This window comes from Nelumbo lutea, chromosome 3, assembly GCF_056320005.1.
Source record: "Nelumbo lutea isolate HS-2025 chromosome 3, American lotus-T2T, whole genome shotgun sequence".
NCBI lineage: Eukaryota > Viridiplantae > Streptophyta > Magnoliopsida > Proteales > Nelumbonaceae > Nelumbo > Nelumbo lutea.
This window is the reverse complement of record NC_142686.1, coordinates 32873905-32924758: the sequence shown is the minus strand read 5'-3', so window position 1 is coordinate 32924758 and position 50854 is coordinate 32873905. Positions and strand designations below refer to the sequence as shown.

The 50854-nt window shown below is 38.4% G+C and overlaps 5 protein-coding genes across 6 annotated transcripts; 3 read left to right on the top strand and 2 right to left on the bottom strand.

Annotated features, from left to right (window-relative positions):
- Positions 1-2131: 2131 nt before the first annotated feature.
- LOC148864091 (pentatricopeptide repeat-containing protein At4g33990-like) lies at positions 2132-7700 on the bottom strand. 2 transcript variants are annotated; one of them, XM_088975338.1, is made up of 3 exons: positions 4904-7699; positions 3364-3453; positions 2132-3231 (listed from the first exon to the last, which is right to left on the bottom strand). In XM_088975338.1, the coding sequence occupies exon 1, from the start codon at positions 7608-7610 to the stop codon at positions 5778-5780; it is 1833 nt and encodes a 610-aa protein (XP_088831464.1). In that variant the 5' UTR covers positions 7611-7699; the 3' UTR covers positions 2132-3231; positions 3364-3453; positions 4904-5777. The 2 variants fall into 2 exon arrangements, with proteins under 2 accessions (XP_088831464.1, XP_088831463.1); XM_088975337.1 differs by lacking the exon at positions 3364-3453 and having other exon boundaries at positions 4904-7700.
- A 209-nt stretch (positions 7701-7909) lies between these two features.
- MIA40 (Cox19-like CHCH family protein) lies at positions 7910-18229 on the top strand. The gene is made up of 4 exons (XM_088980173.1): positions 7910-8245; positions 12764-12795; positions 12882-13007; positions 17646-18229. The coding sequence occupies exons 1-4, from the start codon at positions 8140-8142 to the stop codon at positions 17826-17828; spliced, it is 447 nt and encodes a 148-aa protein (XP_088836299.1). The 5' UTR covers positions 7910-8139; the 3' UTR covers positions 17829-18229.
- Positions 18230-22395: 4166 nt separating this feature from the next.
- LOC148864089 (ribosomal RNA small subunit methyltransferase J) lies at positions 22396-41667 on the top strand. Its single transcript, XM_088977460.1, has 6 exons — positions 22396-22992; positions 34694-34792; positions 36531-36708; positions 40390-40487; positions 41023-41084; positions 41185-41667. Exons 1-6 carry the CDS (start codon positions 22531-22533, stop codon positions 41312-41314), a joined length of 1029 nt encoding a protein of 342 aa, XP_088833586.1. The 5' UTR covers positions 22396-22530; the 3' UTR covers positions 41315-41667.
- Positions 41668-42416: 749 nt separating this feature from the next.
- Positions 42417-44594, top strand: LOC148864088 (AAA-ATPase ASD, mitochondrial-like). Its single transcript, XM_088979772.1, has one exon. It carries the CDS (start codon positions 42674-42676, stop codon positions 44153-44155), a length of 1482 nt encoding a protein of 493 aa, XP_088835898.1. The 5' UTR covers positions 42417-42673; the 3' UTR covers positions 44156-44594.
- A 684-nt stretch (positions 44595-45278) lies between these two features.
- Positions 45279-47986, bottom strand: LOC148864087 (putative pectate lyase 2). The gene is made up of 4 exons (XM_088980274.1): positions 47485-47986; positions 46403-46758; positions 46153-46288; positions 45279-45663 (listed from the first exon to the last, which is right to left on the bottom strand). The coding sequence occupies exons 1-4, from the start codon at positions 47944-47946 to the stop codon at positions 45448-45450; spliced, it is 1170 nt and encodes a 389-aa protein (XP_088836400.1). The 5' UTR covers positions 47947-47986; the 3' UTR covers positions 45279-45447.
- Between the last annotated feature and the right edge of the window lie 2868 nt (positions 47987-50854).

The window sequence follows — 50854 nt, the reverse complement described above, 5'->3', positions numbered from 1 at the left end:
CACGATCCCCCTTTAGCATGTAAAAGGTGCCTCCCATGGACTGACAAGAACTAGCACAAAACCCGGCAATGAACCATGAGGTCATGATCCAATGCCACTGACCTTGGTGGAGCCATCATCGAACTGACACGTAGTCATTAAATACACCTTAGGCTTGTCCTAACCACCCATGGCCTAGATGCCACATGGGTTTCTTCCACTACAGGTCTACCCCTGTGACAGAAGGGCATAGGGGTGGGGTATCACTGAGGGACCTTCCTCTTCGGTCCCCTGGAGATGGGCTGTAGAGCATGTAAGGTTTGAATACCCTAGGCGGCCAGACAGGCAACATGGAATGGATTACGTAAATTCATTTGTTTACATCTATAGACATTCCATTTGATTCTCCTTTTGATCATTTTAGGCATCTCCCTTTAGGGGCATTTTGGTCATTTCACCAATTTGAGCAAGCATCGACACAAGCACAGTCACAACTGACAAGGATGGTTGGGAATCACTCCAATTTGAGCAATTCAAGCAAATTTGGCCGAAAGACGGTGCAAGTAACCCTCTCCCCAAATCAAATCACAATTTCCATTTTTTTTTTCAAATTTGGGGCAACCACGCAGCTGTTGAATCCATCTGACAATTTGTAGCACAACTGACGGACACTTAAAATCCAATTTTTCTGTTACTTAAGAAAGAAGTCCCTTGCCTTTGGCATTTTCAGTGCTAGTAAGCCTAGACAAAATTAAAGGGTATCTTGCCAACCCACAATTCCTTTCCAGATAAAGCCTCTTCTGCTGTATCTGTTAGTTTTCGACAACCATTTCACCTCATTACCCCAAAACTCCATTCTTTCAAAATGGTCATACTTGGCATGAACAATAAAAAAAACAAAAACAAACTACCATCCAGTAATTCAATTCTGGCAGTTGATAATTTGATCTGTGTCACCTACCAATACAATTGTGAAATCATCCTTCAAAAAAAAAAAATTAAAATTTCATACCCACATTCGGTAACACACTAGACATATAAGTTTCCTAGAGGTAGAAGCAATTCTCCTATCATCTGCCATCAGTGGCGGAGCCAAGAGGACATATTTTTTAAAGAAAACATAAACATTTTTTTTTTTTTGTTGTAGGGGTTGGAAGAGAATTAGAGTATGATCCTTTACATTTTAATTCTTTTATTTTTTATTTATTTATTTATTTTTCGGGGGGGGGGGGGGGGGCGGGGAAGGACCCCCACCAGTATACTTGGCCCCACCCCTGACTGCCATAAGCTTTGACAGAGCTAACAAACCAACACCATGTAGATTAATCAATTTCTTTAAACGTCTGACAATGGGGACATTAGTGGCCTCAAATTCCAAAACATATCATTCAAAAAAGGAATTCAGAGAAGAAACAAGGATCCAAGTGAACGTAGGGTTTTCTGGAGGTTTCCCCGAAGGCTTTCCATCGTTCCCGATTCGAATTTTAGCTTTTACGCCAAATCAAAGCTTGTTAGTGCATTTGATTTGGTTCTCACAGCAAATTAGCCTCATAGCTTATTAGTTTAGAGCTGAGGAATTTAGAAATTCCTCTCCCAGCCCTTTATTTTTGAAAATGGTTTCGATCATGCACATGTTAATTGGAGTAAATAAAAGAAAGAAAGAAAGATAAAAATAAGAGCTAGAACTTCTCTATAGTATACCACTCAAGACTACCCATCTAACCCATTGTTTTTGTCATTTCAAAATCCATATAATAGCACCAAATATAAGTTAAAAATTTACAGATTGTAGACATTTGATAATAGAATAGCTTTCACAGTCAGGACAAAAGGAATGCTTTTCAATGTGAGACAAGAAACAGGTGAGCTCCTCTAAAACCTTACCTGTTGATGTACATAGCCTTCAGAATTCTTCATCAAAATCAGCTTACTTGCCAAAAAAAAGAGAACTATTCAAGAAATGTATGCTATTGTATGAAGATTTTGCCTTGAATTTCACAGACCAAAGTGGTACCATAAATCCCTGTAAATAGATACACTTTCTTTCTTTCTTTCTTCTTCTTCTTCTTTTCTTTTTTTTTCTTTTTTTTTTTTTTTGAGAAAAGGCAAAGTATACTTATATTGCTGAAGTATAAATGGGTGAAACTCCTAATACAATGAGTAGCTGTACACCATAAATGGATTCACAAAACTTCAAAAATATACAAGTTATGCCTTTTCATATCCAATCAGAGAACTTGAAATAAAAGAAGACAGCTCCTTCTCTACCAAAGCTACATTTTCTTTTTTGATCAATAACAATGTAACTTCATTACACTTTAGGAAAAAGTACATACAAGCAGAGGGAGGTAAACTACTCCACAAGCAAAACAAAAACAATATTAGAATGAGCCCAAAACAAAGAATCCCAATTCACCCTTTGCTTGGCTAGCCCATCAACAAGTGAGTTAGCAGTTCTTTTCACCAGCTGCATTTTATCTCAATGTCCTTATCCAGTCGGTTGATTTTTTTTTTCTTTTCACCGCTATACTTCCACATTCCAGTCTTGTCTTCCTTTAACCATCTTACCACCACTCTGAGTCACCTTCAATTACCAGTCTCCTAATGTTCAATTCTCTTGCTCTTTGGGTTCCACCCAAGGTCACAAAGATCTGAGCTCTAAGAGAGTCACTTTCTCCAATTGGGCCTGAGTAAATGGCTAACACATTCCCTTCCTCATTCCTGAAAACTCCCCCAATACCTGACGGCCCTAGATTCCCAATGCTATTGCCATCGAAATTCAGTTTTATGAAGCCAGAGGGGGAGAGGTCCAAGGACTTGGAACACTCTTAATCTGGGCAGAATTTGCTATCTCTTTCCAATTTCTCAACAGGTCATCCAAGGTGAAATCTATGAACAAGTCCAAGGATTTCAGCCATTGTGCCACCCTTATATGGACCAACTCTATGAATAAGTCCAAGGTTCCAAAAACAATATCAGAACCCTCTACCAAAGCTGCATTCAGAGTTGTATCACGAGCTATATGACTTGCTAATCTAGGAATATACAGATGAATAGACAACTAAATAAATAAGGAGAAATCCAAAAATATGCTGTAAGGGTTCAAGCTGCCATCCCGCCTCTTCTCTTGAACTGATAAATAGAATGAATTTTTCAGCATCCATTTCCACTTTCTAATTTGAGGCCATCACTGTTGGCACATAACTGTCTCTGCCTCCACACTGCTTTACGACCTGAAAGGTCTCCCATAAGCTGCAAGAAGATGATTCTTATCAGTACATAACAATAAAATCTCATGAAAAAACTTCGTTATAGATTACAAGTGACCGATAAGTGGTTGGAGGATGCTTATAATCCTCATCAAGATCTATTTCTATGGATGACCTTCCAACCATTCTTAAGAGCAGCCCAGTGCATGAGGCTCCTGCCAATGTGGGGTCTGGGGAGGGACAGATGTACGCAGCCTTACTACCCCTGCACATAGAGAGAGGCTGTTTACAAGATTTGAAATTTTGAACCCCGGTCAACCAGGTTGCAATGGAGCAACCCAACCATTGCACCAAGGCCCACCTTCCATTCTATTTACCGTAAAACAGTCCACTAAGTAACATTATTAAATCCAATTTCCAAGGTAACAAGCTCTATGAAGCACAAGGAGCCATGGCTACAACAGATGCTCCTAAATCTCTATGAAGTTGTTGTACATACCATGTGGTTCCATTAGTATTCAGTACATAAAGTATGACTGCATATAGCTAAACAAAATTGACCCCTAACTTCTTTGTCCAAGCCAATAAATGTTGTAGATAAACTAATTCTACTTCCCAAATATATAGAAGGCATTTGCATTTATGAGTTACTTCCAAGAGATTTGTCCATATGTTCAGCTGTATATTTTTTCCATATTTTACAGAGATCTCTTATTTCCCCTATTCGGGGAGTCAGTATCTTCTAATTTATGTTTCCATTTAAGAATATAATGGAAAATTTCTTTGAAAGTAAGAAAAATGTGCTCCAAATGATGGATCTATAAAAAGATACAAAATATGCACTGGAGTCCCACTGTCAAGTGTCAACATAAAATAACTTATGAAAGCAAAGAGGTTTCACTATGCACAAATAAACCCTTCCTATTAAACTTGACAAAATCTTTGCTAGGCAGGCTAAACAACCAGAGAAACCTTTCTCTAAGGAGGGAAGATTCGAAGTGATAAAGGAAATAGAAGGGGACAAAACCCATGGACAACATGATTTTGACTTTAAACATGACTAAACATAAAATATGTTGGGCCATTGTAAATGCTGAATTAATGACTGGACCAGATTCAATGAAGTTATCTCAGAAAAGAGATGCCTGACTGGACCAAATTATACAGAGGCTTAACAATCACTAAGATCTTATCCATGAGATTGAAGAATGTGATGAGTCTAGTGGTTTCCCCTTGTCAAGGAGCTAAAAGAACAAAAAACAAATTTTAAATGGTATCTTATAATGATCATAATGGACTCAAGAAGGATAAATGGTAGACCTGGGGTGTCCTGCAAAATAGACAAGAAAATGCACAACCACATAAATTGAGATTTCTTGATTACATTTTAGGGAAGGAATTTTAGAACTAAATGGTGCAAATTGGATAATATCTTGTGTTTACTCCAGAATTTTCCTTTCTCTTGAGTGGGGCATCAAAAGGTTTCTTTGATTGGTCAAGAGATCTTTGGCAAGGCTACCACCTCTAACACTGTTCTTATAAATTGAGAGTTCATGAGGAAAAATGCAGTTAAATTAGGAATTTTCATCAGTCAGTCGCCAAAGAAAGAAAGAAAGAAAGAAAGGAAAAAGAACAAAAATAAAAACAATAAGAAGCAAAATAATTGCAGGTAAACTGAAATTCATAATCAGGAGACCCTATAAATAAATACTTACCAAAATAATTGCAGGTAACTTAAAGTGTTCTCTGCCTCTTTATTTACCACTCTCATGATGATGACGGTTATATGAGATGATTGACTTATAGTTTTGCGCCAAAGGAAGAGGCAATAAAATGATACTCAAGAGAAACCCTGGTGCAGACCAAGCATGGATCACACTTCAGCATTCAGGCTTCAATGATATTTGATTGTACTAAGAAGACCAAGCATGACCCGACCCTAACAATATACTTCATAACTGCTCTCTCTTCCTACTTCAAATCATGCATCACCATTTGTGTTTCTGAAACATCATGTCAAAGTTCTTTAAGTTCAGCATTTAACTCCTCTACCTTCTTATAAATATTGACTAGTCAATGGTTTGACTGATTTCCAGTGAAGAAACATCATCAGAGCCATTCACCTCAACCTGGCTCCATCCAGATTCCTTTGCAATTCCTCTATCATTTATCAACCTCCTATAGCTGTTGTGTTTTCCCACTTCCCTTTATTACTTTACATGCTAGCTAACAATTTATAACTGCCATTGATATAGGGGTACCCATATGAAATGGATCACACTCAAAATGTTGAAAGCAGCAGGAATTTCTCAGAGCAAGAGGTCACAGTCTTATTCAAGAGAAACCCTGGTACATGGAAAACAATTGTAAGTTTGTAACAAACAATCATATGCTCCATGACCCTGAAAATGATATTTGATTGCACTGAGCAGGCTAAGTATGATAACTGCCTTAATAAAATACTTCTTAACTGCTCCTTCTTCCTAATTCAAGTCACACATCACCATCTCTGTTTCTGAACATGCCAATGTTCTCTAAGTTCCACGTTTAGCTCCTCTACCTTCTTATAAATATCGACTAACCAATGGTTCAATTGATTTCCAACAAAGAAACATCATCAAACCCATTGACCTCAACCAGGCTCCATCCAGCTTCCTTTACAACCACTCTATCATTTATCAACCTTCTTGTAGCTGCTGCATTCTCCCATTTCCCTATATTACCATACATGCTTGCCAACACTTTATAATTTCCAGTGACATGAGGCACCATATCAAATAATAGCTTAGCTACAGACTCCCCAAGCTGGATATTGAGATGGATCCTGCATGCACTCAATAATGGAGCCCAAATTTGAGAATTTGCTTGAACAGGTGATTCTTGTATGGTTTTCAAAGCTACATCCAACTGCCCAGCTCGACCTAGAAGATCAACTAGACATGAATAATGTTCTATACTAGGTTCTATCCCAAAATCGCACTGCATGCTTTTAAAATACTTCAGTCCATCATCTACCAAGCCAGAATGACTGCAAGCTAATAATACATTTGTGTAAACAATTTCATCTGGCTTAATTCCTTCTTCCCTCTGCATCCTCTGAAAGAGATTAAGAGCTTCTTCTCCCATACCATGGATTGCATAACCATATATCATGGAACTCCACAAAGCTAAATCTTTATCGGAGCTCCTATCAAATACTTCCTTTGCACTTGTTATGTTTCCACACTTGCAATACATGTAGATTAATGAGGTCTGAATGTGCAAATCAGCCTCTAATCTATTCAATCTAATGTACTGTGCCACCTGTTCACCCATGCTAAGTGACCCTAAATCAGCACAAGCAGAGAGCACAATAGCTAATGTTACTTTGTTCGGTCTAACACCTGTCAACAACATTCTCTTAAAAAGATCAAGTGCTTCACTAGGATGCCCAGAGTGAACGTATCCATTAATCATTGATGTCCATAATACCACATTTTTATCATCTGCTAAATAAAAAATCCTTTTAGCAGATATAAGATCTCCACATTTTCCATATATGCTAATAAGAGAGCTTTGAATCGGATATTCATGATTCCACCCACTTTTGAGTATGAGTGCGTGAACTGAGGAAAGTGCTAACAAACTCCCCAATTGGGTACAACCGAGAGTGAGATTTATTAACGAAATAGAATCTAGACTAAGTAGATTGTGCCGCATCTGGTTGAAAAGATAGAAAGCTCTGCCAACATCCCCAATGTGCACGTACCCACCAATGATTGTTGTCCAGGAAATGACAGATTTCACATCCATTGAATAGAACACACAGCAAGCAGAATTTAGTTGATTATACTGCAAATACATATTCATGATCGAATTGGAAAGAAGCAAATCATAATCTAACCCAAGCTTAATCGCATAACAATGTACTGAACAGCCTACATGAAGTGCCCAACCAGAACCATAGCAACTTGAGACAATGCTCACGAATGTGCTCGAGTTTGGCTGGAAACCAAGAACCTGCATTTGTTTAAGTAGTCTAAGTGATTCGTTTATTAGAAGCCAATTGCAGTATGCAGATATCATTGAATTCCAAGAAATTAAGCTTCTAACGGGCATTTCATCAAATACTCGGCGGGAAGCAGTCAAGTTTGAGCATTTGGCATACATATCGACCAAAGCTGTCTGGACAAAAGCATCACCTTGAAACCCCATTAGAAATGCATGGGCATGAATCTGCATACCATTTCGCAGCGAACCCAGCCTTGCACAAGCCTTTAAGATCAAAGGAAAAGTGAAGCTATTACCATGAACCCCGGATTTAAGCATGGAGTGGTAGATTTCAAGAGTTTCTGTGAAGAACCCATCTCTTGTTGCAGCTCGAATCCTCAAATTACATAGGAATAACGGTCGTTTGGATATTAATTGGTTACGGAACTGCATCAGTTCGCAGTTGGTACCTCTTTCCTTCCCGGGGAAATTATCTCCGTCTCCCTCAGGGGAACATTTCCCGGGGCCATTTGAGTATAGAGCAATTCTAGTCACACGGTTAGTCAAATACGTATTTATACGGGTTTCGGAATATTGAGTATTGATTCTATTCTACTGGACCCAGCCTGTGCCAAGCGACGCGCGCCAGGAGTGTACAGGATCACGTTGTTGAAAGAACCGCATTCAAGCACGGGTTGACCACCCCGTGCTGGACCGGTCTGATAGTTGATCCCATCCGGGTCCATTTCATTATTTCAACTCGGTATCGCTCAACGATACGCCGCCATTATTCTGACTCGTGCAGTCGTGCTTGACCCTGTCTCCTTCACCTCAGTAATCAGACGCAGTCATGCACAAAGAGGGAGAAAGGATCTCTCTAATGCTATAATGCTGGTTTCATCAACGTCTCTGAATTAAGCAGCCCTAGTATATCTGATCTGATGAACGGAATTTACTTTCAGAAGCAAGATTTATCATCTCGATGGGTCAAATTCAGAGTGACATTGCCTCGGCCGATCAAAGCGTCCAAGACCCTTTAATTGCACCACATGAATCTCGGCCAACTTCAATGGAAGATTTAATTGCAGGTCGGTCAATTGATCTCTGTTATTATTATTTCTTTTTTAGTTTTCAGTGATAGAGAGGCCCGTGAATCCTTGTTTGGCATGTGTACAACCGATACTTGTCCAAGAAAAATCAGCCCTATTACTGATTTGAAACTGTGGTTTGCGCATTCCTTGTGAAAGTGGAACGTACATAGGGCTTTCTTTTACTGGTTTAAGTTCGAGGATTGTTAAGTGATGATAGTTTGTAGAACAAGAGAGAACTTAGGGTCATTACGCAATGCTGGTCCTGATTATCTGTTATGAGCTTGGCCAATATGCCAAAAGCCTTAAGACTGTTGGAACGCGTCAAGCACAGCCCTTTAACATTTAGGAATGTGCCACAACACTTCCGCAACCAAGGTCTTTGCGGCTTCATTCTTAGCAGTTTTTACTCTAGCGGCAGGTAGCTCTTTGCTTCTTTCCCTCTTGGTGGCTTTTACTCTACACTAGGCTGTCCTCTCCGTCATTGGAACGTGAGATATGGTGGTAGGCTCTGATATCATTTGTTATGTCCTTAACCGATATGCCAGAAGCATTAAGTCTGTTGAAATACGTCAAGGCAAACCCTTTATAACATTTAGGATTAGCACTATCTAGGGTCTTGGTAGAAGCAGACAAGATATGGACCAAACTCCTGTTTTCTTCATTTCTTTTTCTTTTTTGGCATGAAGTGACCACTCTCAGATTCAAGCCTGTGTTCTCACTTGCCAGCCCAAGATTTTACCATTGCACCAAGTAATGTCTCCCAAATGCAGAATGATCTTTCATTAAATATGACCAAGTCATCTTTGAACGATTATCTGTAAATGCAGATGTCCAAATCCACCAATTACCCTAAGAAGCCAAAACATTTGAGCCTACTAAATTTAAGGGAAGTAACCAATTTGTACACAGTGAGAAGAAAGAAAGATTATAGGATGCTTATTAGCTAACACAATTTACAACTACTCAAGACCACGGAGGCCAGCAGTGGCCTTCTTTATCAGATTTTCCTTTTGTGAAGATGGGAGAGGAAGGTGCCTGGGTATAGCTAGCAGGTAGAAAAAAAGTGTTAAAAATTGAGTCTATTGCTATCTGGTGGAGAATATACTTGTAATTCCTGGGCTGGACTGGCCAATGTTGAGTGAGGAGTTGGTCTTGGAGTTAGAGAAAAGGTTTGAATTGGAGGAGATCAAGGCAGATGTGTTCTCCATGGAGAGGTCTAAAGCACTGGGCCCAAATGATTTCACATTGGTTTTTTATCGAGACTGTTGGGAGATTGTGAAAACAAACCTTTTGGAAGTGTTAATGTGCTCTTTGAGAGGGGGTTTAATAAATTCAAGTGCCAGTGCAAATTTTATAGCCTTGATTCAAGGAGAAAGTTTGGTGCTTGCCACCCCAAGGAATTTCAACCTGTTAGCCTAGTAGGGAGCATGTATAAGATTATTGCAAAAGTGCTGTCATTGAGGTTAAAGAAGATCTTGCCATCATTCATTTCATAGTTCCAAGGAGCATTTGTTCAGGGTAGGCAAATTGTTGATCAAATTCTTGTGGCTAATGAGTGTTTAGACTCATAGAGGATAAGAAAAGGAGTGGTGGGAAGGGCCTGATGTTAAATTAGACTTAGAGAAGGCTTATGACTTAGTAGACTGGTCCTTTTTGGTGGAAATAATATTTAGGTGTAAGTTTGGATTAAAATGGTCTAGGTGGATGTAGGTGGATGAGTGGGTTGCCTTGGTTCTTGTCTACTCAGTGTTGGTGAATGGAGTGGTAAATTGGTAATGGATTTGTTTTTCTTTTTTTTTAGGCTAAAAGGGGGCTATGACAGAGATACCCTTTCTCTCTATTTTTATTCACCTTGATAGCCAATATATTTAGTAGATTGATTTCCAGAGCAGACTTGGGCTACTTGGTGAGAAAGTAATGTCAACCTGAACTGTCTATCTGTGTACATAAAATTCTCTTATATTAATCAATAAAGGTTACAAGTTACTATCAAATAAAGGGTTATAGCTTGTCCATTACGGTTTTTTACCATTTGCTAGAATATATATGGTGATGAGGTTTTAAAAGGCAAAACAAATGACTAAAGATGTGAGAAACAATAGTGGGCTGATCACTTCAAGCTAATTGGTCCACCAAAATATATGGCTTTATTTATTTTTTTCAGGAAGCTAGTTTAAAATAAAATTTTCCTCATCATTAAGTGAATTAATCATCAATTTAAGAGTATCTTGAATAACTCTTGCTTCTACCAGCACTCTAAAATTTGAATACATTTGCAGTTTGCACAGCTAGCAACAGGACAAGCAGACAATCATAAAACATTTTGAAGTGGTACCACAGAAAAAAGAGTATGAACAGTTATCAACTTTCAATTCAACCAATTAAGCATTTTGTCAAACAATGAAATAATGGATCTATATAAGTGGATCAAGCAAATTGCAAAACCTCTACTTAGAAAAAAGGAAAACAAAACCTATACACATCCAATGTACTAAAGTCCAGAACTAATGAACACAGTTTCATACCAATGAAGCTAAAATGAGCATAGTTTCATAAAAAACTTTAAAAAGTAGGGATAGAAAGAAAACAGAAGAAAAGGCATTTAGGTTGTGTGCTTAGCAGTGAAAGTGAGAGTAGAATGGTTCTGAGAAAGTTTTTGGGTTCAATGAAGGACTTGTTTCAAAATGCAGAGAGATCATAGCCTGGGTTTTGTGAGCTTTAGTAGAAAGTAGAAACTTCTTGAAGTTTTGGGTTTCCTCTTTTTCATTCTCACCCTCCAAAGCATAAAATGTTCAGAAAACACATATTTATTGCTGTTACTGGGCACTTGGCACATGATGGTAGGGCTGTACACAGGTCGGTTCAGTTCGGTTACATAATTTTTTGAACCAAACCGACTGAAACCGACCAACCCTACATGAAAACCAACCATTTGGGTTGAGAGTTGGTTTCTCGATTTGGTCGGTTTTAAGCCCAGTGGCTTTTGACAGTCTTGATTTTAACATTTCTGGTTTACAATAGCCCCAATAAAAAGTTTGCTTGACCTAAAAAGTAGAGCTTGAACAGCCAAGCGTATTTATGCAGCTTTTACCTAAAAAATAAATATGATTGTAAAAGGGGAAAAGTTCAAATAAAGCTTACTAAAATAACATTGGTTAAATGGCATTTGAGTCTTTCACATATTAGGTGAGAAAGAAGGCATTCTCAAAAGGAGTGAAAAACAATTAATGAAGAGAGAGAGAGAGAGAGAGAGAGAGAGAGAGAAGAGAGGTTTCTTTCTACTTTTGTTAAATAGCACTGGTTACTAAACTAACATTTGAGTGTTTCACAAGTTAAGCCAGCAGCCTCAAAAAGAGTGAAAAGTAATTAATGAATGAGAGAGTGAATAGAGATGTTAACAAATATATATAATAACACACAGCTGGTTCGGGTTAGTTATTTTCAGTTTACAAACTTACAAACCAAAAACTGAACCGGCCATTCAGTTTATACTTTATACATATTGATGAACCAGAACCAACCCAAAAACTTTTAAAATGTGGCTATACTGGGTCAGTTTGGACCAGTTTGGTCGGTTTGGTGATTTTTGTGAACAGCCCTACATGATGACACATTGGCACTAGCCATGCCAGTGCCACTTTCATTATCTTAGTACCATCTTGTTTGGTTTCAAAAGAGTTGTCCGTTCTCTGTTTCTCAATGGAGGTAATGCCCCCATCTCAAATTATCAGGAGTTCATCCCTCTCGTTATCTTTCCATTCATGTCTTTCAGGTTTCAATCAAAACCCGTCAGTGAACCATCTTCATTACTTGTTATTTATCTGCATGGGACAATTATCCATGATTCCTCTCTCATTTTGGAGTGCATTTGACAGGTCTGAAGTCCCTCTTCTCTCTACTTTTAACGGATCTATTTAACCCCCTTCTCTTTTTGATTTTGGAGTGCTTTTATTATAATCACAAAAAAAAAAAAAAATACAAACGGAAGTCCTTTTATGTAGTCTCTAAAATTCCCAAATCCCAAGCATTCCAGGTATATGCCTCCAGAAATTCAAGGCATACCACTTGCAATTTGGAGTACAAGCATCTAAGGAAACTTGGAGAGGCTATTTGGAGCATGGTCAACTGAGCACATTGTGCTTGGAAGAAATAATATTGAAATTGAAACCAATGGAATTTTTCAGCCATTCAGATCCCACCAATTAGGATCTAGGAGGAGCAATACCAGAGTTAAAAATAGGGCTGTCAATGTACTGACTACTGAGCTGAGCAGATTGCTAGAACCAGGTTCAGGCTCCATTGTGCTTGGAACAGGCTCAGACTCAATCCTGATCATCTGACCTATGGACCTTTTCCCAACATCCCACTGGAAAAAATTATTACTTTGGATGGTACTGTCAACATTGATATTTTCTTAAAATTGAATCTGTTTTCATGCAACAGTTGTGCTCTATTTTTTTGGTATGTAGAGCATATTCAATATTAGTATTATCTTATTGTCTTCCCTTTTTGCAGAAGCTACAGCATTTGGTGATAATGAGAATGAGGTTAGTCCCTTTTCAAAACTTGACTTAAAGGTATAATTCTTCTATGTATTTGCATTCAGCAAAAAAATTGAACCTTTCTTTTTCAGTCCCTTGATGCAAAGGCACAGAAAGCATTGGAATGCCCTTGTGTAGCTGGATTGCGAAATGGTCCATGTGGGACCCAGTTTTCAGAGGCTTTTGTCTGTTTTCTCAAGAGTACAGCTGAAGAGAAGGTAACTATGGTTAAATTAGGTGATGCTTACGATTTCATTTTGAGTATCTGATCTTTGCATCTCATTGGTATCTGCTTACATAATATATTTGATGAAATTAAAGCTGGCCTTAACAATTATTTTGGTCTAAGAAAACAAAAGATTTCACAAATGTTGTAGTTGCACCTTTATTTATCAATAGCACATTTAAAGGAGATTTTATTAATGTATTTGGATAGCTCTACTATTCAAGTTCCAAATGGAAGGGGCATAAAATTACACTTCATAATTGGCATGGATTTAATTTTTTCACAAGAAACAAATAAACAATATATAAGAACAAAAACAAGGGTGGTCATGACCAAACCGCCACATAGCTGTCCAATCCAAGTAACATGAACAAAAAAGTATGAAACTGCATTCCCAGACCTGAAACTCCTCATTCAAGTTCATGCTGTCCACACATTCTTTTGCCAATGAGTCAGCCAAGGCATTTGTGGATTTGTACACCCACCTAAATGAGACATTTAGGTTGGCTGCTAATATTTTGGACTATCTAATGAGAAATCTGAATTTCTAATGTCCTTGTTTCCTTGAAGACATCAAGTTATTAACTGCTAAACAGTCCTCTTCAATGACTATACCACTCCAAGTCTCCAACTGGACAAATTGGTCTTTCTAGTTCAGGTTTCTGTTCCATCAAGTTAATAAATTGAGAGTTCTCTTATTTAATAAAATTCGCGGTCATTGATCAAACAAAAATTATGACTTCTGTTCCAATTAATTTTTGGATCTTATGTAGATAGGCTTTCTAAAAGCTTGGCCTAGACAAGGTTTAAAATGCCGAATTGCTGATGTCAGTGAAATGTCAGTCATCCGAATATGAAAAACATGTCAAGAATGTTGGAAGCATCATATGGAATAATGAAGTTAAATTTTGATGGGAGTTCAATGGGAAACCTGGAGATGGCAGGTATGGGTGGTGTGCTTAGAGACTCTTCAAGTAAAGTGCTGACTATGTATTCAGGACCCATAGGAGAAGGGGATTCTCGTAAGGCTGAACTGGTGTCACTGTTACAAGGCCTAAAATTTGCTAAGCAATCCAATTTCCGAAACCTGGAAGTTGAAGGTGACAAAAGTGGTTATTTCTTGGATCACTTCTAGTCACAATTATTCTGTGGGTTTACATACATGCCTTAAGGGAGATAGACAGATTGAGAGGGGACCTGAATGCTTCCTTGGATTGGATTCACAGGACAGATAATGGGATGACTGACACTCTAGCAAAGCAAGGGGTTTTGAGGCAGCAGTTATTCTGGGCTCTATTGTAATTTAGTTTTTGGACATTTGTATTTCTGGGTGGATGGATCCCCAAGCTGTTACTTTTACCTCCCATTAATAAATTAATCATTTTTTTCTGATAAAAAAATGATATGGAATAATGTAAAAATTATAGACATGGTGGAAAACATTATGAAATATGCAAATTGAAAAATTATAGAATGCTGTTTTGTGTAATAATAAAAGATGCATACCTAGAGCCTTTTAAATTATTATCTTGTTCCAAATCATCAAAATTACATGATAGAGTGAGTTCAAACAAAATTTAAATTCATAGAAAGTGCAAGTGGTTCTAGTAGATCAACCAAATAATTTATTATACAATAAAAGCTAAGATCTAACATCATATTTGAAGATAATTTCGAGCTGGCTCAAAGTAATAATCATGTCCATTAGGTAGGTGGCCAATAACATTGTTACTTCAAATATCTTAAGTATTGTTGCCAACTTATAATACTATCTATTGCACTCCACATAGCACCAGTAACTTTTATTGGGGAATATGTTGACTCCAGTAATATTTCGTGTTAGTACCCATGGAAATGGAAATATGTCATGGAAATATCAAATAATTTATGGACATTTTAAACCATGAGTATAGATCATATATATCTTTGGGTGGAAAGATCACCTTGATCAAATAAACCTTAAACAATCTTCCCATGTATTTCCTTTCAGTGTTTAGGATCCTGTCAAAGGTTGCAAATAGGTTGGAGAAGATCATGAGGGGCTTCCTATGGGAACTGGGGGACAATAAGAGAGACCATTTAGTTAATTTGAGAGGTTGTATGCAGAAGCAAAGAGGAGGGAGATTTGGGGTAGAGAATATTAGAATGAAGAATGTGGCACTGTTTTTTTTTTTTTTGATAAATGAAAGATAATTTTATTAATAAGATAGAAAAGGTGTACCGACACCCTAAGAGGAGGCACGAGATGTTACCTCCCCTTAGGAAAGAGAATATGAACACACTCTTAACAGAAATACACTTATAAAGTAGCCCACAACAAATCACCCCTCGAAGCCCCTTGTTTAGCCAAGGAATCAGCCATAGCATTTGCTGATCTGCTAACCCACTGAAAGCTTACAGTCATGTTTCTTGTCAGCCACATAGTTGTCAAGGCGACGCCTAGGTGGGTGCCTAGTCGACGCCTAGGCGACTAGGTGCTCTTTGAGGCTCGCCTCGCCTAATTGCCTAGCAGTTTTGTACTATGTACTGTAAAATACTTTTTTATTCTTTATTTTTTGACATTATAATTATAAAATAGGCACTATTAAACTAAGATACTCATTTTGTGTGTTTATATACTAATTTGTTTTTATTATTTTCTTATTTGTTAGGATTTAATCAATACAAACATTACTAAATGCTGTATTGAACCCTCAAAGACTTTAAAACCTGAACCAATAAGTAAGGAAGAAGTTAAAATTTTGTCTAGTCAACACTCTATCTTTTCTTCTTTTCCTATAGCAAAAATGAGGGTTCAGGCCCTATATTTTTTTTAATTTTCTTTTCCTTCTTTTTTTTTTTCTTCTCATGAATATGTTGATTTTCTATACTTTAACATGAACTCTATACTTTTCTTATGAATAATTATGAATAATTATTAAGGAAATATGGCTATGGTACCTAGGGAACTCCCCTAGGATCTATATTTTCTATATAAAAAAGTCCATTGCCTAGGCGACAAGGTGCCCCCCTGACGCCCAGCCTTGAAAACTATGGTCAGCCACTTAACTTTCTCGAGAAGATCCCTGTAAGCCCAGAAAACCGTGTCCGAATCTGACAACCAACCTACTACCACCTTAGAGTCCCCCTCAACTATCAAGTGTTCCACTCCAAGTTGGTTTGTAATCTGTATTCCTTGTACTGCAGCCAATATCTCAGCCCTTGTAGAGTCACCAACACCCACTAATCCAGAGTATAGGGATAAGATGTTGCTATCATTATCTCTCAAAACCCCTCTTATACCTGAAGGCGACCTCTGCCCAGCTTTTCCAAAGATGATCAAAGGAATAATTCATAAAAAGATCTGAAGTTTTCAACCAAAAAATTGCTATTGTCAAGATACACTCCTTTACTTTGGCTAAACTTCTTTCCTTTTCTTGGAAAATCCGGGCATTCCTCTCCTCCCAAATGGTCCACAGAATAGCTGCCCTCTCTTTGTTGATCGGGAGTATCCTTGCCTGGCAGAGTGATGGCCAGGATGCTGATTTTGAACACACGGGCAAACTCTCTTCTCCCTAGAAAGCTACTTTCAACTTCTATCACCTTTTTCTACGACGCATAAGTCATGTTCTAAAACCAAGTTTTGGGAAGACATATGGTGGGGGAAGATTTCTCTGAAGGAGAAGTATCCAAGCCTTCACATGTTATCTCACAATTCAAAACCTATTATCCAAATACAAATAATGTCTTGGTCTCAATCTGTGGCTTCATGGGACTTGGGTTTTGGGGAGGTTGAAGCGCCTTTACTGTATGAGCTTCTCAAATCCTTGGAGGCTGTATGTATTGTTCCCATTATGGATGATTGTCACATTTGAACCCTCAACTTATCAGGTTTTTTCTCATGTGTATCATTATTTATGTTTCTAACCTCCTCTTCTCTTGTGTCTCAAACTTTTCCTATTAAAGAGATCTGGTTTAATCCAATCCCTCCTACAATAAGATCTTTCTATTGGGAAGTGTTTCATGAGAGAATTAATTCCTGCAAATGGATCCAAAAGAAAAGACTTATTGGACTTCATCCTCACATGTTGTGCTCGCTTTGCTTTACTGGTGGAGAATCCACTTACTATTTGCTAATCGATTAGTTGCTAGCATTTGGGAATGGTTTCTTTCTCTTTTTGATGGTAGGTGGATCCCACCTCAAAACTTGGAAAGTCCTTTCTCTTTTTTCTCTATTTTGGAGATGTAGAGGCAGAATCATTGGGAGATGTAAAAGGGCACCCATCCTCTGCACTCTTTGGAAGGAAAGAAATGATAGAATTTTTAGAGAAGGCATTGTAATCAGCCCAACTGAAGCTTCAACCATTAAGGAGCTTACAACCTCCTGAAAGTATTCACTAAAAGACAAAGCAATGTGGCATTCAGTTCAACCACTTAGCTGTTATATGGCCCATTAGTTAATATGGCTATAAGCATTTCAATGAATCGTTTTCACATAATATCCTAGATGTACCTATCAAGTGGTGTTTTCGCATTTGTGACACGTGTACAAACAGCAGATCAGCTGGAATTTGGAGGTGTAGACATTGTGACTTGTAATTTCTTTCTTCTTATATACTAAATTAATAGCATATATGTTATGTTTCTGTAGGGTTCGGATTGTGTGCATCCATTTGTGGCTTTGCAGAATTGTATCAAAGCAAATCCTGATGCATTTTCCAAGGATCTTTTAGATGGTGATGACGATGGCAGGAACAAGAAAGAGGAAGAACACACCCAAGAATACAAAATCATTCCACCAAGATGGTCGAGAGAACCAAAAGACAAGCTTTAGAGATATTGATTACTCCTACATATCTGACATATCATATGTGGTAATTTTTTTTCTTGATCCTCTTAACTCTTTTTTGTGGAGGAAGAAACTGTTGAGCTGTTTTGACAAGTTAATTTTCTTCTACAAAGGTGTAGAAGTGGTAGGCTGACATTGGTCAGTGATTGATGTATTTTTTTATTAGGGTTATACTAGCCTGTGAGAATCATAAGGTATAGGGAAACCTCAGCCTCTCATTTCATGGAAGCTGAGGACATCAGGTGGGACTAGGGTCATAAAGTGAAATGCATGCAAATACAATGGGGGATTGTGTGGTCACAATTCATTCTCATAGCATAAAGTCTAAGGTGTTTTCCACATACTATTATTTGCCTTTTTATTAATATAGAGGAACAAGTTAGATCTTTCTTTGTGGCAGAAAAAAGATATGAGGTGCTTGGAGCTATTCCTAATAGAAGGCAATAGACTCGTAAAGATGAGCAAATCTAGCTGCCTTCAACTTCCGTATGTGATATCTGTAATGGGAAAGATTCCATTCTGCTCAATTCCATTTAGGAGTTTATAGGGCCCAAGAATCAGTTTCTTGAATGATATTTACTTCTGGCTGTTGTGGTATAGAAATATGATTCATGTTCCAAAAATTAGTGCCACTTTGATATGGATTGGCCAACTTTTGTATGGTTATCCAGTGGGGTTTAAACATACCACCTTGGAGTTCTCCTTGCTGCGAATGGGTAATAAAATTTTTCTCGTTTGCAATTGATTTGATATGCAGCGTGCCAGTGTCTTAGCTTTTTAATTTGTAGGTTATGTTTTTTGTTATTTTATTTTATGTATTTATTCTTTTGAGGGGATGGGGGAAGCCGCGAAGGAATGCTTTCTTCTTGAATTTTCGGTTAGAGGGGAAGGGCAAAGTTCAAACATCGCAACATGCCATTGCATATTATACATTACTGAATCAGTTTTCAGGGTCACCAATGCACTTAGGATCAGTTTGGTTTGCAATTGGAATTGAAATTGAAATCGAAATCAAAATCTTTCCGAATTTGAATCTGAATGGTTTATTCTTATAGTCTGTTTGGTTCATACCAAGGTTCAAAATATCGATACGCCCGATACGCCAATAGGGGCATATCAGGCATTTTGATACTTGTTTTTTTTAACTTTTTTTTTTCAAAACTGGTTCAGGGAAGCCAGTCTAGGACCCCTTCATCCCCTGAACCGGTCAAACCCCCGATACACCCACTGTAAGGGCATTTCAGAAGGGTTCTAAAATGATACGTATCAGCCGATACGTAATGATACTTTGAACCTTTGTTCAAACATGAATGGGAATGGGAATTGGAATCAACAGGAATGAGATTTTATTTCCAAGGGAGAGGTCAGGAATGACCATTCGCTCAAATGAGAGAATACCATTTCAGTTGGAAGTTTGGAATGAGAATGAGATTTCAATTCTATTCAACCAAACAGTTGGAAGACCCCTATTCCTGCAAATCAAATGGGGCCTTAATACTAGGTTTTTTGAAGCCGGACTCAATACTATGAGTTGGGTCTAATTGATGGGTTTAAATAATAAGGAATTAATAATAATCATATGAAGCTACAACTCTGTAAACTGCCAAACTCAGAAAAGGCATATATCCAATCTTTAATATCGAACCTATAAATGCTTTGAGCCATGTTTGAGATGAGAATTTAGAATACTCAAAACCAAGGTTTTTAAAACCGAATTGGGCAATGAACCGGTCAGGGGTCAGGTTTTCTGGTCGACAAATAGATGGCTTGTTCTGACAAAAAAATTAAAAAAAAATTGGTTAAATTGTTGACGGTTGAATGGTTCGAACGGTTCGACCATCTGGGTCAGTGGTTTGCTAACTAAATCAACGGTTTTGGGGAAAATAATAGTTCTGGTGTAAAAATGGATCAGTCACCTGATCGGTTTTTGGTTTTTCTGGTTCGACTGTCTAGTCTGATTCGGTTTTGAAAACCATGCTCAAAACATTAAAATATGTGTGAGAGGCAACCTGAATATTCTAGATAAAGTTGAAGCACGCATTTCTTAAATATGCATGTCGAGAGGCAACCTGAATAGGCATGCATTTCTTAAATATGTATGTGCCAGAGGCAACTTGGATAGGCATTAATTGATATTTTTTACTGGGTTGATGTTTAATGTTTAACTGTTCTAGCTAAAGTGATTTTCATTTGTGATCTGATAATATATAAGGGTTCATTTGGTTTACAGTCAGAATCGGAATCAAAATCCTTTGGAATTAGAATCGGAATGGTCTATTCCCTTAGTCTGTTTGGTTCAGACAGGAATGGGAATGAAAATTGGTATCATCAAGAATGGGATTTCATTCTCAAGGGGTAAGGAATGGTCATTCCCTCAAATGGGGGAATGCCATTCCAACAGGAATGGGAATGAGATTCCGATTCCACCCAACCAAACGGTTGGAATCAGAATCAGACCGGAATAGCCTATTCTAATTCTGATTCCATACCCTATCAAGGTTCAAAATTTTGATACATATCAGCCTGTATTGACTGATACATATCGTATCGGGGCCTTCTCGATACACCCCTACAAGGGGTGTTTTAGGTTGGCGAATGGTTCAGGGGTAAACCGGCCCTTCTAAACCAGATTTGAAAAAAACAAAAAAAAAAAAACAAAAAAGAACATTATTATTATTATTATTATTATTATTATTATTATACAAGTCGATATGCCCTACTAGCATATCGTCCTGTATCAATATTTTGAACCTCGACCCCTATTCCTGCAAACCAAACGGGGCCTAAATCTCTAATTTGTATTGATCAGCGCAAAACGTTTCAGGTAAAAACAACATTGATATCAATCACACAGCCAAATATGCATTCAACTGTTACGAATGCTCTGACCATCCGGTCCCGTCCGGGTTTGAAAACAGTGCAGCTGGCAGTATTGACCCACACGGTCCGATACGTTGATCAATATATCACTGCTACAAATTGATACTCAACTGTTACAGATTATATATTTGACTGTCACAAACTGTTATAAAATCATATTCAACCACTACATTTTGCATTCAACTGTTACGAATGGTCAGATTCATTTCTCACCATGATAATCATCACAAATACTTTTACAAATACGCATTCAATCATCACAAATACTCAATGATACAAATTCTCTCACAGTCTATAATCGATCATTACAAATGCACATTTACCAAGTATAAAATTGTTGCAAACTCATTCTTAACCATCACAAGCCATATTTAGTGTCTGTTTGGCATCGATGCCGTTACTCCAGGAAATGGTGAAAAGTGGTGCTCTAAGAAACATCAATATGTTTGGAATCGTTTTTTCTTAAAAAAAATGGTGCTCCAAGCCATGCCTTAGAAATTGAGAAGGCATGGTTTGGAACAATGCCGAATTTGACATTTTCTCATATTGGAACTCGTTGCTGCCAACAGGGACATGAGGTGGCAGTCACATGGATTTCCTATAATGGGTACTAGTACTGAAAATAGATATAGAGCATTAGTATCAAACAGAAGGCATTGTTGTTGTTTTAGGAAACATTCTACCTGGCAGCAACATTTCCAATCCACACACATATATATATATATATATATATATATATAGAGAGAGAGAGAGAAAGAGAGAGAGAGAGAGAGAGAGAGAGAGAGAGAATGGTGCTATATCTACAGGATTGATGCCAAACATATACTTAATTGTTATAAACTCATACTTAACTACTACAAACTGATATTCAACTTGCACAAACCTTCATGGCCCCATATTTAACCATTACAATTGGTACATACCACTAAAATTCCATAATCAACCATTACAATTGGTACCCAATCAATGCAATTCATTACGAACCAATACTCAATTATTGTAATCCTATATTAAACCATTACATATTGATACTCGATTAGTATAAATTATGGTTATTGATCATCAATAAGCGTTAAGGGTGTGATTGTGTTTGGTTTGAAAGAAAAGATAGGAAAAGGAAGGAAAAGTAACTTTCACATAACTTAGACAAATGACAGTACAAAACTTTTGTATCCGTTTGGAAGGAATACAAATACAATAAATATGTAGAGTAAAAAACCTTATATTTTGTATGTATTTGCACTGTATATATCTATATTTATACTCCTTTCAAACTGAGCCTAATAAGCAAACCAAACAACGTTATGGTTTGGTGAAATCCAATTGCCTTATAGCACTGATGTGGCAAAGAAGTGGATATGCAATACAATGATACCAAACACACCTTATATGAGCGAGAATCAAGGTAGGAGGAAGGTAATGCAAAATTTGAACCAATTTTAGTATAAATGAGACCAAGTATACAAATTTTGTAACAGTTAGTTCAGTTTGGAAAAAAATACAAATATGTACAATGCAAATACATACAAAATAATACAAAAAACAAGATTTTGCACTCTTACGTACTGAATTTGTACTCCATTTCAAAAAATCAAAAAAAAGAAAAAAGAAAAAAGAAAAAAAAAAAGTTGAAAACCAAACTCACTATAGAGATGTGCACACTGCGCATTTCGTTCATTTTAGAACGACTCATTTTTTTGGGTCTTTTTGTTATAAGCTTTGAACGATAAAAAGAAAGAACTGAGACTGAGACAGAAAGGGAGGAGGTGGAGAGATTAGAGAGGAAGAACGCAGAAACTTAGCAGCAATGGCTTGTTGTTCACAACTGCTCGGAGCTTCGTCTGCCAGTATTACTAACCTGCGCTTCCGTGCGCCTCCAAAGAGTGGTTTATTCATCTTCCCTAAACCTTCATCCTTATCTGTGCCTAATCATCAGCATAGATGCAGAACCTCTCTCCAGGTTTCAACAATGGCAAAGAAGAGGAGCGAAGAAGCTTCAGTTCAGCAACAACCAAATTCTAGAACAGAGAAGCCAGTAGAAGAAGAGGAGAAAGTAGAGGAAGACTTGCCGTGGATTCAGGAGAAGGCCATGGACCTGGTGGAGTTCACAGGTTCCGTAACGCAGGCCATTCCCGGGCCGAGAGTCGGTGGAAGCTCCTTGCCTTGGATTCTGGCAATTCCGCTAGCTTATGCAGGAATAACTTTTGTTATCGCATTCGTTAAGACCGTCAGGAAGTTCAATTCTCCCAGGGAGAAAAGGAAGAAATTGGTCAGTTCTTTTTCTTCTGCTCCTTCCATTTTATTGTTATCTTTTTATTCGTTGTTTGAATTTGTTCGATTTTGCATTTCTTTTGGGAAATCGGAAGAAGAGAACTTACATCACTTAACTATCATATATTAGGAAAGCAAAAAATGGCATAAACCAGTGGAATCATGGTAGAGCTATTGATGCTTTGTTCGCATAGAGCAAGTGGAGACTATAAAGTGGAGGAGCATCAGTAGAAAGGAATACAAGAGCTAGTGGATGTTATTTATGTGGTGCCTTATTCCTTAATCTCTTGAAGGAAATGCAGGTTTTAGTTGGACATCATCACCATCCTCATCTAAGTCCTATCCCAACTATATGGGATTGGATACATGAATCATGTCTAGCCATTCCGTTATGTTTAATGCTATATCCATTGTTAAATTATGAGCGTTTGAATAATTTCTTACTACTTTGACCAATGCCCTTTTTGCCCCTAGCCCTTAGTTGGACTTCCCTTAGGAAATTCCTTTTTTCTTTCGATGATGTACCTTGTCAAGAGCATGTTTTGCTTATCATATCACAGGAACATCATTGTACTAACATTGAGAATTCATCCTTATTTATTTGCTTTCTCTTTTTTCCCCTACGTAATGTTCTATTAGATGCATGCATTAAGTATAGGCAGGATTGGGGGAATGGGTAGTGCGAGGAAGAGAGCAACTATCAAAGAGGCGATTAAGAAGTTTGACTCGGATGTGGTGTTAATTCAAGAATCTAAGAGATCTGATTTCGACAGTAGATGCAATAGGTGTGTGGAGATCAAGGGGGATAAAGTGGGCGACTGCTCCATCATGGGGAGCTTCAGGTGGGATTGTAACTTTGTGGAAAGAGGATGTGGTTGTAGGGGTCGAGGAATTAATAGGAGATCACTCAGTATCTGTGAAATTCAGGCATGTGGCAGATGGTTTTGATTGGGTCTTAACAAATGTATATGGCCCCAACGACTACAGACAGAGAAAGAAATTGTGGGAAGAGTTGAGTGATATTAGGGGCCTTTGGGAAGGACCCTGGTGCGTGGGAGGGGATTTTAATGTGGTGAGGTTCAAAGAGGAAACTAATAATCCGAGTCAGAGGGTGACTACAAGCATGCGAAATTTCAATCAGTTTGTGGACACCTTTGAGCTTAAAGAAATCCCTCTTCTAAATCACAATTTCACCTGGTCCAACCTACAATCTAGGTCGTTTTGCTCCAAGCTAGATAGATTCATGTTTTCAACAGATTGGGAAGAGCATTGGAGGAATCTAACTTCTAGGGCACTCCCTAGACTTACCTCAGACCACTGGCCCATAGTGATGTGTAAGGAAGAATTAAGAGGAGATGGACCTACCCCCTTTAGGTTTGAGAACATGTGGCTGGCTCATCCGAGATTCATTGAGAAAATCAGAGACTGGTGGGAGCAGTGTAAACTATCAGTAGAGTGGGAGGGTATGAAATTCCACAGGAAGCTTCAATTTCTAAAATCTAAGATAGAGGAGTGGAACCGACTAGAGTTTGGAAGATTGGAGGAGAGAAAGCAGACTTTGCGGGAACAATTAGAGGATTTGGATTTGAAGGAAGTAAGGGGTCCCTTTGGAGAGGAAGACAAAGAGTTGAGGTGGAGTGTGAGGAGGCAGATGGAAGACCTTTTGCTCCAAGAGGAAATAAGTTGGAGACACAAATCTAGGTGCAAATGGTTAAAGGAGGGAGACAGAAACACGAGGTTTTTCCATTCGTTGGCAAATAGCAGAAGGAGGAAGAACTTCATTTCAAAATTGGAATTCGAAGGTGAAGTAATTTTCCACCAAGCAGAAATAGCAGAGGCCTTTGTAAATCATTTTAAGTCTATTTTCAGAAGGCCGGTAAATGTGAGGGTTTGGCTGGAAGGGCTGGATTGGCCTACTCTAAGTGTAGCGGATAGGGAGGGCTTAGAGAGGGTTTTTGATATAGAGGAGATTAAGGAGGTAGTGTTTATGATGGATAGGACAAAAGCTCTAGGCCCAGATGGATTCACAATGGCTTTTTATCAGGATTGCTGGGATATTGTGAAGCAGGATATTATGCGGGTCTTTGAGGAATTTCATAGGAGGGGAATAATCAATCGGGGCTTAAACTCCACTTTTATTGCTTTGATCCCGAAGAAGAAAGAGGCTTCACACCCTAAGGATTTTAGACCTATCAGTTTGGTGCATAGTCAGATAATTGCAAAAGTGTTGTCTCTAAAAATAAAGAAAGTTCTTTCTTCTATTATTGCACCCAATCAAAGAGCGTTTGTGAAGGGGAGGCAGATCACTGATCAAATCTTGATTGCAAATGAGAGTTTGGAAAGTTTCAAGAAGTCCAAGAAGAAGGGTGTAGTTTGCAAACTAGATTTAGAGAAGGCCTATGACCTAGTTGATTGGTCTTTCCTGGTGGAGGTGATGAGGAGTTTTGGGTTTGGAAACAGATGGTGTAAATGGATTTGGGGTTGTGTTAAGAGCTACCACTATTCAATCTTGGTGAATGGAGCTGTAAGGGATTTCTTTCCTGCCTCAAGGAGAATAAGACAAGGAGACCCACTCTCCCCCTTCCTATTCACTCCGGTTGTAGATGTTTTGGGCAGACTTATTCATAGAACTGATGCGAGGAACTTAGTAAAAGGGTGGAGAATAGGAAGGGATCAAGTACCACTAACACACTTACAGTTCGCAGATGACACAATTCTTTTCTGTGAAGGTGGGGACATAAATTGGATAAGGAATCTGAAATTGGTCATACAATTATTTGAGCAGATGTCCAATCTAAAAGTGAACTTTGATAAGAGTTGTTTGGTGGGAGTGAATTTGGAGGAGAGAGAGGTAAGTGAATATGCGGGGTTATTAGGGTGTGCAATTTCAGATTGGCCATTGACTTATTTGGGTCTCCCCTTAGGAGATAATCCCATGAAGAACAACTTTTGGAACCCGGTTCTGGAAATACTTGAGAAAAGGCTTGCCTCATGGAGGAAAATTATCTTTCTCTAGGGGGGAGAATCACTTTAATTAGGTCTACCTAGCTAATCTTCCTGTTTACTTTCTGTCAGTGTTTAAGATTCCCATAAAGGTCTTAAGTAGAGTGGAAAATGTAGAGAAGATGGGCCGAATGGCCCATAGGCTGTTTATTCTTTCTTACTGTTTATGCTCTTTTCTATAATGGGCCTTATTCCGGGCCCATCCTTTCTATGTCTTGTTCTTTGTAATCTCTTGCCCAAATAAGGGCCTCCTTGTAATTATTCAAATTTATCTTAATAAAACTATGTTAGGGTGCTGAGAGGGGGTAATGTTTGAAACTCTCGCTCTCAAAACCCTCATTGCTGAACTCTCAAGGTCTGTTTTCTCAGTTTTTTTCATGGTATTAGAGCAGGCCTGAACTTCAGTATTCTAGGGCTGGAAGCTTCAACTCGTGTTGCCTGATTCTTGGAGGTCATTGGAAGGTGCCCAAGACTCAAATCTCTTGGAGAAGGGGTTCGGTGGCCAGGAAGAATTAGAGAAAAAAGGGAAACAACTTGGTTTCTAATTTGAAGCTTAAATATTGTAAGTTGTGCTCAGATTTCTGGGTTATTTTTCTGTGTTTGGACTGTTGAAGTGTTCGAAATTTCTGGGTTGTTTCTGTACAAACTATTCGACTGTCTTTTAATCTGGTTTAACCCAGAGATTTCTGGGTTGTTTTCATTCCTTTTTGGACTGTCAAAACTGCCGAAACATCCTTGGTTTCAGTGCTACAAATTGTTGTTTCTTTTTGGTTGTGTTTTGGGGGCCTGTACGGGCTGTTCTTGAGACTTGTTTCACCTTTGACAGTGGGGTCTTCTCTATTGTCCACACTATGTTTGTAAAAAGGTCTCCTCATCAATACAGACTGGTTTACTCTTCTTGATTACTTTTTGGTGATTACCTTGAAGTCCCTGATTAGAAAATGAACTTCGTTTGAGTGCACAATGCTTAGAAGTTTTCTGATTACTTCTTGAAGGCTGAACCAAGGTTCTACTTCAGTCTTGGATCTTGCAACTTCTGGGTGTAGTTTGGCCTTGTGTATTGCTGTTTTGAGGTTGGTTGAACTCAGTCCTTGCTCATCCTCATTCGGTACACTTGTAGAAGTCATCTGAAATCATATTTGAAGTGTTTACATGATGAATTCCTCAGAATTTGAAAACAAGATTGGTGCTGAATATGGACCGGTTCGGGGGACTCCAGGTGATTCTTTATTGGCTGCGACCATAGTTAAACTAGATGGAACTAATTATCTGGCATGGTCACAATCGGTAAAGATTCATATATGCAGTAGAGGAAAGTGGGGGTTTATTTTCGGGAGCAAGAAGGCTCCCCCAGAAGATGATCCATCCTACAAGAAGTGGATGCAAGAAAATTACTGTCATTGGGTGGCTTGTGAACTCAATGCAGCCACAAATTAGCCAACACTACCTATGGATGAATTCAACAAAGGAAATTTGGGACAGTGTTGCAGAAACCTATTCCCAAAAACTAAATGTGACTAGAGCCTATAAATTGAGAAGTGATGTGAAAAATTTAAGGCAAGGGGAGAAACCTTTAGCTGTATACTTCTCAACCCTTAAGTCTCTGTGGCAAGAAATTGACCTAATAGAAGCTGTAACTTGGGACACCACCAATGATGCAGAGACTTACAGAAAACTAGTTGAAAGGAACATGGTGTTTGAATTCTTAACCGGACTAAACCCAGAATATGATATCACAAAACAAAATATTCTTTCCAAGGAGAGTGTTTCATTGTCACAAGCTTATGCTTTGGTGAACAGTGAAGAGAGAAAACAGGTTGTTCAGGTTCAAGGGCTATTAGTGATCACTTTACGAATATGGGGGTTAAACCCAAAGGTGTTGTTGGGACATTTAGTGGCTCAGGAAAGAAAGAAGTTGTTTGTGAGTATTGCAAGAAGCCAAAGCACACCAAAGACAAGTGCTGGAAATAACATTTTGATCTTGTTCCTATTCGGTTTCAGAAAAAAACATGATAGTAAAAGGACAGGAAGCGCAAATGTAGCTGTTGGGCCAGATAGTGATAAGTACTATACTGAAGAGATGTCTGCTTGTGCACAGTTGGCAGCCATGAAAGCAGAATATGAAAAGTTTGGGAAGATGATCGGTCATCTAGAGGATGTGACTTCTTCTTCCAACCCTTTAGGAAATTCAACTTCTTCTGCATTTGCTCATTCAGGTATAAGGGCCTCTGCCAATCATGCAACCACTTCAGGTAATCTTAAGATCCCTTGGATTATTGACTCGGGTGCTTCTGATCATATGACCAACATTTCTACCTTGTTTGTTTCATATGACTTGCTTCCTGGATGTGATAAAATCACTTTAGCTAATGGTTCACTTGCCCCTATTTTTGGCAAGGGAACCATCAAGGCTACAAATTCCTTGTTCCTACCTTATGCCCTTCATGTACCTAGACTAAATACAAATTTGTTGCCTGTAAGTAGTTTAACCAAGTCACTAAACTGTTGTGTAACTTTCCTTCGTTCCTACTGTGTTTTTCAGGATCTAGAATCTCAGAAGGTGATTGGGAGTGGCTATGAGGTGAAAGGAATATACCTGCTTGATATTTCAGGACAATGCATTGATCATCCTGGGAATGTTGCTTTCGGGTCTGTTTCTTCAAAGTCTATTAGTCGAATTATATTGTGTCATCGTCGTTTGGGTCATCTGTCTTTTTTGCCTTGAGTCATCTATTCCCTGAACTGTTTAAGGGAATTAGTTTGTCCAGTCTTCATTGTGAGTCTTGTGAGTTATCAAAGCATTGTAGAAACAATTATCCTTTGAGCAATAAAACTCTTCTTTTCCTTTTAATATTGTGCACTCTGATGTGTGGGGGCCTTACCACTTACCCTCCATGGGTGGCTACAAATATTTTATATTGTTTATTGATGACTTTTCTCGATTCACTTGGATATTCCTGATGAAATCCCGTGATGAAGTTCCAAGATTTGTAAGACAATTCCATGAATTTGTTCTAACCTAATTTGATACCAGGATTAAAATTTTCAGATTTGACAATGCAAAAGAATATTTTGAGAAGAACCTATCCTGCTATCTCTCTGACATGGGGGTTATTCATCAAAGCTCCTGTGTTAGGACCCAGAACAGAATGGAGTTGCTGAGAGGAAAACTAAGCATATTGTTGAAGTTGCAAGGAGTATCTTATTTGCCTCACATGTTCCTACAAGGTTTTGGGGTGATGCCGTTCTCATAGCTACCTACCTTATAAATCGTATGCCATCCAGGGTTTTAGGGTTTAAGTCTCCCTTCAATCTCCTTCATCCGGACAAGGATCTTTTTCCTATTCCTCTTTGTATCTTTGGCAGCACTTGTTATGTACATGTTCCAAGTGTCCAAAGGCATAAATTTGAACCCAAAGCCCACAAGTGTGTCTTCCTTGATTATTCCTCCACACAAAAGGGTTACTGTTGTTTTAATCCAAAGACTGGCTCTCAGTATGTCTCAATGGATGTCACCTTTGATGAGCTTTCGGATGGACATTGTCCACAGGGGGAGGATTTGTCACAGGTGTTTGTTCTTCCTCTTCCTGTCCCAGTTGAGTCTTTTGATGAGTCTGCTTCTCCTTCGAATGAATCAAGGGCGGACCAGTCGTTCCAATTTCCCTATCCTAGTGTTCTTCCATCTTTATCTCCTCGTCCTATCCTCAATCCCAAGGTGTATTAAAGGCAAAGATCCAGAAATGAGCAGGTTATTTCTCCTACAACACATGAGTCTCATACACTTCTAGTCACAAATGAGACAACAGGTACAGTTTCAGCACCCTTGGAGTCATCCTTCCCTGACCTTGATATTCCCATTGCTGTTAGGAAAAGAAAACGGAAGTGCACTGCTCACTGCATTTCCAAGCACCTTTCTTACAAGTTGCTTTTTCCTTCATATTTTGCCTATCTATCTTCTGTTGCTTCTAACCCTATTCCCAGGTCTGTGTTAGAAGCTCTTAATATTCCAGAATGGAAGGATGCTATGAGGTCTGAAATTGATGCCCTACACAAGAATGACACATGGGAAGTGGTTGATTTGCCTAAAGGGAAGGATCCAGTCGGTTGCAAGTGGGTCTTTACTATCAAATATCGAGCTGATGACACCATTAAAAGTACAAGGCCAGGCTGGTTGCAAAAGGCTATACACAGACATATGGGATTGATTATCTGGAGACCTTTGCACCTATTGCCAAGATGACATCTGTGAGGGTTCTTCTATCTTTAGCTACTCACTTTGACTGCCCCCTTTATCAATTGGATGTGAAGAATGCATTTCTGAATGGTGAATTACATGAGGAGGTCTATATGTCTCTTCCTCCAGGGATGTACGGATCTTATATGAAATGAAAGGTATGCAAGTTAAAGAAATCTCTTTATGGACTAAAACAATTCCCTAAAGCATGGTTTGAGAGATTTAGAACAACACTTGTTAACTTTGCTTATGTGCAGACACAGTCTGATCATACTCTTTTTGTGAAGAGGAGTGAACCTCTGGCAATATACCTCATTGTATATGTAGATGATATTGTAGTGACTGGTAATGATGTTACAGGAATTCATGATCTAAAATCTTTCCTCCATACAGAGTTTGAGATTAAAGATTTGGGGGAACTGAGATACTTCCTTGGCATAGAAGTTGTTTGATCCAAGGATGGGATTCTTATATCCCAAAGGAAGTATGTTTTTGACTTGCTTTCTGAAACTGGAAAGATGGGTGCTAGACCATTTGCTATTCCTATTGATACGAGTCATAAACTCTCTGTCTCAGATGGGACATTGTTAGAAGACAAAGGAATCTTCCAGGGACTTCTTGGGAAACTTCTGTACCTATGCATGACTCGGCCAGATATTGCATATGCAGTCAGTTGCATTAGCCAATTCATGAATGCTCCCCGAGACACTCATATGGCAGCAGCAAAGCGAATCCTATGTTATTTGAAGGGATCCCCAGGAAGGGGAATTCTGTTTGCCAAGCATGGTCATATGAAACTTGAAGCCTACACTGATGCTGACTGGGCCAGAAACATTGATGACAGAAGATCTACTTCTGGGTATTGCAGATTGGTGGCTAGTAATGTTGTTTCTTGGAGAAGCAAGAAACAATTAGTTGTTGCTCGGTCTTCAGCTTAAGCAGAATACAGGGCCATGACACATGGAGTTTCTGAACTATTATGGCTAAAATCATTGATGAAGGAACTTGGGGTTGAACATGACAAGCCAGTGATGTTGTACTGTGATAATCAGGTTGCCATCAATATTGTTCACAATCCAGTGCAGCATGATAGAACTAAGCATATTGAAGTTGATTGATACTTCATTAGAGAAAGGGTCTCTTCTGGTGAAGTATGTCTTCCTTTTATCTCATATGAAGGACAGTTGGCAGATTTTCTCACCAAAGGTATTCCCAAGGCAAAACTTCAACATGATACTAGCAAGCTTGGCATGATTGACATCTATGCTCAGCTTGAGGGGGAGTGTAGAGAGGATGGGCCGAATGGCCCATATGTTGTTTATTCTTTCTTACTGTTTATGCTCTTTTCTGTAATGGGCCTTATTCTGGGCCCATCCTTTCTATATCTTGTTCTTTGTAATTTCTTGCCCAAATAAGGGTCTCCTTGTAATTATTCAAATTTATCTTAATAAAACAGTGTTAGGGTGCTGAGAGGGGGTAATGTTCGAAACTCTCACTCTCAAAACCCTCATTGCTAAACTCTCAAGGTCTGTTTTCTTAGTTTTCTTCAGAAAAGTTGAGGGATTTCTTGTGGGAACCAGGAGAGGAGAAGAAAGACCATAGGGTGAGTTGGGAGGTGGTAACTAGAAGCAAGCAGTTAGGAAGGCTTGGGATTGGGAATATCAGGAAATGAAACATGGCATTGTTGGGGAAATGGTTATGGAGGTTTCTAATGGAAAGGGACAGACTCTGGACGAAGATTGTGGCTAGTATACATGGGCTGGAAGACAATGACTGAGATCCAGGAATCTTGGCAAGGACTACAACTGCTTCTCTTTGGAAAGCCATTTATGATTTGCTTCCGGTTTTCTCCCCTTGGATAAGGTATGATCTGAACTCTAGTAATCTCGTAAAATTCTGGGAGCAGCCTTGGGTTGGGGACTCATCTGTGATGGACCAATTTCCCTCCTTATATGCGTTGTCAAACCTGAATAATGAACCCATTTCTTCTTTCTTAGTTCCTTCTGATTCTAATTCCGGTTTTGGATGGAATCTAGGGTTGAGGAGAACAATAAGGGATACGGATTTGGGCTGCCTGTCATCTCTACTAGCCACCCTTGAAAATGTTTTCTTGGACCCGAGTAAGGATGACTCCAAAATTTGGACCCCATCCTCCAATGGTTCCTTCTCCTATGCGTTGTTTTTTGAGACCTTGGTCCATCCTCCTACTCCCTCTGGCCTTTCCTTCCCTATTAATGAGATTTGAAGTAAACCCATTCCTCCTTGGGTTAGTAGTTTTTGCTGGGAAACTTTCCTAGAAAGAATAAACACAACCGACCTGCTTGAAAGAAAAAGACCTAATTCTTGCTTACTTCCCAATAGGTGTGTTCTTTGTAAAGCTAATGGGGAAACAACTTACCATCTTATGGTTACTTGTCCGATTAATAAGACTATTTGGGAATGGGCTTCATCCTTGTTTGGATGCACTTGGAATCCCCCCGTGAGTTTGCAAAGCTTGTTCTCTCCCTCGTTCTCTAGATGGCCTAAGAAAAGAGGGAAGATCATGTGGAGAAGCATTAGAGCAGCTGTGTGCTGGTCCGTATGGGAAGAGTGGAACTTTCAGACAAGGAAAGATCTATGGAGAATTTAACTGGATTAATACACTTAAGGGTCAGTCATTGGCTGAAATCTTTGGAGCTTTTTTCAGAGTTCTCCATGGCTGATCTTTTGAGAAAGTGGAAAGAAGTTGCTACCTTGGCTCAGTGCAAAAGGACCTCTAGACCTTCTTGGTCCCCCCCTCCTTCAGGATTAATGAAACTAAATTTTGATGGTTGTAGTTTAAGGAATCCTGGGCCTTTTGGGATTGGGGGAGTTTTCAGAAATGAGGCTGGGATTATTTTTGCTATGTTCTCTGGCCCTATTGGTGAGGGTGACTCTCTTAGGGCAGAGATTTTAGCAGCTTTGGAAGGAATCAAAAGAGCAAGAGAATTAAACATTCGGTGTTTGATCATTGAAGGGGACTCGGAGGTAGTAATTAGGTGGTTGAAGGAAGACAACAATGGTTTGTGGAACTACAGAAATGAAAGGAAAATTTTAAATGGCTGAGTAGGGATATTGAGGTGAAGTACAACTGGGTGAAGAGAAGTGCTAATTCCATGGCCAATGGGTTAGCCAAGCAAGGGGTGCTTAAGGATTCTTTGTTTTGGGCCACATTTTAGCTTTCCTTCTTATTCTCTGCTGTGGGGGAGTTAAGATATTTTACCTCCCCTCTCTTGTACTCAAAGTTTCACAATTTTTATAATCTAATAAAACATTCTGTTATTGATAAAAAAAAAAGTATAGGCAGGGTTGTCCTTTTACTGTGGACTTTGTAATTTTAAATTTTTTATAGCATCTTTGCTGTCTGAAAATGTCCAAAAATGACCATTGTATTTGTTTGTCCTCCAAAGAAGTCAGACTTCTTGGATATTTCATATTTCTACATGTCATTAGATAAATTAGATGCTTGGTCTCCTTTCCAAACATTTACTTGCCAAAAGGAAAGGCCAGGATAGGAATTGACATGCTTGCATGGTGACTTGATTCAATCTTCTAATTTTTATTCTTTTCAACTTTTTCTAAGAATTAAAAGTTTCAAGACAATTCGGTCAATCATGCCGACTATAACAAAATATTTAAGGTTATACATTTTTGCAGAATGAAAGAAACAGTAAAGAAAGAACAATATTAGACCTTTTTAGATGTTTGGGATCAATAAATCAATCTGACCTTCTGGGTGGATGTGTCCTACAAGTTTGGGTACATTTGTTTTGAATCATTGCAATAAGAAATCAGTAATCCCCTATATTTGGTTCAGAAAATAGTACCCATGTTTATATCAATGTTTGCAAACTGTTGTTGACCCGGATGGTTTGACAGTTTAACCCATCACCTGGAAGCAAGACCACTTCCATTTTTACCTCAAACATATTAGAAGCCAAATAGCCAATAAAACGTTGAATTGGTTAATGAACTACTGACCATCTGCTTAAACTAGTGACTGCTCAACTTTATTCATGGCTTGACAGTTCATACTAATTTATTCCTTTTTATTTTTAATATATATTTTAATTATCACGAAATCAGTCTGTCAATGGGGTAGTCAAATAGAGGGGGGGGGGAGGTAAAAAGATCAAGGTTGAGAGACCCACCCCTAGCAGAAGAGAAGCTTACCGGTAGCCATGCTTACCGATATTACCATCTAAGGGGTAGATCAGCTTTAGCAGGTGGACCCATTCAACCTGGATGGTCAAACTGGTGACTGTCACCACGGACAGAAAACCGGATCAGTCTCCAGTTTGGTTTTTTAAGTACTGGTTTATATTTTTTATTTTTAAGATCTAAGAAATGAACTGGACTCTTTTTAGCCATATCACTGATTTGAGTTTTGATAAAATGAAGTAGACTTTGTTTAACCACATACTGATTCAAGTTTGATTTTCAGGTGAACAAAAATGCCATGCTATGCAAATCAATTGATGAACTGTTTCAGAAAGGGAGGGACGAAGTTCAGCATTCATCTCTCAAGGGGCTTATGCAAAAGGTGAGATCTCGAACAGAGACTGACATTATTTCCCTGAATATAATGATTGTCTTGTATGCAAACAGAGTTAGATGTAAGTAGCTAATTATTACGAAATCCTGTTCCATCTTACCATATGATATTTGCCAGAATTTAAAATTAGAAGTATCTAAAATCAAGTTCTGTGTTTATCTTTCTTTATAGTTACGATTGAAAGATTGAGTGGTGGATCATTGGTTATGGCTGAGAATTGGTTGTGCAAGAGTTTTTTGTCTTCTCAAAAATAGCCATTTATTCCTCTTTTTCAAACTTCCTTCCATTTAGAGCTATTGGTCCTACAATTGCAGAAAAGTATAAAACTATTTCAGACTCAGGAGTTTGTAAACCTGAACCAGGTTGGATTTTGATAAAAGAGAAATATAATTTACTATTGATAAAAGAAAAAAGTAATATAATTTACCATTAACTAAATGACAAGGATTGTTCACCAAGAAAGTTGTGGGATATGTGGTGGACATGATCCTTTCACAAGATGTGGGAATAACTTTTTCAGAATTACTGATTGACCAGATCACATATAATATTAGACAGATGTGCAAATTACCTCTTCCAAAACGCAAGTTAAAAGATTCTCTACTTATCAGAAAAAAAAGTAAAAAGTTTCTCTCTACTTTTCTAACAAGACTATGGCAGATATATCAGCTGTCCTCTAAAGTCTAAACCCATCTTAATGGTCTTTTGATCTTGGCTGTGTGTGATCTAGGCTTCTAATAATTCAAATATGAAGTTCTTGATCACCAGTAAGTGTAAAATTGGGAGAACATTCACCCCAAAGCCAGTCCAGTGAAGAGACCCCATATTTGCACTAATTAGAGAGGGAGAAAAGTGTGTACTCACTCCTGAAACCCCAAAGCTTCCCCAAATCAATTTTGATTACTAAAGAAATTTAAAATAGCCACAAAATACTTGAATGCCAAACCCAATCTGATTGCACAGATTTCTACCAAATCAAACTTCTCAATCTCTAATCTTTATTGATTTTGGGCAAAATTCTCTAGATTACTTTCTAGGCATCACAAGTGCCAACATCAATCTCCAAAAGTCCTTTAAAAATCAAGCAATTTAAATCCTGTTGATAAGCTTTCTTAATTCTCCATACTATCGGCTGATACTAGATAAATATGGCATCACACATGACACATGAATAAGGAAGCGAACTTGCTCTGATGAACCTTAAACTGTAAGGGAATTGGGGCTTTTTGGGGGAGAGATAAGAGGTTTTATCTCTGTATTTGAACAAACTGTACTTGCCATTTTATGCTCATTTTAATAAAATTTTATGGTATTGATAAGAGAGAGAGAGAGAGAACTTGCTTTGATACCAACTTGTTTGATTTATTCAATTATGTTTTGGAAATAAAATATAGTTAGAGAGAAGAACAGGGAACAAGGGAAGAGAATGAGGACATGAGATTGATTGAGGGAGAGAACAAAAAGTTTGAGGACCGAGGCATGTTGCCTCTTGTATTTATACTGGTGTACTTTATACAATAAATGACCAAACTAACCCTGGTTGAGTTCACAAATATGCATATATCAACAACATGGACCCTAATTTTTCTGTGCTTGTACAGAAGAGGCATAGCAAACATGCATATATCGACAACATGGACCCCTAGCTTTTATGATTGTCTCTCCTCTTCTTTCTTTTTGGTTTATATTTTCTGCATCTTTATACAATAGCTTACTCTATCTCCAGACAGGTTTTGACAAGGTGGAAGTTTTGCGGAAGTACATTCGGTATGCGATGAATGAAAAACCCTTCAATGCTGACTTGGTTGCTGACCTAATTCAACTCAGAAAAGCTTCTATGTTGGATGATGCCCAGGTTGCTGAAATTTTAAATGAGATCTCAAGACGGGTTGTGCGAGAAAAAGGTAATTCATCCTATTACTACTCTTGTCATCTGTATAGTCTTCATTACCTTTTCCTTTTTTTTTTTTGATGGATAACTGAAAACTTATATTAATTTTTTTGGGAAATAAATATATTTACAAGTTGATGAGAAAAATGTAACTCATCTTATTATTATTATTTTTTTTATGGATAGCTTGTATGCAAGCTAAACATTGAAAAGGCCTATCATTTGGTAGACTGGTCATTTCTTTTAGAGATCATGAGAAGATGTGGATTTGAGAAAAGATGGTGTTGATGGATCTTTGGGTGTCTACATGCTTGTCACAACTTAGTGTTGGTAAATGGAATATTAAGGGATTTCTTTCCTGCTTGTAAAGAGCTTAGACAAGGGGACCCACTTTGGGAGGGTGTTTTAGGCCTATTTGTAATTTGTCTTTAGTTTGGAATGCACCTCGCAACTCTCCTTGAGCCTTGTACTGCTTCTGATAAAAGAAAGACAAGTGGTTCCACTTTTTCCCTTTGTTTTTATCCCCACACCTGTGTCTTTGGCAGGCTAATCTCTAGAGCAAATAGGAAGCAATTAATTAAGTGTTGGAGAGTTGGGAGGGAAGAGGGATAATATTGTAGTCATTCATCTTAAGTTTGCAGATGATATAATAATATTCTATGAAGGTTGTGACTCTCAGCAAGTGAGAACTTGAGGATGTTGGTGAATTTGTTTGAGTGGATATCCAACCTGAATATAAACCTTGACAAGAGTTGCATTGCTAGGATTGTTGTGGGAGATAGCAGGAATTATAGGGTGTTTGTGTTGGAAATATGATTTCCATGTGCTCATTTAAAGCCATATTGTATCTTTGTACTGATTCATTCATTAATAAAAAGAGAGTGCTGTATATGGGGCACTTTATTAATGGTTATGTTTGTGTGATCGGAAAGTCCTTAGGTAACATTGTAGGGCATTTAGGTGATGAGTGAGACTTATCACGAGAGATTTGGGTTACCTGGTTCTTTGTAAACATAGAACATCCCAATTAAGGGTGAGCTTGGGCAGCTCATTTATAAGGTTGGCACATGGACGGTTTCCATCATATGGTGTGATAATATCTCATCCAATGTTTTAAAAAATGACCCAGAACCGAAACTGTTCTGGCCACCGATTTCCAGGTCGACAGTTCAACCATATGGTTTGGACGGACAGCCCATTTTGACAAAAAATTAAAAAACAATAATTAAAATAAGAAAGGCCAAAAACTGTTGAACGGATTGAATGGGTTGGCGGGTTGGTGGTTCCCAGGCCGAACAGTCCAACTGTCCGGGTCAACGGCGGTTCGAAAACATTGATCTCAGTCATTGGGGTGAGACTCCAAATTGCTATGTGTGTGTGTGTATTAGATACACACTGATCTAGTTCAGCTAAGTTTGATTCATCACAAGATAGTCACTATTAATAGAATGGATCACATAGTTATAGAGATGTTTCTGCCCTTGGACCTGAGGAGTTCTCAGGACTGTAGTATCATCATGATCTGTCACTTTGATGTGCTATGGGTGAGGTTACCATTGGGTTGTAACTAAAATACTTTGTCTACTGTGAGGATGAAAGTGATATTATAACTAGGGATGAACTTAGGCAGGCTTTGGTTGGACTTTTGTCAAAATTTGAATGGGCCTAACCTAAAGGCCTGAGCCTAAAGCAATGCAAAATGCTAATTGGGCCAACCTGAGTTGCACTCCTAATTATGACTCTAAGAATATCCAATAAGGGATCTATACCCTCAAACAAGAGGAGAGTTTCACAGCCAAGAAGTTGACCTACACTTGAAGATGGTTTCATCATGTTAAATTTTGATGGGAACAGCCATGGTAATCTAGGTCCCTCTGAAATAGGGGGGATATTTAGATACAAAGATGGTCATACTGTAGCTTTGTTTTCAGGTTCAATTGGTGTTGGGGATTCTATAGGGGCTGATCTCCTTGTTGCATTTCAAGGAGTGCAACTGTCAAAAGACATGAACATGGACAAGCTGATACTGAAAGTGGTTCCAAGGTAGTCAAGAAACATGTCCAAAAAATGAGTGTGGGAATTCCAGATGGATGAGTGGAAAAACTAGAAAGATTGGGGTCAGAAATGAAGTCATTCAGAGGAACCTGGGAATAGCTCCATGGGTGATAAATGTCATGCCCAATACACACCATGTTTGGAGTCATGGTATGCAATCAAATCTCTGATAATTAAAACTAGGAAAACCAACATGTATAATAAGCAGCTCCAATTGGTTTGCATTTGCACCTACTTTCTTAAGAACTCCACCAATGACCCAGGCATTTCTAGATATCAGCTTATGGTATGCCCCTCCTGGAAATTGTTCAGGTTATAATGGAATCACTTTTTTTAATCATTGGGCTATAATTGAATCAACATTGTGTCTTCTTAATTGAACTCAACACAATTTTGATGAATGTTGGCCTTAGACTTGTGCTACTTGGTGTTTCAGGCTAACTTCACTAGACTTCATCATAAATGTATTTTTTCATGCCTTTTGTGAACAAGCAATCGGACCATGTCATTGGTTGCTGAGCTTGAAGCCTAAGATGATCTTGAAAAGTTGCCCTTTGGATCAATTTGTTGATTGAGCTATTGTATGCAAACCCCATTTGTGGTAGAATTACACCCCATGCCGTAAGTCTATCTTTTTATCAAGTATCCAAGAAGATTTCCTGAACTTCTATTAACTATTGGCCATTTGTTTGTGGATGTTGTGACATAGAGAACTCAGTTTTGTACCCAAAGAGCTTTCCAGAAGTAACTAATAGACTTGATATCCCTTGTGATGAAATGGATTTGGGTACTTGATGTGGACAAATGACTTCTTTGAAGAAATCATAGATGTCTGTAGCATTTACCACCGAGGAATGATGTGTTTCTCCTTTCAAGAACTGGTCAAATTACAAAAATAGAAACTTGACTTTTTGCATCTTGGGTAGGCTTTGTACTTCCTAAACTGGAATTAGCATTTTAACTCTTAAGCTCAATTGCAATAAGATGTTGTAGGCCAGCTCTTATAAATTACCTTTAAAATACAAATGGCAACTAAAAGAATCCTAAAGATCTAATTATTTATCAACTGGGGTACAATCCTTTCTTGCACGAAGACCCTGTCAATAAAATGGTAGTAACTTTCCCAAGCATGCGCTGTTCACAAGATCATGTTGTTGTACATCTAACTAAAACCATCTTATCCCACTGAAATCAAGTGAAACCCAAAACTTAAAGCTGCAAAAAAGTGATGAATCAACAATTTCAACTTCTTTTAAATCTTAAAAACATTCTAATAATGACCTTAAAACCATTAATGACCTTTAGAATAATTGAACATTTTTCTGTGACAATAATGGAACAGAAAGTAACTAAAAAGGACATCAGAATTTACCAAATTTAAAATTTTCAAAAATTAGAAAATTGACACTGGATGAAAAATTCTCCATGGTTCTTTCCTTCTCATGGCATTATCACCAACAGTCTGGCCCATATTTCTATTCCAGACACAGGTAGAACTAACATTTATTTCAAGGTTATCAAGTAAAATACCTTGCTAAAGAACATTATAAAGCTTTGAAACAATGCTTTATTGCTATTGATAAAAAAAAAACAATGCTTTATTGCTCAGTTAATGTGCTTTGTTGTCCATATTTTTCAGGTCCAGTAGTAATGGATATGTCAGGATACTCGGAAAAGGGTTTAAAACGAAAGCTTGCTGTTCAGGCCCTTTTTGGGAAGATATTTTATCTATCTGAGGTAAATGGATGTTTTATGAGTATTCCCTTTTTTATTGGAATTATGAGTATTCCCTTTTCATTTTAAATAACTTTGTTGCCTCAATTTTTTAGATGATATTAGTACTTATTCAGTATGGCATGGTCGTCCAACTTCATATTTTACCAGCTTTCTATTGGAGAGGCCAAAAATTGTTTGTTCAATCACACAATGCTAAAAGTCAAAACTAAGTGTAATGGACATGGATGGTATTATTGCCTGAATTCTGCAATATATCAAATTTGTTTTTGTAATCGCCCACCAAATGGTTGCATGTGGATTGTACAGTCAGTGTACCTATTGGAGTGGGGACTGGGGAGGACAACTTATGTTCTACCCTTGAGTGGTGACTTGGTTTTTTTCTGCATCATATTTCTAGTTATTTGAATTTAAGAATTTTAGTTGTTTTCAAACTAGTCGTGTTATTGTGTACAATGTGAATTCCATGTTTGACTAGTAGGGTGTTGGTTAGCAGCAAGTTGAATTGATTACCCTTTTATGTTTCTTCCTGGACCAGCTGCCAGAGTTCTGTTCGAGGGACAGCTCCTTAATTGTCAAGGAAATATTTGGTGTTACAGAGTAGGTCTTTTCCCTTCTGTCTTTACAGAACTTCTGTCATCCTCCTGAATTTCATCATTGATATATTAATAATATTTTATTTTTGTTTTCATGTATACAGTGAAGATCTTGACACTCTTCGAATACATACTTTCTCCAATGATGGGGATGTTGATTCAATTCAGAAGATGGTTGATAGTCCAGAATCAGGGGAATCCAGTGACGATTCATCCAATGCTTCACGAGATTGATTATGTAATTCTGGGAGTGTAAAAGCAGGGGGCAAATTGCAGTGTTGGGCTTAGTTTAGCATGGGGAGAATTAGAAGAGTAATTTGGGGGTTTAGCCCCACAGAAAGATGGTCTTATATATTATGTAGTTCAGGAGATTTTGTTTTTTCTTATAAGCAGTTCAGAAGAAGATAATGTGAGAGAAGAAAATTTTGGCGAGTTCCATTTTTTTTTTCATGGTAATACATTCTGTGAGCTTGAAATACTAAATGGATGGTCTTATCTTGCTTTTGTATTCAAAAAACACTGGTTCAATCTCTTTAATGCAGTTGGGTGCATTCCCAGAATGCACTTGCTTGTGAATATTTCATACACATCTTGGGCTTTTTGTTGAGAGGTCTGGCGGCCCCTCTAGGCTATTTCCCTTTTAAGAGTAAACAAGGCTCCGTTTCTTTACAATGCAATTCCATTTGCACTAGCACAAATTCATAAAGTGTAAATGACAAGGTTTTAAATTCTTGTTCACTTTTGCTTTAGGTTTTACATTGCCTAGTTCAGATTTGACTTCATCTGCAATGTAGACAAACAAAATAAGACAAGATAAAGCAAAAAGGAAATCAAATTTAGCACTCATCAATGCAAATGGAATGGCAATGCAAACGAGCTAGTTAGCTAGGCCAAATTGCATTATAAATAATTCAGACATGTCAGTTGAACCAGTGAGGACAAGCTTTCAGGTTGGGTCTCTTGTTTGATGATTGATGATTGATGATTTCTTACAGTAAAAGGCTGAACCTTCTACCCTTATGGTAACCAACTGTAAAACTGTGAACCAGTCTCAAGGGTTGCATCTTGTATGGAAGTGGGCGATGATCATGGATGGACAGATGGCTGCATTCAATCACAAGATTCACAACCTATACATATTAAGCTCCAACACCATTTCACCTAATTAAACACATGTATCTCAAATCCATCCAAACCCAATAAATTAAAGTTTAAATCAGGGCTTAGACACAATTTAATAGTAGTTCTGTACTGCTGGTTCTGAGAAATTGAACACAAAACTAACATTATCACTGCTCAAGCAGTTATAGCTTATAACAGGCTATCGAATAAAAAACCCAGATAAATAAAAAATGCAAATGCAAAAGACATTTCTGAATGCGTGGCAGCGTCCCAGTTTGAGTATCACCACCCATCACAACGCATGAAAACCAGAGAAAGTACAGCTACGGTCTACTGTACAGAGGTGCCAGAACTGCATGAGTAACTAAACTTCAACTTCTTTGATTCTTGTTCTTCTCTTCTCTATATATTCTTTACCCAACCAGCTCCAGCCTACACTACTCATCAGATCAATTCAGAAGAAGAAAATTAATGGCGATGGGGGAGATGTGGGTTAAGGGGTTAGGATCAAAGATGGCGAGCTTAATGTTCCTCTGGGCCTTGATTCAGCAATTCTTCTCGTGCCACCTCCGAGGCTTCATCGAGAAGTACGTGCGTCGATGGACGACTTTCTTTAACCCCTACATTCAGATCACCTTCCATGAATACAACGGAGATAACTTCTGCCGCAGCAAGGTCTACAGCGCCATTGAATCCTATCTCATCGCCAATTCATCCCTGCGTGCCAGCCGGCTCAGAGCTGATATTGCCAGCAACTCCAGGAAGCTCATCCTCAGCATGGACGACTACGAGGAGGTGACTGATGAGTTCCATGGCGTCAAGCTTTGGTGGTCTTCCCACAGATCCATCTCCAAGACACCATCTTTGTCCTTGTACCCCACCGCCGTCGAGAAACGCTACTACAAGCTCACCTTCCATGGCCGCCACCGGGAGCTCGTCACTGCGTACTACTTGAACCATGTAATCGACCAAGGGAAAGCAATCGAAGTGCGAAACCGGCAGAGGAAGCTCTACACCAACATTCCCAGTGAGAGCTGGTCTAGCTACAGGAAGACCATGTGGAGTCATGTGGCGTTCCAGCACCCCGCGACGTTCCAAACTCTGGCGATGGAGCCGGAGAAGAAGAAGGAGATCGTCGATGATCTCGTTGCCTTCAGCAAAGGCAAAGACTACTACGCCAGGATTGGGAAGGTGTGGAAGCGTGGATATTTACTGTATGGACCTCCTGGAACGGGCAAGTCTACCATGATTGCCGCCATGGCCAACCTCCTGGATTATGATGTCTACGACATCGAATTGACAGCAGTGAAGGACAACACAGAGCTGCGGAGGCTATTGCTCGAGACGTCCAGTAAGGCCATTATTGTCATCGAGGACATCGACTGTTCGCTTGACCTCACTGGTCGACGGAAGAAGAAGGAGAAGGAAGAAGATGGACATACAAACAAGGAGGACCCAGTTGAAAAGGGTGCTGAAGAAGAGGGTAAGGAGAAGAACAGCAGAGTTACACTCTCTGGGCTTCTGAATTTCATTGATGGGATCTGGTCTGCATGCAAAGGGGAGAGACTGATAGTGTTCACCACCAATCATGTGGATCAACTCGACCCGGCTCTCATACGGAGAGGCCGGATGGACAAGCACATTGAACTGTCCTACTGCAGGTTTGAAGCTTTCAAAGTCTTGGCAAAGAATTATTTGGAGCTTGACTCGCACAGGTTGTTTGAGAGGATTGGCCAATTGATGGGGGAAACTAAAATGACTCCTGCAGATGTTGCTGAGTATTTGATGCCCAAGACCCAATCTGGGTGTGCAGAGACTTGCCTAGAGAATCTGATTAGAGCATTGGAGTTGGAAAAGGAGGAAACAATGCCTAAGGCAGAAGAAATTAATGTCAAAAAGATGCCAGAAATGTTGGTCAAGGAAGAAGCAAAAGAAGGAAGTAAGGAAGACTGAGTTCATAAATAGGATTTTCAGAAGGCTATATATATGGCTGCTTTGGAGGGTCTCCTTCTTGCCAAAGTCCAAAAACTTGAACAAAATCATTCTTGAATAAGATTGTCTTCAGATAGTAGTTGGGCTCTCTCACAAATCTTATGAATGGCTGAGGACTCCTTTCTTATGCAATATATTCTTGCTCGCCTGTCTGGTTGTTAACACAATCTCCATAGATGGTGAAAAGGTGTCGGTATTGGGTTAAATTGATGGTTTTCCTGTGTAAGTGTTCTTTTGTTGAAGTTGGGTCTTAGTTTAGGTGTTCCTTTGAGTCGTGTGTCAGTTTGTTTATGTCGTTTTCTGGTCTGGTATTCTTCTGGGTTTGTGGTGTCTATTTGGTTGCTTTGTTTATTGTTGCTTGTTCTGGTTTAATGAATTTGCTTTTTACCAAAGACAAAAAGATTTATAGAGGATAATCCTTGGTATACTAAAATATATTTCGTATTCATCTCAATTCACTGAATGTCATTCAGAACATAGCAGGCTGGGCTGTTCCTAGTAGAGATATGTATATCTAAGCTCAGTGTTAACCTTAGGCAGGTAGGTTGGACATGGGCAATAGATAATGGTTTCTTTTTACACCTTATAAAAGAAATGCAGCTATGGGAACTTTAATTCATCAATGAAGATATGATTTGTATTTATCCTTGATATTGAAGCACTGATTCTCCTTTAAGAAGGGACACCAACAACCCAAATTTTCAGGGTAAGGTGATGCATTGACAGGTTAGAAGGCATATTGGCAGTAGCAAGCACTGATTATTCTTTATCATCCTATATACTTACTTACCAAGACACCCTATGGTTTGCAAATTGCAACCGGTTTACTTATTAATGGTTTTCTTAGACGGGGATGGGAAATGACATCTTTGACACTAAGACTGCGTTTGTTTAATTTTCAGTGTAGATACTGACCGATGTAAAACTCTATTGCCGCGCGTTTGTTTTTAATGTAAGTTTTACATTAAGTACTATTGATGACCGATGTAAAACTCTATTCCACCAATGTACTTTTATATAGATGACAGTTTGCACCAAAAACAAATGCAACCTATTAATAAAACAGACACAAAATGTTGGCCCTAATAATAATAAGGAATTGCTTCTTAGTCCAATAACGTCACATTATTTAAGTTTCATATAATTTTGCATTTTTTTATTGAGACAAAATAAAGGGAAACCAAAGGAGAAATTTTCTTTGATCTGTCTATACAGACGACTACTTTTTTTGGTGCCTTCATAGCTAGAATTATTCAACAACTTCTGGAGCATCTTAGGGCACCTGCAGATCTTGTTAGTGACCTCACAGTTCTGGCATCTGCAACAGGGAACCTCTGTTGGCGGTTATAGCGCGGCATTGTTCCTCTCTTACCTGTTTGTCTGAAATAAGCCCCATTGATAAAAACATCCTTCACAGATTGCCAGTTCCATGAATACCCATCACCTCTGCTGTCCTGCTTCCATGTCACCTGATGAAACAACCCACTGTGAGATCAAGAAAACCTCAGATTCATAAAAGCTATCTCCTCAATTTAGGAAAAAAAAAAAAGTTGCTCTTTAGGCCCAGTTTACTTTTCTCCAAATTACTTATCTAGTTCAGTGTTTCTGAGAAATATTTATCCAGGTAAATGTATTTATTCATGTTCTTTTATTTCTGAGATAAATAAGATAATGACCATTTTAACCATAAAAACCATTATTAAAAATGGCATTTTATCTCATCCAAGTGTTGGCAAAATTTCTCTCCACGTGTGAAAATTCCTTATCCACATAAGAGATAATTATCAATGAGGGGAAAATAAATTTTCCATAAATCCCACATTAATCTGAAAAAAAAAAGTATATTTTGGTCAATGAAAACCAAAATGGCATTGACCAATTTTCCCCCTCTCAAAATCAAAAAAAAAAAAAAAAACCCCTTACAAGCATTCAAGGGATGGGAGGTTTGAGAGTCTTACTTCTTTATTTCCAGATTTGGGAGCTATGAAGAGATTGGATTCACTTCTGATGCTGGGGTTCATGCTTCCACCAATGGCGTACTGTGTCCATCCTTGGTACAGATTGTTTGCAACATGTGCAAACCCATGGCGGATCCTTCAGTTTCAAATTCCATATTTAGTATATATTTTCATCTTCTCCATCTAGACTTAAACATATTGCACAGTAGAGAGTTGACTGTTTGCAGAAACAAATTAAGTTGATCATCACCTTGGCATTCGTTGATTGCAGTTGGGACCAAAATGATTGAAGATCACAGTCACCCTCATGTTCTTGTCCTGAACAAAACCATCGTCATGGCCCAGAAGCATCACCTTGTCATGGTTCCTGAACCAGTTGTTGGAAACAGTAATATCAGTAGACCCACGAGTGACATCGAGAAGACCATCCTCACATTCATAGAAGGTGTTATGATCGATCCAAATCTTTGAGGACCCAACCAGGCGGACTGCATCACCATCTAGCTGTCCTAACTGCATAATCTTGGATCCTGGGCCCATCACCGGACCAGGAGCCTGAGATCGGCAATGGTGGAACCGGAGGCTGTGAATGATAACGTTGGTCACCTGAAATCATGTCGCATTTCTTTTGTTTATTCCTCACAAAATGGACTGACCTAGGGATGCTAATGAAAATTCCAAAGACCGTAAAACTGATCAACCAAAATAGAAAATCCTAACAAAAAAGGGGTAATCAAACCAAACCAAACCGGTCGATTCAGTTTTGGTTTGATTTTTAGAGATTTGGTTTTTCAGTCCGGTTTCAGTTAACCTAGAAAAAAATGTGGTTAGCCCAACTGATCAATATATTTATAATTTATATTTGGTTCGACTATGATGCATAGGAAAAACATGATACTGAAAAAAACTTTATAACCAATCAACTAGCATGATAACCAATCACTCAATCTGGTGGGTGTTCATTAAAATTTGGGAGGATTTGGGTCTGGGTGATATTTGGCATTGATGATGATTTCTTGAAAATCACTGTCATGTTGGAGGGTCATCGATTTTAGTGATTTAAAAAAAATCGGTCAAAAATCAATTATTGAAATCAGCCCTTTTGAATAATAATTCTAATACAAAAATAATGGGCCCTTGAGAATCAGTACCAAACAAATTCAAATCTGATTTCTCAAAAATTGACATAAGTAGCAGAAATGATGCTAAACAAAATTATCAATTTTTGAAAAACACACCCATCTTTAAAAAATCGGTAAAGAAGAATCAGCATCAATGCCAAACATCACCTTAATTTCAGTATCATAGAGGTAGTGTTTGGTTTTTACTTACGCCATAGAGCAGGAAGCATGCACCACCAGCTATGTGAACATTGGCGCCACGTCCATCAATGGTTGTGAAGCTGCTAACCAGGAGTGGCTTTTGGAGCTTGATCTGCATGTCTCTTTGGAAGGTTATCCACAGCTTCCCTCTCATCTTTGTCACTCCATACCTCAACGTCCCAGGCTTGGGATTCAATGGGTCATCGCTGGGGTCTTTCACTGTGTAATGTCTCACACCCCTACCCATGTTGTTTGTCATCATGCCGGTGAACCCCACCGAGCACGTTGCCAGTTGCTGTCTGTTCCTCCGCCAATCGGGACGTCGCCGGCACCGGTCGATCACATTCATGCCTGCAGAATTCCTGCTCCTCTGGGCAATGCTTGTGCTTGCTAGACTACTGAGGAGGAGGATAAGAAGCAAGATGGCAGCAGAACTAGTGGTTGTTTTAAAGGAGATCATGGTTATATTCATATTGATCTCTGCTGGTGACCGGGAGATTTTAAGTCTAGTCTAGAAAGAAAGCAAGTTATCTCTTCTGGGTTGCAATTTGGCGTCTGGCTGAGTTGAGGCAAATCAAGACAGTACTAGCTATTTAACAACTTCATTTAATTGCATGTTAATTGAATACTGCTTAATGAAACATAACGTAATTCAGTAAAGAGGTTGTTGGTTAAAAACTTGGAACTATTGTGCCTATTTTAGTGAAGAGAAACGTATCTAGTTCCCTTAGGTTATGTTTGGTTTGAAGGAAAAATAGGGAAAGGAAAGAAAAGGTTTTGATACCTTTCTCTACCTTTTTCCCTCAAACCAAACATAGCCTTAATGCGTCTCTCCGTATTTTTTATACTCATTCATTCTTCATTAGATGTTTTCTTTATATATCATTAACTCTTGCTAAGCTGCCATAAGATAGACCCAGAATTGAATCAATTATAACCAAAATTAATGATAGTAAAGTTGATAAGACAAGTATTTATAACCAACATTATTCTACATTAATCGTCCATGTTGCAGGTTTCTTGAATTAATTGCAGTCTGAAAGGAGTTCAGGCGTTTCTCCTGCTCCATTCTATATTAATTATTAATGAATGGAGACATCTTTGGAAAACTAAACAAAGCCCATTGACCATATTACGCAATGCCCCAACGCCAGAATGAATCAGGCTGTCTGTTACGGATTGGACCTATGGGTAGTTGGGTTTAGTAGTTGATAAACCGAATTATTTAGTCTTAACTGGGCAGAATTCTTAAGGCTGGATTGGAGTTGCACCTTGGGCCGGTTAGTTTCAACCCAGCACAAAGAATCCAGGTTGGATTGGGTTAGGATTGAACTCTTGGACAAAATAATCCAACATGAACCCGAAATGCCTATTCTTTTTTTTTTTTTTTACGCAAAAAAAATGTATATTCGTGCTTGTATATATAAATATCAATATTTTAAAAAATGATCTGGAATTGGAACCGCTCTAGTCATCGGAAAAATTGGAAACCAGTTAAGTGATCAGTTCTGTTTTTCCCCAAAACCGGATTTTTGCCAAAAAAATGTTGATTTGGTCAGTAAATCGCTGACCCGGGCATTCAAACCATTCAACAGTTTTTTATTTTTTTCTGTCAGAATGAGCCGACTGTTCAGTTCAAATGGTCAGACCATTCGACAAAGAACCGGGGCCCTGACCGATTTGCTGTCTGGGTCGGTTTTAAAAACCTTGGTTTGGAATGTCCCCTGATTAAACGCTCAGGCTTCTTTTGTAGCCCCATTGGTCCCCCTCTCAGGCAACATGTGAATATGGTGTTTTCAGATCTTATGGATAATTCTGGGAATTGGGATGATGTAAATAGGATGGGTAATATTCTAGGTCCTCATATGGTGCAGAAACCCAGTGTGTTAGTTGATCTGTTTCAACATTGATGCAGAATCAAATCTCGCAATTAGCACTTAGGGGGAAAAGGGGTAAGGGGAAGTTGTTAAGAACACAAAAAAAAAGGATTTTTAGACTGCACTCCACCTCAGAATTCTAATATGAACTGCAGACCTATAACAATTCAAAATTATAATCAGTTCTACCTATGACACCTATACCCGCCCTTGAATTGGCATCAATTCCGAACTGGCACCTACCTCACCTATACAGTGGAGTTAGGAATTCTGGGGGTGGACTAAACAGTAAAAACTCCAAAAAATATGGTGCAACCGATTATGAATACTCATATTTTTAAAATTTCCTCAGGAAAATCATTTTGTCTGGGTGTTGGGTAAATATGGGGTATTGACTCTTAAAGCAATCTATTTTCATATTTGGAAAAGTATGGCAAATAGGCTTCCTTTGGCTTATCTTAGTCTTATTAGGAAAGTTTAGAAGCTCCCTGTTCTCCCGAGGCATAGGTTGTTTATTTGGAGATTGCCAAGGAATAATGTATCGGTTCATTCGGTTATGTTTCCTAGAGGTATCAATGTTTTTTCAAATTGTGTTTTTTTTTTTTTTTTTTTGTGTTGTCAAAACTCATCTGAGCATGTGTTGCACCTGTTCTTTTGTTAATTTTCGTTTCCTTCCCCTTGTTTTTATATTGGCTTGCTTTGGCTTCTTATTCTATTTGCTCCGTAAAGAATGTCATTTTATTTAGAGGTGAGGTTTTGAGTTTGGATAGAGTTATTAGAAGGATTATAAACTCTTTTACAAAGTATAAGTACAGTGGTAAGGCAGTACGAGATGGTCTCTTTGAAAGACGAAGATGGGATCAAGGCTTCAGTGGAGATTGCAGGTTAAGGTTGCATATAGACTTTCAATTCTGAGGAAGAGGAGGTTTGGGAGGTCTCAAGCGGTGAGAGAGTGAGTGTCAAGATTGTGCTCCATCCCCTTTTTATAGAGAGAATCCCAATGCTATAAGGAAAAGGATAAAAAAAAAAAAAAAATCCTATTAGGAAAGGGGATCTTTGTCCTTATGTTAAAAAAGCACTATTGGGATTTTGTTACATGTCCAGCAAGATCCTTCAAGGACAAAGCTTCCTTTCCCCCAAGGATTCTCGTGTTGGTTACATCCCTTTATGAGTTTCTTGTGGCCATATGTCAAGGACAAGATCTTAGCATGATTGAAGGAATGTCAACCACCCATAGGCAAGCGTCACTAGCCTCAAGTTCTATCCATTGTTTACAACATGAACTATTATTTCATGCTCATCGCAAGGTACTGGTGGTGTATTAGGTTTGTTTCATACTAGCAATGTCATTTTATGTCCATTACAAACCTTAGGTGGCGCTCGTTACTCATTGCAGGTCCTAGGAGGTATTTTATGCTCATCACAATCTTGAATGGCCCCCTATGCTCATCTCAATTGTATAAGCCTTGCATCATTTTGATAAGGTGTCATTGTGTTATTATT

Bases quoted from the DNA above. Each gene is read 5' to 3' on its own strand.
- LOC148864091 (XM_088975337.1), bottom strand. From the start codon at position 7,610: ATGCAGTTCCGTAACCAATTAATATCCAAACGACCGTTATTCCTATGT.
- MIA40 (XM_088980173.1), top strand. From the start codon at position 8,140: ATGGGTCAAATTCAGAGTGACATTGCCTCGGCCGATCAAAGCGTCCAA. The intron at 8,246-12,763 runs GTCGGTCAATTG...CCCTTTTTGCAG, and splicing joins AATGGAAGATTTAATTGCAG to AAGCTACAGCATTTGGTGAT. The intron at 13,008-17,645 runs GTAACTATGGTT...ATGTTTCTGTAG, and splicing joins AGAGTACAGCTGAAGAGAAG to GGTTCGGATTGTGTGCATCC.
- LOC148864089 (XM_088977460.1), top strand. From the start codon at position 22,531: ATGGCTTGTTGTTCACAACTGCTCGGAGCTTCGTCTGCCAGTATTACT. The intron at 40,488-41,022 runs GTAAATGGATGT...TTCCTGGACCAG, and splicing joins AGATATTTTATCTATCTGAG to CTGCCAGAGTTCTGTTCGAG. The intron at 41,085-41,184 runs GTAGGTCTTTTC...TCATGTATACAG, and splicing joins GAAATATTTGGTGTTACAGA to TGAAGATCTTGACACTCTTC.
- LOC148864088 (XM_088979772.1), top strand. From the start codon at position 42,674: ATGGCGATGGGGGAGATGTGGGTTAAGGGGTTAGGATCAAAGATGGCG.
- LOC148864087 (XM_088980274.1), bottom strand. From the start codon at position 47,946: ATGAATATAACCATGATCTCCTTTAAAACAACCACTAGTTCTGCTGCC. The intron at 46,759-47,484 runs GTAAGTAAAAAC...ACATGATTTCAG, and splicing joins CATGCTTCCTGCTCTATGGC to GTGACCAACGTTATCATTCA. The intron at 46,289-46,402 runs GTGATGATCAAC...TTGAAACTGAAG, and splicing joins TGCAATCAACGAATGCCAAG to GATCCGCCATGGGTTTGCAC.